Raw genomic sequence first — 60,948 nt, forward strand, 5'->3', positions numbered from 1 at the left:
CCCGTTATTTCATATTTTCTTATATTCACTATATATGTGATAAAATTTTATAGTCGAACTTTAAAACTCTGTAAATTCTTATAAAGTGTATATTATAATCAAATGACTTGATTAGTTTTTTTTTTTTATCGAAAGATGGGTATTCATTAGTCAATTTGAAATTTAAAATATAACGTATAACATATAGAGTTTGTGGAAAAGTTTTTTTATTTTTTTTGGTTATTTATTTTGGATAGCAGGAAATTAAATATAGATGGGTGTATTTTAGAAGGATTTAGTAGTCTGACCACTATTTCATTGAATAAGATGATAACAACACATCTCTCTCTTTCCCTTAACTTTTGGTAGTTTTGGATTTTCTGTTTGGACTATATACTTGTAGTTGTATGCCTAGGTCAGAAAATGAAGGTGACCCTTCTGCAGCATTAAAAAACATTACTGACCAAAAATTAAATTTCTATAACCCAATCTTTTAAAAGCCATTGAAAATATATATATTAGTAACTAGAAATCAGAAATCAGAAATCAGATAGTCCTTTTAATCTCTGCCTGTTATTGCTGGGTCTTCTCATATATAAATGTGAATGTTAAAAACACCATGTTTTTCAGTGCCACACTTTGTAAGGTTTAATGCCAGACTCACTCGTCACTCTCATAGTCTCCAAATGCTTAGACACAAACAAACCCTAAATTCATAAATATTTCATTTATATTTCATTTCTTAACCTTTTTTTTGTTATTTTTTATTTTATTTTTCTCTCTCTCTGCATCAGAATCAGAGCCATGAGAGTAAAAGGGTTAGATGAGGGGCCAGTGGGGAGCAAAAACAGCCATTTTTTCCATTTTTGCAGAGACCATTCAAAGCTTTTTTTGAGATGAACTTCAACTTGAAATTTCATCTTTGTTTGTTTGTTTCTTAACTTAATAACATAAACCAAAATTTCTTCATCAGCATCATCATGAGTGATGTTTTTCTTGAATTACGTGCTTCTATATCAGCTTTAATATCTCATAAGATGTTCTTGCTAATTTTCATGCAAGGGTTTTACTATAACTATGATAAAAAAGGTGAGTTAACTAGAGATGTTTATAATTAATGTGTACAGTTTATGTTTATAATGAGATGAAATGAAAAAAGATGCTATAGAAATGATTTCATTGATGGCAATGATAGATTGCCATAGATTTTCGTGCATCGTTGCAGCTTTGCTCATAATATGCCGTTTAGGTCAAGTCAAGTTGATATGTTATAGACTATAGTTATAGTCTTGGCAAGTATTGGATCACAAATAGTCCAAGTATATTTGATTTAACATCATAGTATATATACTATTATTTATATTATAAAAATATCAAATTATATTAAATATTTTTTTTTTCAAGAGAGCAAGATGTTTAAAATTTAAAAAAATAAATAGAAATTCTTATTAAAAAAATAGAAATTCTAATCAAATTATAACTACTAAAATATAACAATATTAATTTAAGGTTATACATTATAACAATAATATGTTTTAGGATGAATAATTATTTCTAAATATTTAAGAAAATAATTCTTTGATAATTGAAACTTAATTAAAAGCTATCCCTCAAATGGAAAGAAAAAACTATTTACTGTTCAAAATATTATTCGCACACTTAAATTTACGACATAGGACCACCCACTCAATCTACGCACGGTCTAGTGGTGAATTCAGAACTTTCGTGTGATGAGATCTATATATATATATATATATATATATATATATATATATATATATATATATATATTAAAATTTTAAATTATATAGTATTTGAATTTTTGTTAAACATTATTATATAATATAATGATTTTTTACAATTATTATATATATGTCGAGCCAGATATTAAAAAATAGTTAAAGTATGAGATTATACTGATGACAAATCTTTTTTTTTATAATGTCTCAATATAATTTGCTAAATAAAAAAATATACACATAGATTAATTTATAAATAATTAAATAAATTAACTATAAATAACTAACTAAACAAATATGTATTTTAAATAAATTAATTAACATCAATAAATAAAAAAAGTATGTAAATTAATAACTTTTTGAATTGAATTGATTAAAGAATTGATTTAAAAGTTTTAATTTGAAATATAAAAATGATAAATAAAATTACTGTTGCTTCTCCCTTTGTATTGTGAAATTTGTAATGTTTGTTATTATTATAAGGGTGCGGCAACCTTAAGTTAGTTAGTTTTTTTTAGTACATGGCATATGAAGTATTTTTGGATGATTTTAAGGTTTCAACTATAACACAGTATTTTTAAACCTTTTATATTTTTATTGATGTATCTGGCAAGAGTAGCTAAAAGCTGATGAACTTAAAATTCGAATGTTGAAAGACGACCATCTAGAGTTGGACCTGTAAATACAAAAGGAAGATGGGATTAGATTTAGATCAAGAGTCCAGTCTGATGTTTAATTCAGGAAAGTGGATACGAGTATTTAAACCAACGATTAATATATATTTGTAATTTTATAGGCAAATATATGGGATTCTTGTTTCTTACCGTTGTATAATTTTTAGGATATATCGTCACGTACTAAGAGAGATTTTTACTTAGACTCAGTCTACCACATGTATGCAGCCGTTTAAAACTTGAGATCAGAGCTTTACCTCTAGCAAGAGATCTATCCGGTTCGAGTGGAAATTAGTCTGAATGTGAAAAATTTAAAAGTACCGTTTTACAATTAGAAATCGTTCAGAACATCTAATGATTATCAAATAAAAAAAAATATAAAGGGGTAGGTTCCATGAACCCCACCCCATAAAGCATGCATCCGCCATACATGGCACTGTAAATTTTAGAGATATAAGTTTTAAAGTTTACTAATGACTCAGCATTATTAATAACAAGGAAGAAGGAAAAGAACTATGGGTTCGTCGTTGGAAGCCCATGACCGTACATACTTGAATTGATACTTATTTTTGTACTATTGTTTTTTTAGTGAGTTTTTTTAACAAAGTTAATTATATTAAGAAAAATGAATTACATCACTGTAGATCAAATGTTAAAAAATATGAACATCAAATTAAACCTAACATTTGATCTATGGATCAGAAAATAAAACAAACAATATAAAAGTTACAGGAGAAAATTTTGACAGTACAATATATTAAAAATATTAGTAAGAGTAATTGATTTTATATAGATGAAAATGTGACAGTCCAAATGCATATGAAATATGTTTAGGTTCAAGTATAACCTAATAACTAGAATTAATTAATAGATGATTGAACATTCACACTTATAAACTCATTTATATTTGTTTTTTTTAATAACGTGAGATTATTTTTAACACAAAATAAACTGAGAACATAATTCGAGCACCATTTACACCTGTAGAGAAAGTCATCTCATTTCATTTTTAAAGATACTTCAAACAAACTTTAAAAACTCTTGAATCCTCAAAATTTGTGAATTCGAAGAGTGAACAATCAAGCACTACAAGAAATATTAGAATTAGCAGCGAACATTTTTGCTGCTAATAGTACTAAAATTGTTACTATTAACATATAACAACAAAAATAACTCGTGGCATGTTGCTGCTAATAAAATGTTGTTTTAAATAATTGGTAACAAAAATTTCTATAAAATGCTGCTATAACTTAACTAATGGCAGCGACTTTCAAAATTAATGCTGAAAAATATTTTTAGCAGTAAAAAAAAATTAGCTGCAAAAGTATTTGTTGCTAAATACAGAATTTCTTATAATGAAGTATTGAATAATTAAGGACCGACAAAAAATCAAAAAACAACATAAAAACACACCACATACTCACAAAATTATAAATATACAACAATTTTATTAAGACAGAAACTATAAAAGCATTTAGATTAGTGGAAAAAATTATAATTTCCGGTTTAAAACAAAAAATTATAGCTTTTTCACCGGAAAAAAATGAAAATTTATTTAGATTTATAAAGAGAGAATTTGTTTTAGATAGATAGAGATTAAGAGTTTTTTTTTCAGTTTATTCTTGCATCACTGTGACTGGTCTGAATTATATATGATCCTTAATTAAAAATTAATAATTTATTAATAAATGTACAGTCTAATTTAATATTGAACCTAGTTTTATAATAAAATAATGAAATAATCACTACAATCTCTTACTTTAGGTAGTAATTATTATTTTACACAATTATTTTAAAAAATGAATTACAATCAGTTTATTTAATTTAAAGTTATTTAGTTTTTTCTCCTTCCGTAAAATATCGATATTAGTAAGGCGCTTTCCTGGTTTAAGTGAGATCGCGGGTTCGCACCGACTTATGTATGCAGCCATTTAAAATTTGGTAATTTTTTGCCTTCTGCAAATCACCTATCCGGCTCGAATGAGGATTATTCTGAAAATGAAAAATTTAAAAGAGCTATTTTATAGTTAAAACTCGTACAGAACACCTCATAATAATATGTATATCATCAAAAGGCTTAATTGATTAAAACAAATCTACTTTAAAGACATGTTTTAATTGACTTGTCAAATTTATAATGATATAAATGAAAAACAACATAATAAATTGTAATATTAATGATATGTACAAATAAAATATATTGTTTTTATTGGATAATTAATGTTTATGGCATTGAATTCAAATGCTTAAATGAGTAAACTTGTGAAGTAGTTAAGAGCATTTAATGAATTAGAAAAATAGGTTAGTTCGAAAGGAAAAAAAAACACATTCCACTTTAATCTTTTTAGAATTTTACGCACAATATTTAAAAAATTGATACTTAAGAAATAAAACTACTCTATTTTCATATCATGGAAATATTTTTAATTCTACGAGAATGAATCACAACGCTATATAGTACTTTTAAAGCGTAAAAAATGGAACATATCTTCTAAATTAAGATTTATTGAATAATTATTTTATAAAATAATGATCTCTATTAAAATTTATAAAATATATGGTTACAACTCTTATATCATTTGAGAACTACTTTGACAATTCACTGTTCAGCACTTGTATCATTTGAGTCACAGCTCGTTGGTTAACGATACACATTTATATATATCTTGAGAAATAAGTTCATTCACTAGTAGCTCCATGGTTTGTTTTGTAAGTGCATAATTAGAAATGAAATGAAAGGCTTGAGTGTAATGTTGTGCATTGGCTTCTTTTATAAAGGAAATAGCTTTTTTAATCTTTTGGATTTGATGCTTTGACTTTTGGATTTTCACTCCCAAACTTCTCTTTTTGGATTTAAAGATAAGTTTCCCCACTCACATGGTTTGTTTTTTTGAACAATCACTCTTCAACTTTTCACCTTTGAGGGGAAATTTCTAAGCCTTTGTGGATCAAAAGATTCCTAAATTACAAAAGGGCCCCAACATATGAATTCATGATTAGGGTTTGTTGGTCCAACTTTTATCTTATTAATTATGCATTCTTTTTATGATTTAAAATGGAAAAAAAAAATTAAGAAAAGGGGAAAAATAGCAAATCCCAGATCTTTAGATCACTCCTTATAAAGCATTAGTCAGTTCAAAGAAGCTTTTAACCTTTCTTTTAGTTGTAAAAAAATAGATCTTTTGTTATCTTTTTTCTTTTTGGAATGCGACATGTTATTACTTATAACTTTATTTCACTCACTTTTTGTATGTTTTACTTTCCAGTAGTGATTCATAATTAAGTAGTGCAAAGTAGTTTTGAGTCGGTTTCAAGGTGAACTTAATTATTAGTTATTAAAAGGCCAAATGCTATAAAAAGGCCAAACTTTTTACAAAAGTTTCACAAAAATCCCGACCTTTTAATTTTGTCGATTTCGGCCAAAAAATGATTATTTGGTTTCACAAAAGTCCTGACCTTTCAATTTTGTCAGTGTTGCCAAAAATGGATTATTTGGTTTCACAAAAATCCCGAACTTTCAATATTTGGCATGCCACATAGGCGTCACATAGGCGCCACATAGGCAAATTGAAATCAAATTGAGAGTTGGCCACAATTGAAACCAAATAATTTGTTTTTGGCCAAAATCGACAAAATTGAAAGGTCAGGACTTTTGTGAAACTTTTATGAAAAGGTGTGGTCTTTTTACGACATTTGGCCTTATTAAAACTATATATAAAAAACGGAAAATGTCATATACGCCCTTAATATAATGGCGAATGACCATCTACACACTCGTGGTCTGAAAAAGAGCAAACAGATCATTTTAAATAAACGCTTTTAGGCCACTTATGTTTTAAATAAACTCTTTTAGGATCATATTTTTCTAACGGTGTTAAGTGTGAAGGTATAAAGGATGCCACTTAAAAAATGCAATTTGAATATTATTGTAAAAATTAAAATGGATAAAATTATAATAAGTCGTAAAAATTTGAGTTTTTTTTGACCATTAGGCCAATTAGATATGATTATGCTATATGTGCATGCATAATTTCCCACCTATATTATAAAAATTAAATCATATCCAACAAAGGAATGAAACTAAATTTTAATTTGGTTAGATGTCATAAGCAGAATAGAAAATCCAGCCGTAGCATAGCATTTAGGTGTTTGTGTTTCATGAGAGATGATTGGTTGAAGATGATGAGGAAACTACAAGTTTTACAGCCAAAAAGTTGCAAACAAAAGAGAAGCAACCCACGATCCATGTCTTTCTTTTTCGTACATATATATTATTTAGCATTATACCCCTAAACTTTATCAGTTTAATTACTTATGCATATAACATATGCATCCAAACTAATTTTTAAAGGCTTAATATATTAATATACAGTTTGACCCTGAATTTATATTTTTTTTACCCATCTAACGACTAAAGTTCACGCCTCACTTATCGAACTTCTGAATTTGTTAAATAATTCGATTTGACCTATGAACTTGATAAATACATAACATTGAACCCCTTTGTGTCCACCTGGCACGTCAAACATTGTAAAATAATTTGTGTACAAAAGGGTTCACTATTTACGTATTTATCAAATTAAGGGGTCAAATTGAATTATTTAACAAGTTCAGAGATGATACGTTTAATTTAGGAGTTAGTGGATAAAAGAGTACAAGTTTAGGGTCAAATTATATATTCAATCATTTTTTAATTACATTTATTGCTTTCCATCACCTTTTTGTAAAAATCATAAAATGGTCAATTAGCCTCTAAACTTTGGTAAAGATGTCAAAATAGCCACTTTTTAATTAATTTTATTACACATCACTCCGATTTTTATATCTTCTTTCTATCCTTATTCATTCATTTAAAACCGTAAATCCAAAATAAATCGTACTTTCTGTTGCGGAAGCTCAATCGATTACGCTAGCGAATCACGTATTGTGCTAAATAATTATACCGGAAAATTCCCAGGAAAGAATGGTGGGTCACAGGCGGACCACTTAAGTACCAAACTCCTTAGACAGAATTTCACACGATATAAATAACTTCAAAATATATAACTCCAACTAGCCTGAGCGTTAGCTAATAAATAAACAATAAAGAGAACACCAACCTTTTAACGAGGTTCAGCCAGAAATGACCGGCTTACATCCTCGGGCACTGCCCAAAATACTCCACTAATTGTTTGTAACAAAATATAAACTCGAGAGAGAACCAACTAAGCCTTAGGAGTTAATAAGGCTTGTTGTGGGATGAGTTTCAATGGGTAGAGGAGACTCCCTTTTATAGGCTAAGGAAGTCCTCACCCTTCCACTCCTAAGCAATGTGGGATTTCTACACTATATGTATATAGCTCAACAATTACAAGTCCCTTTTCTAAACAATGTGGGACAAGTCTAAAATGAGCCATATCCAACAAATCTCCACCTTGGCGAATTTTCTCTCTACCATCTCGGACTATCTTCAATAGTACCTTCAATTACGCTTCAAAAGCGCCAACTCTCAACTGTAGCAGTCAAGTACCAATGTGGGATGATCCCACTTCAACACTCTCCCTCACGCATAGCATGACCGAGTAGAGCAACCAATCCCCCCCTCACGCATCGCGTGGGCCGGGCCACATTCAAATCTCAAATATTGAGAACACTAATCAAATTCAAACAATGTTTGAACTTGACTGCTTTCACAATCTTTGTCATCATATGAGCAGGAGTTTCCATGGTCAAAATCTTCCGAAGTAGGACTCCACCTTCTTCAATAACCTCTGGCACCAAATGATATCGAACATCAATGTGCTTCGTCCTTGCATGATGAACTTGGTCCTTCTCTTCAATTTCCAATTCACCAAACAACCCATGAAGCCAAATTGCTTCCTTAACAGCTTCTGCACTTGCCATGTACTCTACCTCTATGGTAGACAAAGCAACTATTGGCTGCAAGGTAGACTTCCAACTAAACGACGCCTTTGCTAGTGTAAACACATAGCCCATAGTCGATCGCCGTTTATCAACGTAGTCCGAATCATTGTACCCAACTACATATTGACCATCTTTCTTGTCCTGCCCAAATATTAGACCAATATCCACAGTATTCAAAGTATACTGTAGAATCCAATTTTCATCTCCAGCCACCTTGAGTCCATCTGGCTGAGTCGAATTGATTTCCCCATCCAAGAATCCATGTAAAAACACTGTTTTTACGTCCAACTGAACTAGTTCCATATTCAAATGTGCTACTAAGGCCAACAAATTTCTAATGGAAGAATGTTTAACAACTCGAGAGATAGCCTCAATTCCTTCCGTCCAAACATAGCTTTTAGCTACCAACTTTGCCTTATAGCCAATATCATTCTTGTTCGGAAATCCTTCTTCATATATCCAATTACAGGGACGTAGTCCCTCCAATAATCCTTGAGTTGCAAGAACCGTCAAGAATTTTCCACCATCATGCCCCAAACGCCAATGCCAAAGACTGATTTCTTCTAGCTCATTATCATCACTAGAAGCAACTATAGCTGACCCAATAATTGCATTACCCTGATAGTAATACAAGTTATTGTTCTTCCGAATTCCTTTCATGACAACCTGTGCACCCGAGAATACCTTCATAACTCCATTTACTGTAGTCACAACAAAGCCCTTTGATTCTAGGACTCCTACAGAAATGAGCTTCTTCGTCAAACTCGGTACATAGCGAACATCTTCCAGAATCCTTATTGACCCATCATGGTTCCTCAAGTGAATTGAACCAATTCCTTTTGTCAAACAAGGATTGCCACTTGCTGTGTAAACAACTCCACCTTCTAGCTCTTTGAAGTCAACAAACAATTCCCGATTGGGACACATATGATGACAACAACCCGAATCTAGAAGCCATTCAATAGGAGTATTTACCGATGACACAACAACCAATGAAAGATCTGAATCTTCGTCGTCACACTCAGCTACATTCGAAGCAAACTCAGCTTTTTCTTTATCAGTCTTGCCTTTATTCTTCAATTTGGGACAATCCCTTTTCCAATGCCCTTTCTCTCGACAAAAGGCACATTCATCTTTCTCTGGTCGGGATTTTGATCTCCCTTCCTTTCCAATTGTTTGGCTTTTCAAACGGCCTCTAACAATCAAAGCTTCTGCTGCACTACTAGTATTTTCTTTCTTATCTTTTCTTCTCAATTCATAACTATATAATGCAGCGCAAACTTCGCTAAGAGACACACCAACCTTCCCATGAAGTAGAGTAGTTTCAAGAAACTCAAACTCTTCAGGAAGTGATCCCAACAACATCAAAGCCAAATCTTCATCATCAAACGTCACATCCAAATTCAACAAATCGGCTACTAATTGGTTGAAATTTGTGATGTGCTCATTCATAGTAGTACCTGGGAGATACGTGAACCGAAACAGCCTTTTCTTCATGTGAAGCTTATTCTGACTGTTCTTTTTCAAGAATTTCTCCTCCAATGCTTTCCACAAACTACTTGCAGATGTTTCCTTTGAAAAAGGATATCTCTGCTCTCTGGAAAGACATGACCGAATGGTACCACATGCTAAACGATTGATGCTACTCCATTCTCTCTCATCAACATCTGCTGGTTTCTCTCTTTCAATAGCGACATCTAGACCTTGCTGAAATAAAGCGTCTAGAAGCTCACTTTGCCACATGCCGAAATGTCCTGTACCATCAAAAATCTCCACCGCAATTCTTGCATTTGACATTGCCATTCTTCCCGAAGAAGAAGCTATCAACGTGGATAGACTTTTGCTTCCAGACATTTCTGCTCCAACTTTTATTTAATAGCTAACCGATATGCCAAGGATAGAACCTTAGCTCCGATACCAATTGTTGCGGAAGCTCAATCGATTACGCTAGCGAATCACGTATTGTGCTAAATAATTATACCGGAAAATTCCCAGGAAAGAATGGTGGGTCACAGGCGGACCACTTAAGTACCAAACTCCTTAGACAGAATTTCACACGATATAAATAACTTCAAAATATATAACTCCAACTAGCCTGAGCGTTAGCTAATAAATAAACAATAAAGAGAACACCAACCTTTTAACGAGGTTCAGCCAGAAATGACCGGCTTACATCCTCGGGCACTGCCCAAAATACTCCACTAATTGTTTGTAACAAAATATAAACTCGAGAGAGAACCAACTAAGCCTTAGGAGTTAATAAGGCTTGTTGTGGGATGAGTTTCAATGGGTAGAGGAGACTCCCTTTTATAGGCTAAGGAAGTCCTCACCCTTCCACTCCTAAGCAATGTGGGATTTCTACACTATATGTATATAGCTCAACAATTACAAGTCCCTTTTCTAAACAATGTGGGACAAGTCTAAAATGAGCCATATCCAACACTTTCCACTACTTGTACTGTACCACCTATGGACGGATCTACTAAAAAGTTAGGATACTCTTATTTAGACAATCGTTGGAAAATTTTAGAAATAAAGGTAAAATTTATCAGGCATTGGAGATTAAAGATATTAAATTCGGGCTGTCGAAAAATTAGAGGTGGACTAATCTTTAAGCTCGAACTGAAATAAAGCTTTAGTTCAACTGTTATTACTAGATTCCTCTGCATTTTTATTAGTTCTTATGCAAAATTACGTCTAATTACATAAGTCAAGATCTTAAAGTCATGTGAGAGATGATTTATATTTAATATATATTACTTGTGCAAAAAGAAATATAATTAACTTTAATTTTCATAAAATAAAGTGTAAATTAAATAAATATGATTTCTCATTATATTATATAAAAAGGTCCAATGTCGTCATGATAATACATAATGTAGTTGTTAAATAAATTTGACGACAAAAGTTGTTGTACGTGCTGCCATAAGATTTTATCTTCTCAAGTTATAATGAACATTAGAGTCATGTTCTAATTTGATCTACATCATCCGTTTTTATGAATAGCGTAGATTACATGAACATGACATCTCCTATTCATTAGAAATTGAGACGATCTTAATCTAATGTCGTAGTGTAATCTTTTCTAAAGATGATTTATTAATACTGATTTGCTAATAATTTTACAAATGCTATTGAAATTGGTTGTTAACCATAAAAAATATAATATTAATTATTATATATATATATATATATATAGTTTTATAAAAGATAATTATTATTGACTTAAAATCTTAATACTATTTAAATTAAATTTTTTTACTTTCTCATGAATATATAACAATAAAATTAAAAACAAAATCATAGTAAAAGATTAGTTATTTAATAATGAGATTATAACATTTTCCTTTCATTTATTGAATGTAGGATTCTTAATATCTTTTCCTTATTTTAGTAAATAAATTATTTGTCATTTTAAAATGGTTATATTTAAAACGACCTGAATCAAGTTGTTGGAAAAAATATTTTTTTTATATGACTTAATTAGTCTTTATAAAATTAATAGTATTTAAAACAATATAAAATAAATTGTTAAAAATCTAATTTTGTATAATAATTTTACTAATCATTGTAAAATAATTATATTTAAAAAAACAATATTAAAACAAAAATGAAGTGTGTGTACTGCACACACCGCTGTGCAAGTCCCTCGATTGTTTTTTTGTCCGATTTGACACCGTTAATATTTTTTATTACAAAAGAACTCAACGTTCAATACATAAAAATTATAATAGAATGATTCAGTACAAATAAAAATGTAATAATACAATGATCCAAATATGCGTTTCGCGAATAAAAAAACTATATACAAAAGTACAAACGTTGCCATGCAAGAAAAAACATCCACAGCTGCCTCCATCAACCTTGTCAAGACTAGTTTTATTATATAGTTTGAGAACAATATATGTTTGTCTTATGCTCAATAATTACAGATTTGTCTGGATTTAGAGATATCTCTTATATTTGTCTATGTTTTCAAACATTTTAGATGAGAACAAAGCATTGGGGTTTATCAATATATGATGGCATGAGAGACATTTAGGCTTCAATCAGTATATCCTTCCAACAGAATAACAATGATTTCATTATACAAAACAGCTAACACTGCAAAATTTTGGGACTTTGAGGGTCCCTTTTGGAAAAGACAAATATAAGAATATTATGTTTGCAAATGTTGGATATTGCCAATTCTATATAGAATAAAAATAAAAAATAAGTAATTTATAAGTTAAAAAAAATAGTTTAAGTTGATAATGTTTTTTGTACTATGAATTTCAATTTTGCTATGTATTATTAACATGTATCATTATATCATAGCTAGTGGCGGAACCATATGTAACCTGAGTAGGCTCTAATCCATCTTGATGTCAGAATTTTCAGTTTTTTTTTTTTAAGAAAATGAGGTAAAATTTATAGTAAAGTCGTGATTAAAAAGAGATTAATTCAGACTCTAGGTTAAAAGGTGGACTAATAGTTAGATAAAACTTGCTCGAGCTGAAAAAGAATTCTAATTCCACCATTGATCATAGCAACAAATTTTAACCGTTGTGTGATTGTATTGGAAATAAAAATCTAAAGTTGGGATAGTAGAATATACTAGCTTCATTGATAATCTTACAAAAAATTAAAATCTATTAATTTGATTGTTTATTGAAAGTTTAAGAGGCTAAGCAGATTATTATCCAAAAACTGACTGCGCTTTTTCATAGACTTAAAAAGTTGCCTCCTCAATTTACAAGCAATAAATAATTAGCACATAAATTAATTTCAAGGAGAAACTAGTTTAAACTCGGTGGTTATGATCAGCTAACCCTATTTCTACAATTTGTGTAAGTTAATTGCCCCTTCAACTTTAGCTGATTTGCAAAAATATAGTTAATTGATCATAATCAACAATTGTAAAATTGATTGCCCACAAAATTAATTTATATGCTAATTGCTTATAAGTTCAGGGAACAAAATTGCTACTTAAGTTTTTATTTTACAATGTGTTTAAATATAATAAAAGAATTAAGTTTAAGCATGCAAATGGTTATTATGACAACTGTTTATAAAAGATAATATTTTAGGCCTAATTATAACTTTTTAAAATGATTTTTTACCAGTTACAATTAGGAATGCAGGATTTTTTTTTTTTTTGAGATAGAAAGCAGGATTTTAATATTCTCATAAAAAAGAAATTAAAAAAAATCTCATAAATAGGTTAAAAATTTAAAATCTCTCCTTCCCTCGCATTGTAAATGGCGCCTAGCAGGTAAAGGTGGTGATGATACAAAACAAACATCAGGAACAGTATCATGTTTACCTATGTGAATCCATCATTTTATCGATTGTTTATCCCATGTAACAATTGTGCCATGTAATATATACAACAAGCTATTAAACATTTATAGCAGAAAATCTTTTCATTATTATTTATTTTTTTAATCATTAAAATTTTTACATGGCTAACGCACAATTAATTCATTGCACGAATGACATATCGCAACGGTTGTATTGAATAATTTTCTCATTTTATCACGGTGCAGATGGAAGTAATTTGAACTTCAGCATTGTAACTTAGGTAGCACTAAGCATCAGTTTTGTTCCATAAAAAAATAACCAAAATCAAATAAACAAAAACTGTTAAAAATAAACCAAACTAAACTGCATTTATAAGTCGAACCGAATAACCGAATCAAATCAAGTAAAATGATCTGATTCATTGAGTTCGAGCTTCCATTAACTCCGAGTCTTTTAAGTGCAATAAACTGCCTAGAGCCATGCATTAAATATAGGATAAGCAGCCACCTCAACATGCTACTACTAAATCTAAAATAATTTGTCACACTTCATGTACATCAAAGCTTAAGATCCCCCTTCTACCAGATAAAACAACCCAGGGAAAGAAAAGAAAAAAAAACTACAAATTTGTGAAAATTACATTCTTGATTACTGTAAATTTAGGATACAACTTGGTAAGGAGAGCAGAAGATAGATTCACCCACAAAACCAAACACATTTTTCAATGCATGCAGGTTCATTAAGGAGCGAAAACATTTCGGAAAATTAATTTTTAGAAAAATAGATTACCAGTATCAGCTGCTCCTTTCTTCCAATAACACATTTACACTAAGCATAATGCACCTGCACCAAGAAATCATCAATCACTTCAAGCTGATATTGGTTCGTAAGGGTATGACAGCCACGGGTGCTTCAGAGCCTCTGAAGCTGAAGGACGCTTTCTTGGGTTTACTTCAAGCAAATGGGCGACAAAGTCTATGAAACCTTGATCTCCCATCGGCAATCTATGCCTCAACGATGTCTTTTTTGGTATTAGGTATTCCAATCTGTTTGTTTCCTGAATATATAATAAAAACAACACACACTATCAAATACTAGTTGACTTGGTTTTGAGGAGCTTTACATGTCTATTGTCCGAAATATGTTTTAAAGGATAAATTCCTAGAATCAAAAAGACCACAAAGACGGGTATACATAGGAACGTATGCACAAGAAAGTTCAAGAAGCTACTACGTTAGGAAAAGAAAAGTAATTTAACAAAGAAATAATAGGGAAGGGAAGAAAGTTACCTGATTTCGCTCATAAAGCATGTGATTTTTTGTAAAGTACTTGTAGGTATCTCGCCCCTTAGCTAGCATAATTTGATCGATGGGACCTATAATCCCAATAACTCGAGCCAGTAGTGTTGCTGGTGAATCATTTTGGAAAAGTACCTAAAATGGAAGTCTTATTAAACCAACTTGAAGTAAAGCATAACATACTTAAATGGCATCAGAAATTATTCAGACAAAAGGAAAATAATCTACATTATCTGGTCCGTACGGATAATAACTCATGAAGGCGCATTGAGATAACAGTTTATAAATGTACCACTAGAGAAAGAACTCTTGCATAATTTTTAGTTTCATAACCATAAAAATTTATAGGTAATTCATTCTCTACTATTGTTCTACTAGAAAAATTGGATGACTTGATGGGGCTACAGCTCTTGTGTGTATTATCCCGAAATTAGATACAAGCAAATCTCAGAAGGAAAATGAATGTAAGCTGAGAAGTCGCATTTACTAAGTAAATCAAAATACACCTCTACAAGCCAGCATAAACTGATCTTATAAGGGGATATAAACACATGAATAAAGAAATAATACATACTACCAAATCCTAACTGCATCTATGATCTATCTATCGCACACTTGCCAAAACCAGCTAAGATATGCAAACTATTAAAATCATTGAATGCTATAAGCCTATAACTTACATTGCCTGTACAAAGTTCAGCCAAGATGCATCCAAGAGACCAGATATCTATCTTCTTATCATAAGGAAGTCCCATTATAACCTCTGGTGCACGATAAGATCTGGACTGAACATAGGAGCAAAGATGATCTGTCTCAAAACAGCTACTCCCAAGATCAATCACTTTCACCTCACATCTACTATAGCTTTTCACCAATATATTCTCAGGCTTTAAATCACAGTGTATAAGACCAAGTCCGTGCAAAAAGTGAAGTGCCTCCAAACATTGAATGGTAATGGACTGCATAGAAGAATTAGAGAGAAGATTTAAAAGAAGTAATAAAAATAGATGAGCATTCTTTGACAAAAATGTCAAGACAGCAAACCTGCAATCTTGGCATTGTAAAGTACACCTCTCCTCCAGATTCTCTATTGAACTTGTGGAATTCATACAAATTTGCCTTCAGAAGCTCACATACAATTAACAAATGCTCCTGTTACAAAGAGTTGCCAACGAAAAAATTTTCACCACATGTAAAAAAGAAAAGATGCAGAAACAAAGCCAGAGCCCAAAGAGTCATGTGCATGTAAAATGCTAGCGTCATACTTATTCTAATTTACCCATGAAACATTCCATGTAAATATTGCCGAACTTATTGGACAATGTAATGCAAGTATGATAATATGTGAATATTGCCGAACTTATTGGACAATGTAATGCAAGTATGATAATATGTGAATACATGCCAGTGTGTGGATGACTATTGTAAACTTGAACTTGATCTTTAAGAACAATACTTTATATCATACATTATGGTGATGTTTATCAAATGCAATTTTATTTTATTTCAGAACTCTATAGAAGAGTCTCGCTCCCATTTTAAATGATAAACATGGTCTCCGAAGCAATGTTACGTAGCACCCAGTTCATTATGGTACATGGTAAGGGCAAAGGGAGCAGTATGGTATTTCTCATGGTACTTGGTAGTTGGTATAGGGGGTAGACTAACGGATTGCCGCCAGAATTGCAGTTCATCTAGTACTATCCATTTAGATATACATATATCACTATGCTAACAATGTCAAGACTGAATACTAAGTGCCATTACTGAATGCTAATAAGTAAAACGAATGACATGCCCATTCAGAACTTAGACGACTTTGCCTCCTTAATTATAGATATGCACTTATGTCAATCCAATAATTCAACTTCAGATAGTAGCCTATTTTCAAAGTTTTCAAATACAATCAATTAAGATTAGATTTTTCTTTTATGTCTATTTCATTTTCCTCTTAAATAATTGAGATTGCCTAATTTGAAGTTCTAGACTTCTAGTGCTCAGAAGTACCAATTTTCAGAAAATTGATAAGGATAGCAGTTCCACTGAAGGGTAGGTGATTGTGGTAAAGCTGGAGAAAAGTAATGACATGCATAGCATGTCTCCCACCTAATCCCCCCAGACATAAGCCATGACATTTTAGCCTTTGCTTCATTTCAATGTGATGCTAAAGTATGTGGGTCCGCTCTACTGGAAGTTCAGAAAATCATTCAATCCATAATGCTGAAGAAATTTAACCATTGCATTAAGTTCAGAAAACTGGTGTCTCCATATCTAATAAAAGACGGTAATATAATATGCAAATGATGCAAACAACATAATGAAAAATTGAAAACAACTGTGATGGTATAGATTTGTCAAAATAAAAAATGTCAAATTGTCATCATTCTACCAAATACAATCCCTGACAACTAGGGGCAAGAACCAGATAATCAAAACAGATTAACCAAACAAACAGCAGAGCTAAAGCAAGAGAGGACAAATGTGCGACTAGAAAGAACATAAGAGATGTTTGGTTCACTAAAAAATAATGAGGGGATGAAAATGAGAATGAAAGACTTCCTTTGTTTGTATTTGTTTTACCAAAAATCATTTAGCTGTGAAAATATACTTATCCCTTATATAGGAATTACTCATTCCTTACCTTTCCCTTGATAATATACTTTACATTTCTATAAAGTTTTAATCAAACATATTTAATAAGAAAATATTAACAAATAATATATATGATAACAAATATATTTTAAATAAATAAATAATGTATTTACATTAAAAAATAAATAAACCATCATTTTAAATTTAAATTTTTTTATTAGATTTTTTAATTAATCATATAATTATTTAGTTATTCTTTGCTTAAAATTAGGTCATTTATGAAAGTACATTAATTCTTATTCCCACGGTTTTTATTGAACCAAACAACGTGAAAAATAATCATGCTCATTCTCTTTATTCCCATTTCCATTTCTATTCTCATTTCTAACCTTCAACCAAGCACATCCTTAAGGAGTTAAGGTTTCTATAGCTATCAGTCATCATGTGGAGAGACATGATCTGAATTAATTAATTTCAAACACAACGAAGTTTATTATGAAACCTACAAGAGTGGTATAAGAACTAAAGCTAGTTGCCAACCAAGTACAGTGGTGGAATATTAGCAGCTGTTCTAGAGCACACAATCTACCATTACAACAACAACAAAAAATTATAAAATAATCAAAAAGGCAGCACTAGTACACTTACTCGATAATAGAAGTAATCATACAATCTGAGTAAGTGGTACTTGTCGGCAGGATCATGCTTGTTCACATACTTGAGAAGCTTTATCTCATCAAGACTCTGATCAAAGAAGTCCTTGTTGTTCTTTATGATTTTAACACAAACATCCATGCCTGTGTGCAGGTCATGTGCTTGTATAGCCTTGCTAAAAGCAGCTGATCCAAGGTATTCAGTGACATGATAGCGCCCAGCGAGAACAGAATTCAGAACAACATGGAAGTTCTTATCCTCCTCAAAGCCAGTTCTGAGAAACAGAGGAAGAGTTCAGGTTCTGGTAGAAATAAGGCACAAATGAAAAAAAACTAAAAGAGATTTTAACAGAAAATTATGATTGATAAACATATAAATCACAAAAACCTCAACCTTGATATTCAAAAATAATTTACTTTTAAGCAACCTTTCCCAGAGAGGACAACAAGCAGCTTCCATAGTTTTAAGAACTTGAAAGGTAATAAAAGGAATATTATAGCATAGTATACATTTTAATGCTTTTCATTTTATTTCACCACATAAAGAATGTGGGCTTTAAGGGAGTAGTTGGTGTTCAATTAAATAAGAGTATTCTGCATGAGCACCTCGAGTTTCTTTACTACTTCCAGCAAGCAAATTCCATGAAATAATACTGGAAAGTGCGTGCATTGAAAAATAGGCATTCAAAATATTCAAATTTGTCAGCTAGTTAGACGGGCAGATTGATTGTAAAAGGATAGAAAATAACTGTCAGCAAAATATGATTTTACTGGTAGCTATTAACTACAATCAAGTAATCTAAACCAACCTCCACCAACTTTATATCCCAGTTGAGTCATTAGAGATGCAATTGACAAATTTCTTACTGTCCCAAACAACAATTGACTAAAACAAAACATATCTTCATTCCTCTATCAAACCTCCAAACAAGGAGGCAGTTAAACAATTATTACTAGTATGCAATGGATGTAATGTCAACTTGATTAGAGATTCATATGGCACCAGTTTGAGCAGACAGCCACAAGCTAAAAATGGGACATAAAAGCTTATGTTTTCCCCAAAAGTCTTCTAATAAGTTAGAATCCAGGAATCTTTTCTTTGAGAATGTCAATGTATATTGTATAGGTAAATTGACATTAAGAAACTTGTAAACTGGAATAAAGACACTTTCTAAAAACTTACTTTATCTCAAATAGCTCCATTAAAAGGCGAGGTCTTAATTTTAAAAGTACTATCCATTTAGAATTCATGCGAAATAAATATGTAGAAGAATCATGAAGCCCCAATATAATTCAAATATATCTAAGTCCCACCATGTAAATGCCCCTAGGCTTGAAGCTTGTGCAAATTCAGTCTGACTTACCTAGTGCAGAAGTTTAAAACAATAAGATAAGAGGGGCAGCTAGACTCGAACTTTAAACCTTCTATTCATGGATGCTAAAGCTAATGATTTTAGATGGAGCCACCCATGATTAATTTTAATATTTCTAACAATTTTATGTTAGCAAGCAGGAGAGGAGTGCAAAGAACCAGAAGCAGCATCATATATCAATGAGAGTTCAAAGAGAGAACTCCATCAAAACCACTAGAGCAAATAGGTGAACTTCAATTCCTACTTGTATAGGCATAGCCACTAGTTCAGCCATCCAATTGAAGTGATTCGTTGCAAGAAATCTAATCTACTGAAATGAATTCCTACTTTTTTCTTCCTCCATAATTTTCTGTTTTCAGTTCTACTTGTTCATGTTTTCTGCTCAATCTTTGCATTCTTTGTCATTCCACTTTATGTAAGAGTAATCCAAAGTCACTTGTGGGTTCATCCAACAACGGATAATATCAAAATAAAGGCAGGTTTTTCCTATGCACAATCTTAAGGTTGAACATATATATTAACATAAATACCAGCATCTCAATTGAGCAGTAAACAACCATGTTATGGACCGTTTCAATTGAAAAAAAAAAAGATATCAAAGGAAGACATGCCTGTTTTTTCTATGCACAATCTTAAGGTTGAACGTTTCAAATTCCTCCTCTTGCGCCTTGATTTGCCTTACTTGTTCTTGAACAGCAGCTACCTCTTCATCCTCTAAAGAAGCCCCAGGATCTTCTTCCTTTGCAATGCCAATTTTCTCATTCTCTTCTTTTTTAGCATGCTCTTGTTCCACATAACCATAATCTGAGAGTGTAGACGGCGAAGAATCTGCAGATCTGACAGCATTGACATTATTATCATCCCCAGAACTTTTTCCAGTTGAAGAATCACTGCTTTTCTGCCTCCATGTAGCCATCATGTCATCAGTCCCCACGGAAGCATTCATATGGTCATCAGTCTGAACCCCAACAATTGATTTACTGTTTTTTGACCATAAAGATTTGCCAGACCCTGCCTGCACCAACTGCCCATCCCTCAATGGCGGAGGAAATGAGAATCCGCCCTCCCTCAAATTTTTCACCTGGGAAGATGCAACTTTCTCATTTACAACAACATATTTATTTGAATCATGTTTGCTAATTCTTTTTTTATCCCTATTCTCTCTATCACCATAATTCTTGTCTGATTCTTGAAGAGAGGATCTCAAACCACCAATTCCAATATCATGCTCATGAAAGTACTCTATATCCCCTTCACTACTGCCTCCAACCAAACTTTCCCGTCTTTCACTGCCAAAATCAGCAGCATCACTATTGATACCAACACCAATTGATCTAACCGATCCATGTTGATCATCATCCACGCATATATCCTCCAGTCGTGGTCTTCCAGAGTCATTTAAGGTCTTCCCATCTCCTAGCATGATTAGTTCATTTGTCTGAGTAACAAATCCCTGCCAGACAGGTTCGGCACGCATCAAATTTAATTCTTCTTCATCCATTAATTGCCCGTCATAATGAGCTATTAAATCAGTCTCATCGGTCCTTCTATACATTTCAGTCACTGACAATCCAATAGGATCATCTGAAGCTGTAATTGGTTCAACACTTTTTGATTGAAAATACTGCTCACCAGAGAAGTAAGAGTCCTCTTCAGCAAATGATTGATCATCATCCTCATCCTTGGCAGGACCCCTTTCCTGTGGATCTGGCACACTCCCATGCCCTGTTCCCTTTTCATTGTCACTTGGATAATCAATTTCATGGGCCAGAAACCAGGCCTCATCCTCAATTGGCTGCCTCATGTATCCAACATCATCATCATCGTCATACTCATCGGAATCCCAATATTCATTTGGATAATCAATTGATTCACTTAATCCATCACCAACAGTAGCAAAACCAGAAACTAAATCAGATGTATCTTCAGCAATTCCTTGACTCACAGATAGCCAGCTGCCACCTGCAATCCTTTTTCCACCTGATAATTAACCCAAACATAAAAACAATCAAGCAAAACTTAGAAGGAAAAACAACTACAGCTACGCAGGAAATAGACTAGAAAACAGGAAAATAAATGCAGCGAAGCTTTACAAAGCAGAAAACATGAAAGTAGAAGAAAAAAGGTTTTAACAAGTTCAATTAATTAGAATTATGACATATTCTGTATTCATTAGAATAAACTAGCTACTCATTCAACAATATTTCTAAGACTTCCCAAATTGTTGAAGTTAGGACATAACACTAACAGGCATCTAAGATTCTGTTATAGCACTGACTCTACTATGCCAAAAAAAAAAGTCATGCAACCAACTACAAGTGAAAGTGATACGATATTTGAAGTTCTCATAATGCCCACCCATCACCTCCCCAACCAAATTATCCAACCACTAGTATAGATTAAGTATTAACTTCTTAGCAACTGGTGGGATGTGCACTTCACCAATTTTACTGGCTGTAACACACATTTTACCCTTATACAACATTCTGGTCAGAAGCTAGTGTTTAAGCTTTAAGAGAGAGCAAGCACGAGCAAACAAATTAGTAGTATCTTAACCTCAAAGCCAATTATATAGCCAGCGTCTTAACTCTTAACCTCAAGACAAGTTCCAAACCCAACATATACACCATGATCTATGAACTCATATGAAATTATGAACTGATTATTTCTGACTGTAAAAAAAGAATATAAGTGATGCAAGCATAACCATCATCATCATAAGAACTGGATACTAACTAGACTGAAATTAGTTGTGGATGTAGTATTATAAATTATAGAGCTAACCTGAAGAGTTAATTTCTTGTCCAATAGGAACATCAAGATATGACCCAATAAGGAAGGCATTATCAGCACCGCTGTGTTTCATACCCGGCCCATCACAGTCAAATTTTTCCTGCCAATTAACATTCAAAGGCTTGTCCTCTGACTTGAGTTTAACAGGTGGAAGCCTTGGAAATTCTTCCTTTGAATTATCAGATGGAAGCGAAAAACTCAAACCAGTTAAGTTATTTTTGTCTGTACTCCCTTGAGACTTTCCAAGGTATAAAGCTCTTCCAACCTCATCCACCTGCTCTTTGATTGCCACCCTAACATCAGCCATATCTGTTTTTCTCTTTCCTTCTCGTTTATCCGAACCAGTATTGGCGTCATAAGTGGTTGACACATCTACCTTAGGAAATGGAAAAATAGTCTTCACAGGACAATCTTTCCATGATGCTGCAGAGCTAGCAGGGCCCTCATTTCTACACCACGTGTTATCGGTAGGGTATGTAATAGTAGCCTTAAGTTGCTGATCAAGTTCCTTTGCTTCGCTTGTTTGAATTCTTTCATAACTGGATTCTGTTTTAGCGTTACTAGTACTTCCAAGCCACAAATTTCTCTGCTCGCCAGAAAAAATAACATCTTCTCCAGATTTATTTGTCGATCTACAAGAGAAGTCATCAATGCCATTGACCGTACCGACATCACTTTGATAGCGATCAGAAGAATGGCCATTACGAGAATTAAAATTCCATGAATATAAATCAAGCATAGTATCCTCAGAATCATTTGCAACTGTTGTTTCATTAACCTTATCACTTCGATCTCCAACCAAGGCCGAATTCCTCCATTTGCTTTCAGTCCCATTTCTGCCTGTTCCACACTCTATCTCTTTAACAATAAGTTCATTCGAAATTTCAAAGCTATTTCGAGAACCAAGCCTCTGATTATTACTTCCCGCCTTGCTTCTACTCTCTTCTTCCAACACCTTTGCTGATTCTTTATCTTCAAGAGTAAGTTTAGTAAGAAATCCATTTAAATCAGGATGGTTCGTAAGCTCACTGCGCAGTGCTGCCTCAGCTCTAGTGAAGCGATTTCTCTTTAAAAAGTCCAAAATCACATCAACTGAGCTTGAGTCCGCCATAATCAAGTGTTAAAAATCTGCTAAATACTACAACGAAGAATCATACAAGCCTGAAAAATAAAAAAATATTATTTTTCTTCCCATTCTTTAGATAAACTTGCAATCAATATAAATTTACAGCCAAACCAAAGCATTGCATTGCATTTCCATTCTAAAACATATAGAACCAAAACTATGTTCAAACGACCTAATTTAGAGCCATAATTAGTTACATTAACACAAACCCTAACAATTTACTTCTAATAAACCACAAATCAAATCCACAAATCATAACAAATCCAAACAAAAAAACCTAAACAGTAAAAATCAAACGAAAAGACTCCCAAACTCAACAAATCTAACTTAGTTCGAAAACTAAAAAATTGAACAGTATTACATTCATAATCATAACATAATATGAGCAAAAAAATACTTACAGATCGCAAATGGAACACAAAGAAAAATTATAAGAGCTTCCATTATCAATTGCAGAACAAGAACATCACTGCGATATTTCAATTATTTTGGGGGTTTTGAATTTAAATTTAATTTTTGTGTAATTTGTTTTTTTTTTTTAATTTTATTTTCGGCCTGCAGCAGTTTCCCTCTGGTATCTGGCAAATCACACGAGAGAGCTATAAAAAGTTTTGTAATAATAGTAATTAATAATTATAAAATAATAATATTATTATAATAATGAGCACTGGGGTTTTGATATTGTGTGTCGCATGTGCTTGAGATTTGTGTGAGTATTGTTTTATGGTCTAATCCAACGGCAGAGAGAGTTGATGAGGCTAGGTTGTACGATGATAATAATAGATTTGGAATAAGCATGTGGAACTCTTTTTTTTGTGGATGCAATGAGGTGCTTCAAATCCTAGTTTTTAAAATAATTTTAATAAAATAAGATTCCCAACGGCATTCCTGAAGTTTTATTCTTTTATAATTAAATCCTCCAAAACTTGATTGATTGGCTTTCTAAATTTTAAATTCCATCACCATATAACATTATCACAAAAAAAGATACAAAATTATATAAACAAATAGACTATTAATATTATAGATAAAAAATAAAAAAAATCTCATAGTTTTCTCAAAAGGACACATACGCCTCCAAATAATACTATTAAACACAATTATTTTCTTGTTATTTTGAAAGAGAACAATTAAATCATTATGTCTATCACTGTTACAAATAACGGTTAACCGCTAACGTGTCTCTCATATCTTATAGAAAAAAAGTTTAAAAATAACTTTACTGTTAATGTTTACAGATTTTGTATTTATGAAATTTTTAACACTTTTCACCTTCATTTATATCTTTAAACACTATAAAGATATGGTGTTTATTCATCTTTCGCTTCTCCCTGTCGAGCTGTTTTTTTTCTCCCTGTCTTCTCTCCTCCTTCTACCCACCTCTATTAGCCACCACCTTATTGACCTCCATAACCACAACCTCCACCTTCAATTACTGCCACGCCGAGCCACAACTGGCCACAAACTCATTGTTTCGTATCAAATGACGCTGGAGGAAATTGAGTCTCGGACTGTCAGTTGCGGGTGGGGGTGGTGGTCACCAACGGAGTAGGGTTGTCTGTTTGCCGGAGGTCGTTTTTTATTTTTTTTTTAAATATTGCTTAATACAAAGGAAAAATACCAATTAGATCCTTAAGTTAACATTTTTGTTAGTGAAAGATCCAACAAATATTAATTTGAAAGATATTGTGAATTTTAAGATTTTTTTGAATTTTTTTCTAATAAGTTTGATTGTACTAGCTGCCACATAAACAAGTTAGCGTCTAATATTAGCAGAATAATTTATTTGTACAATTTTAAAATTTAGATGGTTTAAGTGTTCTGTTTTGAAACAATGAGAGCTTAATTTGCCTAAAATTAATTTAAAGGCTTATGTGTGTATTTATGGAAACTACGAGAGTTTTCTGTATCTTTTGTTAATATTATATCATATATTTGTATTACATATAGGACCAAATGAACAATTTTATAAAATTTCAACATAAATTAAAAGACTATATGCTTATTTAATTAATAGGACCAAATAGACATTTTTTAAGTTTCCAGCTTAAATAAAACATATATTCAATTTTTTAAATTTGTTACTGCTAAATAATTTTTATTAGCTTTTTCAATTTAAATAAAATATTTATGTAATTCTATCAGAATAATAGTATAATATATAATTTTTATTACTTTCCAATTTAGATAATTAATTTATTTTGTATTATAGAAAATGTTTTTAATTAATTGTTAAAATTATTTTATTTCTTATATTATTAATTATTATTTCTAAAAGTATCGCTCTCGCAAATTTTGAAAGTTCAATAAATACTTATTTAATTTATTTTTTAATAATGTTTAATTTTATAGAATAATATTATTATGAGTTCGTATTGCGTATTTAATTTTTATATTATTTCTATAAAATGTGTTATTTTTAAATTTACTTAAATTTCATTATAAAATTATTATTCTAAAAAAGTTGTAGTTCACATAATATTCTAATAGGTTTCATGCTTGCCACTTTTATTTGCTTACAATAGATTTCACTTTAAAATTATTTATTTATTAAGTTAATTTATATTAACATGATTTGGTTTATATAATACTTATTTAATTTATTTTTAAATTAATTTAATAAAATTTATCATTCACTAATTATATTAATTTTAAAATTAATTTATCTTAGCATGATTTTTCAATATTTATTTAAGTTTATTTAAATTTTTGTTATTAAAATGATATTTTTAAGATTATTTAATATTTTATATTATTGTTTTAACATTATAAGAATACAATTAAAAAAATACTCCATTTAAATTTGTGAATTTTAAACTTCTTGAGTTATTTATATTAATATTAATTAAAATTAAAATTATTAATAATGCGTAGTTAATTATATATATTTAAATCTATTAATTTTAAATTAGACTTTATTAAAAAAAATCAATTAATTATAATGATATCATGTTGCCGAGAGAGCATGCTTTTTGTTGTTTATATTTGAATCTCCTAATTTCAATTCAGCTTAATAAAACTTTACTATATCTATTTATTTTGTTTAACTCCATAACAAATAAAATCAAAACACGATTGAACTAATAATATAACAACCATTTAAGTAATCACTTAATAAACTTGTGTGAATATAAATTTCAAATTTTACTATCATTAAAATAAAAAAATAAAAACATAAAATAATTTTTAATTTATGTATTTCTTTTATTAATTTTTAAATTTTTTAATAAATTAATGAAAATAAAATATAATTTTTAGCAGTGTGCGATTTCAACCTTTGGCAATTTGGGCACTATTATCCAATTAAAGGCCAACCAAACATGAGACCACATGAGCTAGTATGAAGATTTATTGTAAACACATGTTTTTCGAACACATGAAAATATGATAAAAATTCTAAATGTTAATGATTTTTTTTTTAAATATAGCTAGATTACGAGTAATTGGTTTGTTGAGGAAATTTAAAGACTACATTGGTACCATAATAATATTCATAACACCGTCTGTTGGAAGGGCTAGTTTGGGCCAATCTTGAAAACATGAAGAGTCTATTTGATTTAAATGAATTTCATAATATTTACAGAATTCAATTGAATATTTATAATATATGTGTTTGGTTCAAATGAATTTTCACAATTTAAATTCTCATTTACACTCAAAATACAATACTCTATTTTACTCATTTCATTTAAAATTAATTTTATATTTAAAATTTAAAAAATCAAACACAAAAATTCATTTTTAAATGATTTTTAAATTCATTTCATTTAAAAATAAAATGAATACACACTAGAATTTGATCCAAAACATTGCCCTAAAGATGTTTTAGGACCTTTTAATTAACAAGGGGTTTACTAGTTCTTTTGAAATGAACATTAGGGGCATATATTCTTCTTTTCCACTTTAGCTAACCAAACTACGTCGTTTTGGATACTAAAACCCTAAAACCCTAAACTCAGAATTTCTTCCCGCTGCCATTGTCTTCTTCCCGAAACTCAAAAACCCTACACCGAGTTTCAGCAGCCATTTGATTCGCAATGAAGTACCAGAACAAGAAAAACCCTAATCAAAAGAGAAAAGGCAACAACCCGTCACTAAAACAGGATCCATTTTTCAACAACACAGAGTCAAGAAAACGTGCAAAACCCACGAAAGCCGACGATTACATAGAGTCATCGGAGGAAGAAGAAGATGAAGAATCAGCAGAAAAGCAGCAAAATGGGTATATCATCAACGGCAGCGATGAGGACGAGTTTGCTAAAGAGACCGCCGAAGAGAAGCGGCACCGGTTGGCTAAAGCTTACTTAGTTAAACAGAGAGAAATAATGGAGAGAGAAAAGGAGGAGAATGATGATGATGAAGAAGATGAGAAATTATATGAAAGAGAAGGAGAGAGAGATTCATCAGTTGCTAATTTGTTGCTTAAAGAACAGCTTGAAGATAGTGGCAGATTACGACGAGCTCTCGCTTCTCGGTAATTAACTTAACCTAATTAATTATAGTCATTTAGAATCTAGATTATGCTATAATGATATGTAATGTTGTGTATGATTCAGCTGACATTGAATTGTGCTATTATGCTATTTGTATGATGGTATGAATTATAAAGGATGTTTTTGGATGTGCTGGCATTTTTTGATTTTTTTGTTTGGTGATATTTTAGGGTTCAGAAGCCGGAAAGTGGTGGTGAATTTGAGGTATTAGTGAAACATAGACAGTCTGTAACTGCTGTATGTCTATCTGATGATGACTCGAAGGGTTTTTCTGCTTCGAAAGATGGTATGATTAGACAGTGGGATGTGGAGACTGGGAAAGCTCTAAAATACCAATGGCCTAATGACGAAATGTTGAGGCGTAATGGGGTTAAGAATCCAGATGGTCGAGCTACAAAGCATAGTAAGCAGGTTCTTGCATTGGCTGTTAGCAGTGATGGCCGGTATTTGGCAAGTGGTGGATTGGATCGCCACGTTCATTTATGGGACACACGTACGGCGCAACATATTCAGGTAATTATGCTTATTCCTTTCACTTTTGGAGAATATTTTTGTAGTTTAGATTTAGCTTTAAAGACTGCATTTTAAATTGGTTACAACTGGATGGATTTGGCCTTAGTCCATGTGGGATTTTAATCAAATGAGTAGTGAAACTATTTTACTGGCAGTTTCTTAAATACAATGCCATACCGTGGACCATATAAAGGTGATGTCTATAAGGATTTTCATTTTCTAGCTGCATGTATCACCAAACTAATTTCTTGTTACTCTTGAATATATTACTTATTCCTGCATCCTGAGTCTTTCCTTTCCGTGCAAGATTATCTGAAATGATATAGACACATTATTGACACATACATGAAAGATTGGAAGTTATTTGTCTCACTGGGTATCCTGATTGTTTACCTACTTGTAGGCTTTTCCAGGTCACAGAGCGCCTGTGTCGTGCCTAACGTTTAGGCAAGGAACTTCTGAACTATTTTCTGGTTCATTTGATCGATCAATCAAGATATGGAGTGTAGAAGACAGAGCGTATGTAAATACATTGTTTGGTCACCAAAGTGAAGTATTAACAATTGATTGCCTGCGGAAAGAGCGGGTGTTGGCTGCTGGACGTGATCGGACTATGCAGTTGTTTAAGGTTAGTACACTTATTTTTATAGTGATGAAGTTTTGCTGCTGTTAGAGAAAAAGATTTGAGAGGAAAAAGGTGATAGGAATATTTTCTGGCCTTAAAAAAAATACATGTTAGATTAATCAAAAAAGACAGTATTAGTTTGCTAACATGAAGCGAATTGTAAACTGAAAATTCCCGAAATTTTTGTTAAGCAACAGTATTTGTTTTTGACTCGTCTCTTGCAAATTATCTGCACTCATTTGGCTGTAATTTTGGGACATGCTACCATAGTATATTATTTTTATGTCACTCGCATTGCAAAGAAGTGAAACTGAAATTTCCTTTTGCTAATTAAAATTTCCACTATTTGACGATGTGTTGAAGTTATTGAAGCACGTTCACAGGCTTAATTTTTTTCCTCAGGAAACTGTATGTTCAAGTGATGCATTTACCTTAACATCATTTTACATTATTTTATCAGGTCCCTGAGGAGTCGAGATTGATATTCCGAGCTTCTGCATCATCTCTAGAATGTTGTTGTTTTATTGATAATGATGAGTTTTTGTCTGGCTCTGATGATGGCAATATTGAGCTCTGGAGTTTCCAAAAGAAGAAGCCTGCATACATTGTTAAGAATGCTCATGCTCTATTGACAGACACCAAGAATTCTGGTGAACAAAATAAGGACAGCCTTTCCAATGGTCATATTGGTATGCTTTCTAAACCATTTATTTCTTATTATTCTTCATACAGCAGTTGAAGAGAAAGGATATTGCTTCAGGGCAAAATGAATTGCTTTGATGTGATTCCAACTGCTAATTTGACTTTAACTTTGGTACTAATTTTTCAATTATTGATTATTGGGTTTCTTTTCTCTTTTAATTTAGTGAGAGAAGTGGGTGGTGATCTAGGAAAGTTCATTTTCATATGAAACTCCCTAAATTTCTCTGCCTCAATTGAAGTTTCTTATTTGTTTGTCATCTAATGGTCTGAATCTTCCTATTCTTTTCAGCATGCTCCTGGGTGAGTTCAGTTGCCGTATGTAGGGGCAGTGATCTTGCTGCATCAGGAGCTGGTAATGGTTCTGTTCGCTTCTGGGCTATTGATAGTACTCCCAAAAGCATTCAACCCCTGTATGATCTTCCATTGGTACGTGAAAATCATGCTAACAAGACATGTTAATCTCTATATGTTCTACATCTACTTCTTAGTTTTGATGTGGAAGTTTGACTGTGGATCACCTGTGATTCAACTGACTTTATTCCTATTTTTCTTGTTGTTGTATACATTTTCCAACATGACTTGCTTTTGTGGAAATTTTTCAAGCCACCAATAATTTGCAGGCGGATGTAGCATAGTCATTTTTTTTCATTATGATCTTTCAAATAATCTCCAACTATGATTTTATTATGTCCAACACACCCCTGCAAGCATTGAACTGTAGACCTTTTAACGATAGAGCTTTGATAACAAGTCAAATAACAAATCTACCAAAAAGTTTGATCTGTTAGCCTGTTAGGTGGGATTCCAAGTGATGTGAATAGCTTGGCACTTAAATTTTTTATAGGGTTACACATTTGCTTGAAATTGTAGGAATTAGGAGTTAGGATGAGCTCAAGCTACTGCATCTCTTCTTTATGCTGATCCAGATATCCGTTCAGATCTCTGATGTAATTTGTCATGTTTGTTTTCTCTTTAATGTAGGTTGGATTTGTAAATTCATTGGCTTTTGCAAAATCTGGAAGGTTCCTTGTTGCCGGAGTTGGGCAGGTGAGGTTCCATTTTTTTATATCATCTCTGTTCCTTGAACCTTGAATCATGAGCAGCTTAAATAAACGGTTAATAAAGTAAGGCTAATCTATGTAAAGTACGGTCAGGTTTCCAGGTAACTATTAATGATGATGATTTAGAACAGCCCGCATGCATGTTAGTTTATGGTTTACGATACAGATGAGAGCTATAACTTATCATCATTTAGTAACAATTTTGAAGCTGGTTCCAATATTACTTTGCGCTACTAAAAATCTGGTCTTTAGTCCGGCGATTATCAAGTGACTCGTTCTTCCTTGTGTATTTTTCTTTTCTCCATTTCTTTCTGTTCTGTATAATAGAGTTTTGATTTTACAAAAATCTACAAAAATTACAAATTTCTTGTGCAACAGGAACCTCGACTAGGAAGATGGGGAAGAGTTTCGACTGCTCAAAATGGAGTCGCAATTCAACATTTAAAACTCGTTTGAGGATTTACTCAAGTTGAGTTTCCCAGTTTTGACAACATACTAGAGAAGTTGTTTCAAACAACTATTAATTTTGATCGCTGTGATCTGGTTTTCTGTCGAAATTGTATATCTAAATGTTGCTGAGTTCGTTCGTCTTCAATTTGGCGGCTGGCAGTTATTTCTCGACGGAATGGGAATGAAAAAAATGGATTCCTTTATGTTTGAATCTGCTGGAATGAGAAGTGGTTGCAACTGCAGAAGACCTCAAATGCCATATTGTCTTCTTTGACAACTATTTATTGTATTTCTATACTAGCTGCTGCTATAATCTGGGATTCTACTGATTTGCAATTTTAATTACATGAAATTAAATTGTCAGGAAAAAATTATATTCCCTTCATTTAAATTGATAGGCATATTTTTTATTCTTTTTGTTCCAAGTTTGCGATGGCTGTGCTTATCTAATATCAAGAGTGATAATTTTAATTTTAATAATGTATTACATAAAATAAAATGGTGGGTTATAAAGTATTTTTTGAGTTTAAATGGGCTTAAAGCATCACATTTCTATTATTTAACTTATATATTCTCATTCTAATACAATTTGTTTTTATGGATTCCCCATCCGGTTTTTAGGGTTTCGTCCTGACTAATTCGAATCCGACCCACCCTGCACCTGGTAGGTGGGTGTGTGCGTCTGCCAGCGGGAATTGTTTGATTTACAAGGCTTGATGTGTGAGTCTGCTAGCGGAAATTTTTTGATTCACAAGGCTTGAATCCGAACCCGAGACCTTGTTTAAGATAATGACTGTGCTTAATCGTCTATAAAAGAAACCCTTTTATTATTCATCTCTTCCATTCTAGAAAGTATTTTTTTTTTTCTACAATTTACGGCGGCAGTATGACAATCACCATCACAGACTACGGACTTATAAACGACACCCACAATCTCTTCGACATCACCTTCTTCACCGACCAGATCCACACCCTCCTAACCCACTCTCCTGCCCACGTCAACCAATGGCTCACCCAAACCCGCCAACAAGCCAACCCAAACCAACCCACCGTCGTCGGCCTAGACGTCGAGTGGCGACCCAGTTTCAGCCGCAACATAGAAAACCCAGTCGCCACCTTACAGCTCTGCGTCGGCAACCGCTGCCTAATCTACCAGCTGATTCACACCCCGAGTATTCCCCAGTCGCTGTTTGACTTTCTCAAGGATTCGAACTTCATGTTCGTCGGCGTTGGAATTGCGAACGATGTTGAGAAGCTGGTGTATGACTATGAGCTGAGTGTGGGGAGGGCGATGGATTTGGGGAGCGTGGCGGCGGATGTTATGGGCGTGAGGGAGCTGAAGAATGCGGGGTTGAAGGAGCTGGTGAGGAGGGTTTTGGGGAGGGAGATTGAGAAGCCGAAGCGGGTTACGATGAGCAGGTGGGATTCTATGTGGTTGAGCCTTGATCAGGTTCAGTATGCTTGTGTTGATGCTTTTGTTTGTTCTGAAATTGGTAGGAGGTTGATTCAGGGATGATTAGAATGTGTTTAATCATGGGAACTTCCATTATTGCCAAAACAATTGATGATTTATGTTTATAGTTAGGTTATGTTTAACTTGTTCCATCATAGTTTGGTGGTAATTAAGAATGGTGTTTTTAGGATTTTATGGTAGTTTTGCTTAATGGCACAGTGAAGATAATTTCTTAGTTTCTCCTATGGAAGTAGTTATTATAATTGCTTCTATGTTGCATGGAAATTTGTCTGAGTTATGTTTTGTTTTTCTTCTTAAAACTCGGAACAAATTCACATTGATAAATATCCCAAGACGTAAGATATTCAGGATAGATAGAAAACCTATCCCGATGACCTAACAATGAACAAGCATTTTGCGCAAGAACATGTGCATCACGATTTGCAAATATAAATTAGAAAACTGGTTCAATAACACAATAGAATAGAAAAGCTTTTGTAAGTCTTGATTTGATTGAAATCTAATGAAACACTGGCTATTCTATGGATCAGTTGTTCTACAATTTGTCATTTAGCTTTTAGGCTTGAGATGAGCTATTGTGATGCTGTAAACAATTTAAAGATGAAGTAACAAGGCATGTAGAACAGCTTAGATGCTTTAGAGATGGTGTGCTACTCTGCAACTATCCGAGTTGTTCTGTTTCTAAAGCATGGGCTGAAACTAGTTTCTTAAGGAATGAATTATTATTTGAGTGCTGTTTCAGTGCCTGCTTAAGCTGTTTGGAGTCCGTCCTGAGTGTTTGCACCGGTTGCAATGCATGCAATATGGCCCTTTTAAAGCTCAGTTTTTCTTATTCCTTTTTCTTTGTAACTACATTATCTCTGGGGTCTTCTTGGAAGGCGGTAGTCTACTGCAATTCCGTCTTGTTTATAACTACATCACGAGCTAAATTAGTTGGCTTGTGTTGAAGGTAAAATCTGCTCATGGCCATAAGGTTTCACTTAAGATTATGTATCAGATGCTCATGGATACTTAGCTTTTAGTCCAGTCACTTGTTTGCAATTATCCATAATCCAAAAACAATGAAATCTGTCACACCCAGAGACCGAAACCGGCTGTCCAGGTGCGACATAGGTCTAATTCTCTGGTGTGAGATCGATCTAGGTCGAATTCTCTGGTGTGAGATCGATTGTTAATGTTTTCTTCTTATATTTTTCATAATTGAGAACTGATGCCTTAAACTTCTATTCTAATTTTGCAATCAATCTGTTTTCTTTATTTGAGACCTTTCAAAATAAAGTATAGATATGCTATTGTTTCCAACTTGTGTATTAGTGTGATTTGGGGTCTAAAATGCATCTTACAAAGTTGTATACATCAATATTGAGGCCTAATCACTCAAAAACCCTCCACTTTTAAACTTTTTTTCAATTGCATCTTGATGTTGAAAATTTCTCCCAAACCCTTCTAGCTTTAAATTTCTTTCCAATTGCACCCTGACGTTGCAAAATCCTCTCAAAATCCCCTCACCTTTAGATTTTTTTTTTCAATTGTACCCTAAATTGGAAATTTTTATGGCTTTGATTTTAAAAAGTTATTAGATATAAATTTAGGAAGAATGCTTTTTTACATCATTAATAATATTAGCATTTAATTAGAATATAGATTAAAAATAAAATATTATTTTAAATTTTTTTCATGTGAGAAGAGGTCAATTTATTATTTTGGGGTACAACTGAAAAAGAATTTAAAGGTGGAGTGGTTTTGAGAGGATTTTCCTATGTCGAGGTGTAATTGAAAAAAAAATTAAAGATGGGGGCTTTTGAGTGATTAAGAAAATTTTATAATATCAGCAAACAACCATAATTAAAATTATCTTATTAAATCACATTACGAATATAGAAAAAAAGAAGATATTTGTTAATTTAACATTATCTTGATACATTAATTTCTAAACTAATTAATTTCTAAACTAAATCTTAACTCCTGCTTAAATTTTATATAATTATTAATTGTTTATGTTAAAACAAATCTATTTTATAATTCTTTTTTTTTGTAATTTATTAGTTTTTATAATGATTATTAATATGTAATTGGAATTTTTTTTATCATATAGGTAGTTAAATTTAATATTTAATATTTCAAATCAATTAAATATATAATTAATTAAACTAATTATTTTATTAATTAAAGAAATATATGATCAAAATAGTATTTTATCATCTTATTCGAAATAGAAGTTATCAAAAATTTATACTTTTTAATCATTAAAGTATGATTTTAATTTTGATATTTTTATAGTTTTAACTTTATGTGTTGATATTTTTTTTAAAACAATTTTTACTGATAACTTTTTTTAATATTTACGACAAATATGTAAAGAAAAAACATCTTTATATGCATAATGGATTTCTGTTCAAACATTAATTTACTTTTTAATTTGTATTACAATATCATTGATATTTAGTACTGAATTTTTTTTATTTTTTGTCTTTTGAATTGTTAAATTTATTGTGTAGTCTATATTTTAATTAAGGTTTAATCACCAAAAAAACCCCGACCTTTTAGCCCTTTTTCACTTGCATCCTGACGTTGCAATTTTGTCTATATCACCCTAATTTGCACCTTTCGTTTCCAATTACACCCTAAAAACTGAATTGGCCCTTTTTCATTAGAAAAAAGCCAATTTGATCCTTCACTTTTTGTATAAAATGTCAATTTGATCCTTCACTTTTAGTATTTTGAATACTTTTCAAAAAATAAATTAAAAATGAAGGATCACATTGACATTTTTCTAGTGAAAAAAGGTTTATTTAGTTTTTTAGGGTGTAATTGGAAACGAAAGGTGCTAATTAGGGTGATATCGACAAAATTGCAACGTCAGAGTGCAAGTGAAAAGGGGCTAAAAGGTCGGAGTTTTTTTTGGTGATTAAGCCTTTAATTAATTACAATTAATTATATTTCAATAATTAAGAGGATAATTAATAAAAATTGATGAAAATTCCCCAAATTACCAAAATTATGCCATAAGTTGGAAATTTTGATCATTGAACAAAAACAAAAGCCAAAAAGATTAGGACTAATACAAGGAATATTCGTATTCATGAGTTATTCGAGAACGACTCGAAACTACTTGAGTTTCATTTCGAATTGAATTCGAATATCAAATTATTGAGGTTCATAAGACTTGCTAGTTTAAACGGACTTTTTGTAAATAAAAAATTGTTTATTTACAGTTTGGGAAATTTGTAGAGATATCTGGCATCTCCAGAGCAGTTTTCAGAGTTGTAACTTCTGTTATATTCCTAGGTTACATAATAGCTTAGCACATGATTTGGCTCAAACTGTTAAGCGGGCTACTGTTATTTCGTTTTCTGTTTAGTTCAACAGTTTGTAATTCTTGTTTTTTAATCTACCTATCTTTTGAAAAAATAAATAAATTAAAATATCTATTTTATAAGAAAACAAATTTAAATACATTGAATATGTTTTTTTCAGATAATTATTTTTATTATTATTAAACTCAAGTCTACCTCGAGCTCGAATAAACACTCGAGCTCCAACTTGAACTTGATCTAATTTGGATTCGGCTCAGCCCGTTTACAGTCTTAGAAAAGATAAGTAGAAATTGAGATTGCAAGAAAAACAACCGTCGCCCGCCCTTTCGCGTCTCCCCAACGCTGCTCTTGGCGTTGCCGCCTCCCCCTTGGTGCTGCCGGCGTCTGCTGCTAACTACAAACCACACTGCTGCTAATCTCCTCGCCACCACTCCGCCGCACCGAACCACCGGTTAATCCCGTTAAATCAAAGGTACATATTCGGATGTCATCTCTAAGTTTAACTGAATGCTAAATACGATTGTGAATTTTGAATGCGATCTATTTTTCCAATTTCACAGGGTTTCTCAATTTTATAGGTTACTTATTTGATTTGATTTAATGTTTATTCATAATCATACATTACAATTAGTTTTATTTCAAGTATTGTGCATTAATTTAACCCCAGTTACTTCTTTGTATTATGCTGAACCATGTTGCTTTGTTTGCTTGTTGTGGTTGGTTCCATGGGTAGATTCTGGTAGATGATTTTAATGATGATCCATAATTGACAAGATTTTGGCCCTTTTTGTCCAAAAATCAGTAAGTTTGATATTTAACCTCTCATGCCAAGTTCAGGGAGTGTAATCAACCTTTATCCATTTCAAAAGCTTTTATGTGTGTTTGATGATTTCAGGAACAAAGAAGCAATTTATGTTGATGTAATTGATTTTTTTAAGATAATTAAGTTTGCTACATTTTTTTTTTTCAAATGCATCAGACTGCGTAAAACATTATCATCATCTATTTGTGACATTGGAGAATTCCGCAGAATGAAAAAAGGGATGGAGAGTAAAAATTCAAAGTTGAAAATTGCAATCATACATCCAGATCTTGGCATAGGTAATGAATTTAATCATTCAGCGTCTTCTCTTCCTCCTTCTAGTCGGTCATTTGATATGAAGACAGAAGTGGTTACTCGATTTCATTCAGAATTTTCATTCATTGATTTGCAGTATCACTTACTGATTTCAGATATCCGATTTACTGTTTAATGATTGTTTGTAGGTGGAGCTGAAAGATTAATTGTGGATGCGGCTGTGGAGCTTGCTTCCCATGGGCACGATGTTCATATTTTCACATCTCACCATGACAAAAACCGATGTTTTGAGGAAACTGTTGCTGGTAAAGTCATTTTGTTCATCTATCACTTCTAAACTCTTTGTTTAGGTTTGTTTCCTCAAGATGTGATAGTTGAAACTTGAAAGATTTTTTACTTTTATTAATTACATGCATCATCTTGAACCTTAGTTTGCTGTCCCGGGTGGTTTATTATTTATCTGAGATATGATAGTTTTAAATTGTAAAAAGAATCGGTATTATGCAAAATAAAATGAAATTTATTGGAGTTAGTTTGCTGAAAGTTGAACTTGAGATATGTGTGATAATGCCTTGTTGCATAGCCAGTGTGTTACTATTGAATATGAACATCTGTCAAACTTAATGTTCTCTTTCATTTTGTTAATTAATTTTAGGGAGTTCAAGCAAGATTAAAATGGTATGCAATCATGGACCTTGAACCATGTAGTCATGTTTATCTACTTTAATTCATATGTTTCCTGAGAGGGGAAAATTCTTCATCTCTTGTAATTGTTTGTTTTTTAGCCTGATTGAATTTTTATATAATATGCTTCCTATACAGGTATCTTTCCAGTTACTGTATATGGTTCTTTTATACCTCGACACATATTTTACCATCTACATGCTGTATGTGCATATCTGCGGTGTATGTTTGTCGCTCTTTGCATGCTTTTCTTGTGGCCATCATTTGACATCATATTGGCGGATCAGGTTTCTATAGTAGTCCCACTCTTGAAGCTTAAAAGATCAGCAAAGGTATTTGTTTTTTTATGCGAACAGATGCTCAGTTCAAGGTTCTTCCTAAAATGACATCTTATACAGTAATCTTATTTATGCAGGTGGTATTTTATTGTCATTTCCCGGATTTGTTACTTGCTCAACATACAACTTTTACCCGGAGATTATATAGGAAACCAATTGATTTTCTGGAAGAAATTACAACTGGTTTGTTCCTTAATCTCTATTTTCTGCTTTTCATGTGAATTTGTTTGGCCTAGAAGCCTACAAAGCCTGTTACTTATAAGGTTGCTTTGGGAGTCTGTAGGAATGGCGGATTTGATACTCGTCAATAGCAAATTTACTGCAACTACTTTTGCAAATACATTCAAGCGTCTTCATTCACGAGGAATTCGACCTGCTGTTCTTTACCCAGCTGTCAATGTTGATCAATTTGACAAACCTCTTTCATCTAAGTAACTGACATGATTGTATATCTCTTTGATCTTTTAGCTCTAAGAATGCTTTTTGAGATGACATGTAATTAGTAAACATCATGTTTTACCTGCTTGATGTCACCAGATTAAATTTTCTATCCATCAACCGGTTTGAAAGGAAAAAGAACATTGAGTTAGCAGTTTCAGCATTTGCTATGCTTCACACTCATCATGTGCGTACATCTGAAAATAATAATGCATTTGATGCCACTTTGACCATTGCAGGTAACTGTTTAGCTACTTTTGCACTCAGTTCTACTTGAAATGTGCCTTATGTTATAGCCTTATCTTAACTTCACTGCTTGCTGCATTGTTAATTTTTTTGGTTCAGGTGGATATGATAAACGACTGAGAGAAAATGTTGAATATTTGGAGGAACTAAAATTCTTAGCAGAAAGGGAAGGAGTGTCTCATCGTGTTAACTTTATTACATCCTGCTCAACTGCTGAAAGAAATGATCTTCTTTCTCAATGCTTGTGCGTTATTTATACTCCAAAGGTGCAATCCTGCTCTCATTTTATTTTTGCTGCTATATGTAATACTAAAGATGTAGGAACTGTTATGCACCGAGTTTAGATGGTTTTGAATGCTGCGGAGTGGGTGGAAAGTGTGTGGTATCGTATGATGAACTAAAGAAAGAGATTATGAAAATGAAAATGTGAATAAGCAAGAAATAGTGGACGAAAATAATTTGAGAGACCAAATTAGTTTTTTATAGGTTGATGGAAAAACATGGGAGGAGGGAAGAGCAAGTCAATGTGTTCTCTATTTTCTATCAACCGAACATAAAATATATATTCAATCATTTCTATTATCATTCCCATTATGAACAAAATAAGCCCTAAGTAGTTTATCTAATTTAAATTATAGTAGAAGTTGTTTATCTAATTTAAATTATAGTAGAAGTTGAAAATAAATAAACATGTGAAGTGTCGTGTGACCATGGTTCTTGAATCTTTTCTTGCTCACTATGTTGCTATTGCTGTATATTTTCATTTGAATTTATTTGACATATCTTATTTTGTTTTCATGGGTTTGTTGGGTCAGGGTAAGATTGCTACAATTGTCATATTTTAGAATGAATATAGTTTTCCCCCTTTTCGTCATTAAATAAAATCGTGTATAAAATGTAGGACGAACACTTTGGGGGTCAGGGTAAGATTGCTACAATTGTCATATTTAAGAATGAATATAGTTTTCCCCCTTTTTGTCATTAAATAAAATCGTGTATAAAATGTAGGACGAACACTTTGGTATTGTTCCACTAGAGGCAATGGCAGCTTACAAACCTGTTATAGCATGCAATAGCGGTGGTCCTGTGGAAACAGTGAAAGATGGAGTGACGGGATTTCTTTGCGAGTCAACGCCTCAATCATTCTCTTCAGCCATGGCGAAATTTATTGAGGATCCCGATTTGGCAAAGAGAATGGGTGAAGAAGCAAAGCAGCATGTTATGGAGTCATTTTCGACCAAGATTTTTGGCCAGCATTTAAATGATTACCTTGTTAATATTGTTAACAATAAGGAGGATTAGATACTGTAGTTATACTCTGCCGTTTTATAAGACTTGTGGTGCAAAATTTTAATTCAATGACCATATTTTTTATAAATTATTTTACATCGAATGTCAGTTTGGCCTAAAAAATTATTTGATCCCTTTCAAATTAAAAAAGCACCAACTGGATCGTTTTTTTTTTGTTTTTTTTTTTATAATTCATCAATTCACTTATGTAAATTATATATAAAAAATGAAATGTTTATTCTACAGAGTCGTTTTTTTTTTTAAAAATTTATCACTTCAATTATGTAAAATATATACATAAAATATTAAATGTGTTATTGTAAAGGGTTAAAGAAAAGAAAAAGAGGAAATTCAGAAGGCTGAGCAATTTCTCGATTAAAGAAGGCTGAAATTGATGAAATATGAGAAAATTAGGATAAATACTCTATTTTTAAAAATAATTTGATTTCCTACCTCAACAAATAAAAGATAAAGAAAATACCTCACCTTTTTATTGTTTTTATTTTTTTACTCTAACACATGTTTATATTATAATTATGCCTAACTTTTATTATTATTTTACTCTAACTATTTTTTTACTCTAAGTGACAACGGTCACTTTTTCTTTTTCTTTTCTCTCTCTTTCTTTCTTTTTTCTTCTTCTCCTTCTTCTCTGCTTGTCTTTTTCCGCCATTTTTTTTCTTCTTCTTCTTCTTCTTCTTCTTTTCTTCTTCTTTTCTTTTCCATTTTTATTCTCTTCTTCGCCGCTCCGCCATCAATCCGCCGCCGCTCCGCCATCATTCTACTGTCGTTCTCCGTTCGTTTCATATTTGATTTTATAATTTTTTTTTTCTTAATTCGTGGTGATTTGTACGATTTATGTTAACTTTCATATCTAAATAAATTATTCTTTGATTTTTTTCAATTTTAGATCTAAAAATATGCATGAAAAACGATTTTCTGCACGAAAAACGATTTTCTGCAAACAAAACAGCATCTGATTATCATATGAGTATCACTGCATTATCATAGCACTGCAGTAATTTTTATATAGAAAAACATCCTCTATTATCATATGAGTATCACTATATTATCATGTAATTATCATAACATTGCATGAATTTTTTTTTTGCAGAAAATAATGTTTGATTATCATATCGTTATCATAATATTATCATATATCGTTATCATAACATTATCATATGATACTTACATGAAAAAAAAATTACAAAAATAGCGTCATATGATAATGTTTTATCATATGATAACGAGATGATAATATTTATGGTACATATATGATAACATCTATAATAATGTATATTATCATGTCGTTATCATAACACCGGAGTATGATAATTAGATGATAATGAATTATGATAAGGTTATTATAACTAGATGATAACGTACGTGAAAATAGAATAACAAAAAGATTCATGACACCGGTATGATAACCAGATGATAATAAAATAATAAAGTTATGATAATAGTATGATAATATGACACCTATATGTAAAAAAATTACAGAAAAATTATGATAATGAGATGATAATATAAAGATAATAGTATGATAATATGATACCTGTATGAAAAAAAATTATAAAATATTATGATAACGAGATGATAATGTGAAGATAATAGTATGATAATATGACCTTATTATACTTCATTATCATACTATTTTCTTCACATTATCATCTCGTTATCATAATTTTTATGTAATTTTTTTCATATAGGTATCATATTATCATACTGTTATCATAATTTTATTATTATGTTGTTGTCATAATATTATCATTTAGGTACAATAATACATTGTCATCTTGGTATCATATGATTATATTATGATAACGAGATATAAATACAGTGATAACAACATGATAATCAATTTTTTGTAGAAAATCATTCTTAATGCAGTGTTATGATAACAACATGATAATACAGTGATACTCATATGATAATCAGAGATTTTTTTTTATAATTTTTTTTCCTGCAGTGTTATGATAATCATATGATAATCAGATGCTGTTTTTTTTGCAGAAAATCGTTTTTTGTGCAGAAAATCGTTTTTTTCATCATAATATCATTTTTTCAATTAGATTTTTAGATCTAAAATTGAAAAAAATTCAAGAGTAATTTATTTATATTTGAATGTTAAAAAATCGCAATAATCACCATGAATTAAAGAAAAAATAAAATATGAATGAATAATATAACGACGGTGAAGCAATGAAAAAACGGCGGCGAAGCGATGAAGGAACAGCGAAGAAAGAAAAATGGAGAAGAAAAAAAGAAATAAAGAAGAAGAAGAAATTTGACGAAGAAAAAAAACACAGGAGAAGAAGAAGAAGAACAAAAAGAAGAGGAGAGAGGAGAGAGAAAAAAGAGAGAGAGGGAAATGTAAAAATATGACAGCTGTTACATGAGTTATTTAGAGTAAAAAATTAATAGAAAGTAGGTATAATTATAATATAAACATGCTTTAGAGTAAAAAAATAAAAGCATTAGACTTATGAGGTATTTTCTCTATCTTTTTTTTATTGAGGTAGAAAATCAAATTATTTTAAAAAATAGAGTATTATCCTAATCTTCCCATGAAATATTAAATGTTCAGCCCATTTGAAATAGCACATCTGAAGCAAAAAGATATTGTCTGTCAGACAACCGTGGAACCATCCCAGCCAGCATGCTGACTGAGAACGATCCTCTACAGCCGTGATGATCACAAGGACCACTCAGCCGTTAATCACGCTCTGATTCTACGGTCATGATTCATCAACCAGAATTAGGTTCCTGTCTCCTTAGTGCTAAGGTTACAGAAGTACGAGCCTATAGAACAGATCCTGTTCAAGTAAGGTCGTGTCCTTTGCTTCCCTACTTTTCATTAATAAACTCTTTAAAATCCTCCTTCACAAGCGATGTGGGTTGTTTGCACTGACGCAAATAACTTGATACTTGTAACATAAACCTTCTGAGTTCAAAAAAATGGATACGAATTCATTCGTTAACGTTTAATACGAGCTTAACAAAAATATGAAAAGAAAATTATAGCTTCTAAGTTTCTAACTTTAAATTATAATAATTAAATTAAGTATACATTTTAATTAAATTACTTACCTTGTGATTTTTTTGGTTATTGAGCTGTTTTCAACCTCCCTTAAATGAGATAAATAAAATGTAATTTAATTCTTTATTTTTCAAAACTGTAAATCATATTATACGATGATAATATTTTGGATTAACCACAAAATTACTTCAAAAATCACTTAATTCTTAGAAATACGCTTCAAGTCAAAATATTTTAATTTCATTTAAAAAATAAAAAAAAAATCACATTTTATATACTTATTTTTGATACATATTTGATTGATACCTCAACAAATATATTGTTGATATATTTTTATATCTCTAATACATTTTTGATATAAAAACATACAAAGTGAAAAGCCGATTTTTTTAAATATTTAGAGAAAACTTTTTAGGTACTAAATGAAGATTTTTCTCGAAGAGCTTATTTTTTTTAGTTATTTTGCTGTTTTTTGAATTTTCAATACTTTTTCCTTTTTTTTGAGTAATTCACCAAATTAAATAATTAATTAAATAAAAAAATGAACTAAAAACTGATTTAAACTTAAATTCAACGTGAAAATATCGAAAAAGTGTCGATTAATCCAAATACTAGAAGCTTTAATCTAGAAAATGCCTACAATAAACCGTCACTCAAAGAAAAATAAATAAATCCTACTGCTTGATAGAAACTTTACTGTCCTTCTTCACTCTTAATTTTGGGATCTATACTAGTACTTCTCAGACAACTATAACATAAAAATAAAAGAATAAATTATTAGAACCTCTCATATTTCTCATAATTTAAATTTTAATTTTTTCTATTTAAAAATTAAACGATTTAATCATTCACTTTTGATTCGGTCAACAACTTAGTTTCTCCGTCTATTTTTGATGTTAGTCAACTAAGTTAAAAGATTTAGGGTTAAATTAATTTCAAATTTGAGGGACGAAATCGTCGAAAAAAATAAAAGTGAAAGATCATATCGTTTTTTAATAATTAATTAATTTTTTGAATTAGTCTTTTGACTCGGTTGACCAACACCAAAAATGGACGGAAGGACTAAATAGTTGATGCCATACAAATAAAGGTAAAGAACCAAAGACTAAAGTATACATTATGATAGGAATTTTCAAAGTAATTACTCTAATGACATATATATGAGATTTTCAGAGTAATTACTCTAATTTAGATAGAGTAAAAGCGGTTTAAAAATGAAAAAAAATAGTTATTATTATTTTTATCAGAAAAAAAATTACAACCTGTTTACACTGGCCCAAAAAGAGCTCATATGGGCTAATTCGGGTTTTTGAGCCCAAAAGCCATCAACTATCCTTTTGTTTCTATCTTAGCTTAGTAGTTATCTTTTTTAGTCATTATCTTATTTTTAGTCATTATCTTAATTATTTAGTTTAGTATTATCTAAATAAGAGATTGTATCTCACTTAGACTAGGTTTTCTATTTTAGGATTTGTCCCCTATAAATAGCTAGCTTTAGGTTTGTATTAGACACAACTCAAATCAATCAAACAAATACAACTTTAAAGCCCTGTGCTTTTCTATCCCCAACCTCCGCGGTTGGTTAATTTAGGAGTAGTTTTCAGTATTAATCTCGCCTGAGTTCATAGCTCCCAGATTATTACTATTAGATCACGTGGTTAAGTGTCTTTAACCAAACAACACACTTTTCTGACTAAATTTCGGTCTAAAGCATACTTCCAACAGAACCCATTATAAATTCAAAGATTCGCGTGTCTGGAAATTTTCCACGCAAACATCTTTTGGCGACTCCACTGGGGAAGTGTTATGGTCGACACAAGGACTGCATTTAAGAAGGAAAGTGTCAAATTCAGACTCTTTGTAAGTTGTGGTGCGATCATAGTTTTGATCAAATCATGTCTTATTATTCGAGTCAACTATCGGTGATCATAGAGAATATGAGAGCCGAACGTGCTGCTATCCAAAGGGAGATCATGGCCGATTTTAATAAATTAAATTCGGCTATAAATAATCTTGCTAAGGTGTTAGGAGGGCAGATCAAAGAGCCAGTCTATGACTACGAGATTACCGAGTTTTCTTTAATCTCTACTGAAGAGATTGATAGTGTTGATGAAATCCACACCGATGATGACATCGACGCCGATCTTGACGTTAGTGATACTGAGACCGAAGAAGCTTGCATCAATGATGATCCTAATATTAGTATTAACCTTGATGATATCAAGGATGATATTTCTAGGCAAGTCAGCGATACTGGGGGGCATGGGCGATCTCCATTCCTTTTAAGGGATCAACTCCCATCGGATTTTGTACAAATCGATATTGCTGATGATGAAAACACCGAGAGGCAAGGCCGATCACCATTCGCCTTGATAAGTCATGCCGAATTGATTGTTAAGAATCTACCAAGGTATGTGTCGCGGTCAATGATTTATGGAAAATTGAATGAAATTTTTAGTCAAGGTACAACTTACTTTTTACTATATTTTCGGTCAAAAATTCAATATATGAAAGAACAGATTAAGCCGATTTATAATAAAAAGTTTCGCTTTAAATTTTGGACGATCTATTTAAAACAACCACGAAGGAAAAGAAAAGGTTGATCGTTTAAAATTGAAAGTAAGCCGATCACAATATTACAAATTGGTTTATGTTGTGTTAAGTGATCGGTTAAAAACATTTTAAATAAGCGAAGGTGGCCGATCAATAATGACGTTATTTTTAAAAATTAAATTAATCGGTCAAGTGACGATCAATGCATTTTAAGAGTCCAAGTATTGCCGATTCAATGGGTTAAGAAAGTGGTTCAGTGACATTGAGAATCGGCCAAGTAAATTATTTGTGAAATGGGAAAAGCTAATATAGTGACATGGCGATTAAAAAGAGATTCAGGTGAGCATATATATCCTAACGTGGTTATTAGCAATTGTATATGGGAAATATTGGTCAAAAGAATTTCACATGATCATGATGACGTATTGGAGAGTTATATGGCCAATTATCAAATTGTCAAATGATTAATGGCATGACACGGCCGATTACTACCAAGAAATGAGTAGCAATTTCTTAATTAATCGGCCAGTTACAGGCACCTTGAAAGAAATATGGATTGATAGCCATACATACATATATTGGTTAGCAATTTAATTGTTGGTGATGTGTGATTGGCCGATCACTAAAATATGAAGCAGTGGAAGGCATTTATTATTTTATTGGCCCACTTAAATTAATTCAGAATCAAGGACATATGGCCGATTAATGGTGAAATTAAATCGGCTAAAATAAGTTTCACGTATTATCTTTTAAAATTTAATTATTCGGTTATTCAGCCGATACTAATTTCAGAGTTCAAAAGTAAGGGTTGCTTTGGAGATCAAAGACACGCGATAAAAATACGTCTTCTCACCTTACTTGACATTCAGCTAAAAAGACGTGGGGGGCATTGTTTACACTGGCCCAAAAAGAGCTCATATGGGCTAATTCGGGTTTTTGAGCCCAAAAGCCATCAACTATCCTTTTGTTTCTATCTTAGCTTAGTAGTTATCTTTTTTAGTCATTATCTTATTTTTAGTCATTATCTTAATTATTTAGTTTAGTATTATCTAAATAAGAGATTGTATCTCACTAGACTAGGTTTTCTATTTTAGGATTTGTCCCCTATAAATAGCTAGCTTTAGGTTTGTATTAGACACAACTCAAATCAATCAAACAAATACAACTTTAAAGCCCTGTGCTTTTCTATCCCCAACCTCCGCGGTTGGTTAATTTAGGAGTAGTTTTCAGTATTAATCTCGCCTGAGTTCATAGCTCCCAGATTATTACTATTAGATCACGTGGTTAAGTGTCTTTAACCAAACAACACACTTTTCTGACTAAATTTCGGTCTAAAGCATACTTCCATACAGAACCCATTATAAATTCAAAGATTCGCGTGTCTGGAAATTTTCCACGGAAACACAACCTCACTTGATTGTGATCCAGATGCAATCTCATTATTGAGAAGCTAGTAATTTTCTAAAGATTTGTCACGTTGCGATCCGTAGAAAGCTCCATCCAATGTTTAAGTCAAACAAGTAAAATGAATATTAAATTAAAGCACATAATATTATATCTAATTAAGTTTCACATGTCTATTAAAGAAATGTTTCGCATGTTATGACAGCTTGTTTTATCACAATTATAAACAAAGATGAAAATAGAAAAAATGCTGACAATATAAATTAGGGATATTGGAAGAAAAAAAATCTCAACCTTTCAACTTTATAATAATTTAATCTTATTATTCAAAACGTTATAAAACAAATCCCAATCTTTCCATTTTTGCATTTTGTAGCATAAACCGTTTTCCGGTAATTTTGTGCGTGACAACCATATTAGATATATTTATTGACATATTATATCCCAACGTTTAAAAACGTTACAAATAAAATCTTGATCTTTTGTGTTTTCGCACTATGTAACCTAAAAAAGGAGACGAAATTCCGAAAAACGAATTTAGACTATACAAAATGCACAAACTGAAAAAATTATAATTTGTTTTATAACGTTTTGAACACTAAGATTAAATCGCTGTAAAGTTGAAACGTTATAAGTTGTTTTTCCAATGTCCCTATAAATTATCAAATTTATTAGTATAGAGGGAAATAATAGAAATGGAAATGAATTTTTTTTTGGACGGATATACCCTTCGTTGAATCCTTTATATATAGACTCTATTAATTAGCAATTATTTCATCTCATAACCTCCCTTTGAAAATATCCATGGAGTCAAAAAAATCTGAAGTTGTCCATGATTTCTCTCCCATGATGTTGGTGTATGAAGATGGCACTGTGGAGAGACTGATGGGCAACGATTTAGTACCTCCGTCGCCTGATGATCCTAATGTACGAGTGAAATCCAAAGATGTTGTATTTTCACCAGAAAACAACCTATCTTGCAGACTTTACCTACCAAAAACATCTCATATCGGCCCCAAAAAAACTTCCCTTACTAGTTTATTATCACGGCGGAGCTTTTATCATCGAATCCGCCTTTTCGGCTACGTATCATAACTACCTCAACACATTAGTTGAAGAGGCTAATGTAATGGTTGTGTCTGTTGACTATAGATTAGCTCCGGAGCATCCTATCCCTGCTGTTTATGACGACTCGTGGGCCGCCCTTGAATGGGCGGCTGACGCGTCCGAAGAATGGATAAGGAATCATGCTGATATGAGCAAGGTGTACGTAGCAGGAGACAGCGCGGGTGCTAATATAGCACATTATGTAGCTATGAGGTTTGGCGAAGAGAAATTGGAAGGTGTTAACCTTGTAGGTATGGCTCTAGTGCATCCATATTTTTGGGGTGAAGAGGCCATTGGGGACGAGGGTAATGACCCCGAAGAGAGAGCGAAATTTGAATCTTATTGGCGGTTTACGCATGGAAGCTTAGACGGATTGGATCACCCGTTGGTTAATCCTGCGTGTGATCCGAATATGCATAAGCTTGGATGCCCTCGTGTTCTTGTGACCGTTGCGGACAAGGATATATTGCATGATCGAGGTTGGCATTACTATGATAGCTTGACAAAGAGCGAATGGAATGGGAAGTTGGAGATTATGGAGGCCAAAGATGAAGGTCATGTGTTCCATCTAATCAATCCCACCTCTGAGAATGCAATTCTTATGCTCCAAAAGATGGTTTCTTTCTTTAATCAACTCACTGAGTGATAAGGTCTTGATCCTTTTCGCAATTCTCGGGTAATTGATCTTAAAGGTATCCAATCTGTTATTTTTCGTGACCAAATTCGCTTTACTTTGGTTATTAAATTTTATTTCAATAGATATTTTTCGGCCAACATGGATATGTGGCAATTGAATTTTACTTGTTTTTTTATTAGAAACTTGTTATGTAAATTTCATTTTGAAAGGCATACATGACAAGTTTTTTTTTAAAAATAAAATAAAATATGGCTGCCGCAAATGCATTTTTGTCGGAAAATCTTTAATTGAAACTTAAATAAAATTTAATAATCAAATTGGAAAGCAATTAAAATAAAATAATAAAATATGGTCACTAAATCATAAAAAAATGATAGTTTGAGTATCTTGATGATCAAGTAACCCTCAATCCTTGCATCTAATTATGTGTTTGAATAATATTATTGTATTGTATTTGTACGTGTGGCTGAATCTGTTTTCAGATCTTATGTTTATCGAAATGTTTCTCAAATTTTATAATTCTAATAAAATTATCCGTTTGTGAATGGGAAGGTGCTTGAATATGCTTTAAGTCGTGCATAATAAAAAAAGAAGTACTTATATAAAAGATTTCTGCTAGAAATAAGTAACATGTTTCGAAAAAGTTGACACCAAGGAATACTAAATTATAACACCAAATATATCGGAATATAATGGAAATCAAAGTTAGAAATTCGAAGCATTTTGATGTGAACACAACATATACTTCCTTCCATCTCATTTTAATTGAAAAAATTGTTTATATATTGTTTACAAAAGATTAGTATAATTATACTTTGTATTTGTTAGGTTTAAATATAGACTTATAAACTAATTATCGTTTATTAAAGACTATCAGAATATATATGAGAGATTATTAAATGATCTAATAAATTTTATTTGGACTTTAAAGCATCTGATCTAATTAAGTTATGAGCTTTATATGCATATCAACATATATAGAGACCGTACTATTGTTATGATTTTTTTGAAAAATATACATATTTAATCAATTTTTTTAAAAGTTTGTTTAAATATTTATTGCGTGTACACATAAGTATTTTTTGACGGAAAATTGCTCGGTGTCTAAAATTGTAAAAAAAATTAAAAGTTGGTGTCTAGATTTATCAAAATTGACAGTTCAAATTAAATTTACAATACATGCTAATATTTGTGATTTTTTGAGCAACTAAACCTGTTAAATTCAATAAGTTTAAACTTCAATTAATTAAATTTAAAATTACTTTTTTAAAATATATGATTATGTCATAATTTATAAAGCAAATAATTTAGCAAAACTCTCGTAACTATTAATATATCCGTTTAAGATAAATAAGATTTCAAGTGAATTTAAGATAGTCATACATGTGAATGAAATATATGAGGACAATTGGTGAAATTGTATTGAAAGCTCTTTTAGAGTTCAAGATTGTAATAAAGTACGATACTTGATAAGTTGATATAACCTTTTTAGTATGTAATAATATAATTAACTATCCATTTCTATCGACGTAAAATCACATTAAACGAACCAAAACAAAAAATTGAACTCTTGTTTGATCAGACTTCCATTCAAATAAAAGCAGGAAAATTTGTTTTCAATATCAAAGAAGTGATAATAGAAAAGCAGCTCACCAAGATGAACCATACTTCAAAGGAGAAGTTCAAGCATATTGTTGCATTGCATGTTTATATAAAACTGCACCTAAAGAATTTAAAATGTCAGTGAGCTACTGCATAAAAATGAAGAGGATGTTTGTATGAGAGGAATGAAAAGGAAAATTACTTGCTGAAGCCCCATTGTGGATGGCATAATTGTTAGGCATGTCCCCAAGTTTGTAACAAGTAAGATGACATAAAAAACGGGTTTAAAGGCATATCAGACATCATTGAATCTATAGCAACACAGGGTATGTGAGATATGATAGGCCAATAGTCTCCTTTCCGGTTTACGCAGCGTGATTTCAGTCGAGGACATGCTAAGATTTCTAGGAATCCAAGGGTGGCAGGGAGGCCTTTCTTTGGCAAGGAAGAAAGTTTAGGACAATTCCAAATCCATAAGTTTTCTAGTGAGTTGAGGCTGTTGATGCCCTTGGTTATGCATTTTAGATTCTTCAGTCCGTCTATCCAAACAAACGTTAAACAATTCGGAAGCAATGTACCATCAGCATGAGGAAATGAAACAACATCTGTACTAGGACTTGCGCCTTTGATTGCTAGTCGTTTAAGACAGGTGAGTGTATGCAGTCCCCAATCGGATATTGGCTGCCTCAGATTCTTGCAGTCCCTTATTCGAAAGGTTGTTAAGTTCGGTGGCAAACCATCTTCAGGAAAGGATTCCATTCCTCCACAATCATGTATCTCCAAATATGACAAGCACATTAGCTTGTTCATCTTACTTGGTAGACACTTCAGTTTTTTACAGCTTGAAATTGTTAAATAAGTCAGAGTTGGGATTGCCAACCCATCTTCCGGGAACCATTCTAACTCGTCACAATCCTTTAATTCCAAATAAATGAGATACTGAAGCCTACTCTGTTGTATCTCCAGCAGCTGTTTCGTGCAGTAACAAATTGTGAGAGTTTTAACTGACTCGGGGAATTGACCTATTGGAAAAGATGTCAGCGATGAACATCCTTCAATGGCAAAATTCTGCAGATGATACATCACATTGGTATCGTGATCGTGACTTACAACTCCGTCAGGTAGAGACACCAAGGATTCACAGTCCATGATCCTGAGATGTCTAAGGAAGTAAGGCAAACCAGTTGGAGGAAATGCTACAACTTTCGGACAGTTGCTGATTCTCAAATACCTGAGAGATGCAAGGCTGTGAAGTCCATTTGGCAACTTGTTCAGGTTTTCGCACTTCTCTATGATCAAAACTTCAAGATTGCATGGCAAAAGCTCTTCCTCTCCCCCTACCAATGATACAAGCTTCTTGCTGTTCTCGATACGCAAACGTCTCATATTACCAAGCGTTTTTGCACCACTTCCATCGCGCCACACATGTATTAGTTCCTGACAACCAACAATTTCCAAATTTTCAAGCGCCAACAAAGCTCCTGAAAGAACTCCGTGTAGACTTACAACGCCTGAAATCTCTTTCATTTTCAAGGTTCTGAGGGAAACTAGATCGTTTGCGCCTTTGAGAAGCATCTCGTTACATTTTTCGACATTCAGTTTACTAAGAGATGGAAGAACTTCAGGTAGCTCAGCTAACCGTGGACAACCACAAACGTTAAGGTATTTTAAGAAAGGAAAAAACTTAGGTAACTTCCCAACCAACTTGGGACAATGTCTCATTTCGAGTTCTCGCAGATTAGAAAATAATTGTTCAGACTCTTCACATTGCCAATGCTCCCAGTTAACCATATTTTTCATTGTTAGTCTCCAAAGATGGAAAACCTTTAAAATTACTCGAACTAACTCCAAAAAAATTCACACCTACTTCTTTCACTCCATCCATGCCTACTATGCTTAGCTTTTTTAGCAGTGGTAGCTGCCCAAGTGAGGGTAGAGATCCGACTTTACGACAATTGTAGAGCTCTATATGCTTTATTTTGATGAACTGAGGATCTCCTATCCAAAATGGAAATCTTGTTCCACCATAGAATTTAATCGAAATACTTTCAATACATTTATGGGGCTGCAGTGAGCTGAGGACCTGCAGTTCATTCGTTTCATTCCGCAAACTATAGAACTGATTAGTCCATTCCAAGACCAATGCATCAACTTCCCGCTTCTCCTTCATATTGACAAGCTCTAAATCTCTACTATTTAACACATTATGCAGCCCTGTAATATGAACATCTCTTCGTAAATGAGACAATTTCACCAACTCTGTTATCCCCAGTCCATGGCCATTTCCTACAATGAACTTGGGCAAAATGCGGAGATTTATCAAATCACCTATTCGCGGTGGCATCTCTAGCAGACTATCCGTATCACTGATATCGAGATACTGAAGGTTTACTAGATTGGTGATACCAATAGGCAACCTGATAAGTTTCCAGCACCCGCATAATTTCAAAGTCTGCAGGTTAAAGAGCTCACAAATTGTTTCAGGCAACAATGTAACTTCAATATAGGATAGATTAAGGTATCGTAAATGCTTTAAGGATCCAATAGAATTCGGCAACTCCTTAATACAATATCCAGCTAAAGATAGTACCATTAAGAATCTTAGTTTTGGCACCAATTCATGCAACACCTTGCTAGATAACTGATGAAAGGAGGATGGCAGGATTGGTAATGCCAAGAATGTTCTCAAACTCTTCATTTCATGGAATGCTTCAAATTTCTGAGAGGTGTCGCAAATATCACGAGAAAACGATAGATGGCGTACCTTTGCATTTGAGTTCGTACCCTTTAGCTTATCATCTGAATGAAAGCATATTCCGTCATTGACACATCGAGCAAGATCTGTTATCAAGTTATGCATAACATATTTCGATTTGTCGCTGCTAGACTGTTGAAAGAATGATCTTGATTGTAAATCAAGAAAATATTCATGGCCTAACTGCTCATTTGATTGCTGCAGAAAACCCTCTGCCATCCATAATAAAACCAACTCATTCTTGTCAAACTTGTAGTCCTTAGGAAAAATTGCACAGTAAGCAAAACACCGTTTTAAATGCGACGGGAGATGATGGTAGCTCAGCATTAAGGCTGGAAGGATTCCTGTTTTGTCCTCAGGTAAATCCCATATCTTGCTATTTAACACCTTCTCCCAGACACTGGGATTCAACTTACCTGTTGGATTTCAAAAAATGACATGAAATGTAGTTGCTAAGCTAAACAACAGTTTTAACAGAAAATCTAAAACACACCTCGCAATAGTCCTCCGAGAGCCTTTGCTGCTAAAGGCGATCCTTGACATCTTTCAACGATTTGTTTTCCGATTTCCTCCAGAGAAGAGTGCTCTTCAAAATCTTTTGCTCTCAAAGCATGCTGAGAAAACACAGCAAGACAATCATCGTTTGACAGCTCCTTTAAAGGATAAGCAGGAGCAGCAGCCATCATTAATGAAACACCTTGATTCCGAGTTGTTATGATAATTTTGCTTCCTGGTGCCCCTGCTTCAAAAGGACTCAAAAACAGAGTCCAATCATCATAATTTTCACTCCAAACATCATCTAAAACAAGCAAGAACTTATTTCCAGACAAATTCTCCTTCAATTTCACTTGAAGAAAATCTAAATCCTTATCATCAGAACAATCTAATTGCAGAATGGTCCTTGTTATCCCAATGACATCAAAAACCTCACCAACAGAAACCCAAAATTTCATATCAAACTCTAAATTGGAGTCATTAAAGATAAGTTGAGCAAGAGTAGTCTTACCTATACCTCCCATTCCAACTATAGAAATAACAGAAATTGCTGCACTGACTTCAGATTGCAGCATTTCAAGAATGGCCTTTCGATCTTTTTCTCTTCCGTAAACCTTTCCTTCATTCACAAGTGAAGTCGTTGTCCTTACTCCGGTCTGAATAATACCCCCTCCGACACACTCTCGTAAATCCAACTCGTTTCTTGACTCACAAATCTTCTTTAGTCTCACAGTTATTCCCTCCATCTTGGAAACCAACTTCACGTTGAATTTGATAGTCCATGCACAAGACAGTTTATGTTTCTTGCGCAAAGACTCGGAAGCAAACTCCTCAACCACATCTTCTACATCATAAGCTAAGTCTCTGAGCTCGCTTACCCAGATTTTGACCAACCGGTTAGTCACCTGCTTCTCCTCTGCATCATCAAGAACCACATAAAGTTTCTTCAGCATGCTCTCCCACTTGTTTATCTCGGTCTTCACTCTGGCTCGGCTTGCATAGTTGAGCAAATCATGGGAGGATAATTTGTCAAATAAACCTTGCAAAGAAGCAGATAAAATAGCACCTCCAATGATACTTGCAACTTCCATCACACAATTAAGAGTTCAAATTTAGATGAAATGAAACACAGCTCTATCAAAACAATAGACTGTTTATTTTTTTCCTGCTGTACAATGTTGACTTTTTTTGTGGTCCAAGTCAATCAGTGATCTATGTTTGTTTATGAAAGCAAATGTGTGTTAAAATTTATAGTTCAACTTCACTTGATCTAGAGCTGACCATGGGCCGTAAGTCAAACCCGACTCAAAGTCGATTTAATTTAGAATCAGGCCAAAACCGACCTGAAACGTGGAAAGGCCGGTTTCGGCAGGTTTCACCGATGGTTCCAATTTCAACCCGTTCCAAATCACATCAGTTAACGGTGGACATTATGGGCCGGGCTTGTGAAGGCTCGGACTAGCTTGCTTTTTTTAAAACAAAATCAAACCCGAGCCGAGCCTAATTCGGACTTCAAATTTACTATCCAATTTAGAAGATGGATTTGAAATGCAAAATCCAAGCCTGAGTAATTAAGATGGATGCATGGGACTTAAAAATTAGATTGATCAAGTGGTGTATTCGGCTGGACTAAGATTATTTAATGAGTGAGTTGATGTACGGTGGACTAAGATTCTATAATGGTTAGCATTCTAAACAATTTTGTTGGTTTATATATGATTTGTTTAGTATTTGAAACGATTTGATCGATTATGAATAAGTGGGTTTGCAGTTTAGCTAAGACTAACACTGTTGGTTTTACCGATGAGTTATAACTCAAATGGACAGCAAATTATGAAGGTCATAGATCTAATTCCTTTCACAAGCGCTCCTCTTTCCAATAATAAATAAATTAATAAAAAAACACTGACAGACACTAGAGGCAATAGCAGCTCATTAACCTGTTATGGCCTGCAACAGTGGTGGTCCTGTGGGAACAGACTCAACAGTAAAGATGGAGTGGCCGGATTTCTTTTCGACTCGAAGCCTCAATCATTCTCTTTAGCCATGGCGAAAATTCGTTCAGGATCCCAATATGGCAAAGAGAATGGATGAAGAAGTAAAACAGCATGTTACAGAGTCATTTTCGACCATGATTTTTGCCAGCATTTAAATGATTACCTTGTCACTATTGCTAGGACTTGATAGAAAAGCATTTGATAATTTATCACTATGGTCAAATATGTTTAACATGAATAGCAGTAACCTATATTGCAACTGATGTAAAATTGATATTGAAGTCCAAATTGAACATGACATGTCAATCAAAATTCATCAATCTAATAGATCAAATAGTTAGAAAAATCAGTGGCCGAAACTCATATCTAACAAAATATATTCGAGTGAATTAGAACACTAAATAACAAAAAATCAGAAGCAAAATACTTGCACAACTGGGATTGTCACCTATTCATCCGGTCTTCTAACAGCACAACCACCAACTCAAACTCTCACTAAACACTGAATGCAGTCTTTGACTTCAATCAATATCAGGCGGCGCGGGTGATGCGAATCTGAGGCAAACACAGAAAGCTCGAAATAATAAAATAAAATATATACATACACTGGGAAGGTATTCAGTCGACATGAGTGTTAATCTCTGTAAAAACTAAAAAATAGACTTTAAAAGTACCATTACTATAGCTCCATCTGATGTTTAGATTAAACAAAAAAATGAAATGCTTAATGGTCAATCTTTATAAGCACATCTTCATCCCAGCCATCACCATGATTTACTAATGGCCTAATGAACCCAAAAGAAAAGTCCGCAACATTCATCATTGACTCAAATCAACATCACAAGACCATCTAAATAGATTGAAGCGTTTACTATTATATCCGAATGAAATCCACCATACTTGGTGCATGAAAGTTAGTAGACAATTAGACATCTTTACTTTAAACATAAACAGTTGAATCTGGAATGGATTGGAAGGATGATAAAAACTGCATAAAAGTGAACAATGATGATGATATGTTACCTTTGCAAATGCATAAATTGCTCACAAGATTCTAGCATAATCAGTTCCAAGCATCTGCATTACAACATCTGCCAGGAAAGTTCCCCATAACCTGCAAAGGAAACCATACAAAAGACATGGGCATACAGGAAATCTTATTTTTTTTACTTTCAATTGCGTCTGTCATATAAGTCTTGCTTACTTCGAGGATGTGTTGCATTAAACTATTCGATAGGTGACAAATATCCTAAATGTTTTACGCTCGAGCAATAAAAGATGAGCAGTCTATCATTAATATAACTAGCTTCTCTATGTCGCAAATAAAACAGCAGGGTGTAAACACCTGGAGTATGCATTTTTTAAGTTCCTTATCATGTTACTGACAATCAAAACAACTAGAAAAATGTGATGAAATAATTTTTTTAAAAAAAACACCTATGATATGATCACCTGCTTTCCTGCAAGCAAGGCTACCCTGCATTCCAAATTAATGACAAATAACCAATTCGCTCCAACTCCGATACTATGTCAAATAACCAATTCGCTCAAACTCTCATGTTGTTGGGCGAGGCGGCAGTAGTAGTATTATAATCTCAAAAGTAATGAAACTTTTGATGAAAAAGAATTAAGGATTCACAAGACTGAAGAAAATTATCCACTGCAACATCTAAAGATTAACAAGCTTACCTGATAATTTGCTGGCTAACTACGAGAAGATCGTACTAGGCATAAGAACAAAAAAATAGACTCAAATTACTGATTGAAAGCCAATAAATAAGAGTTAGCATATTAAAATTCGGGAAAGAAATCCCCAACCAGGTTACAACATATAGATTCAAGAAAATAAAATCCCTACATTACAATCCATCATGTATTACTATGGCAATCTATTCCTATGAAAATCACTAGTATAATGCTCCGAACTACAGCATTTATAGCAAAACAAATCCATTTTATCTTCGAGGTATCGAACACACGTGTGAAAGTCATTGTATTCTGTTAATGTCCAGTCTCCTCTGAGTTTTGACGCACGTAAACTCCAAGTACAAATATCGTTCTTTTTGCATACTGCCATAATTGTGGTAAGTGTTGTTCGATACTTAAACTCTCGATGCTCTCTCGATGAAGAAAGAGCAGCGGCTTCTTTGACATGACTTTTCGATCTAAAAATCATGCCCTTTTGCAGCTCTTTCCCATAATCCCATTGTATCGCGTCTGACTCTGGGATCCACATATATGGATCAGGAAACTTAGGACGGTACACATAATATTTCCAAGCACCAATCTCAGCATTCTCTCCATCCTCACTATCACTATCCTCGACATCCTCACCTTTTTCACCGTCGTCATTGTCAATATGTTTATCTCCATCTAAGGCTAAATCACCATTTCCACCTTCAATCTCGGATACATGGTTACGAAACACACTCATTCTATTGTACTCAATGTACAACTCGATGAATATCATTCCTGGAACCAAATAAACACCGCTGAACATTTTGAACACGTGCTCGTCAGTCTTTATTTCAAAGATGGAGTGTTCAGTAATTTGACATTCATCAAAAATCGGTACTCGGAAAATTATTTTTGTAATTTCGAATTGGTCACCCAAATTCATTTCCGCTTTAATAATAGCTTGTAATTCTTTATAATTCATTTCTCTACTCAACTGAACTATCTTTAGGTGACCCTTGTCATAACTTGCCCCATCCGGAGTGTCAATTATTTGACCATCCCAATGAATCAGTAAAGACTGTCCCACGGCCGTCATTACTATATCTGTCGACACAAAAAAACTATAATTTTATGACATTTTAGATTACATTAACATGACAAATACTCTCTCCAATTTTTTTTAATTGTCCATTTAGCCAAATGAATGTGTCTGCAAATACTTGTTCATTTAGTATAACCGACTGATGTTGAAGAATCAGCGGATGAGTTGTGGTTAGGGGTGAAATGCCACTCGAACCTTCAACATGACTTTAGCTTATGTTCTAAATTTATCCATATCTAATAAATGACTCCATTACTCAGTTTACAAAGCATTTATTAATTTTTAGGGTTATATTAGTATTTACTTTTATAATTTAAGATAAAAAAAGTCTACTTTCTTAATATATAGAACAATTTTGATTAACTGAACGATTAAAAATAATAATAAAGGGAGTATAATTTTACCTAGCATAGCATTTCAATTTTATTTGCTAACATGGCATTTAAAAAATTTAGAAAGGTATTTCAATTTTATTAACTAACATGCATTTGAATTCTATTAGCTAACCTGCATTTGTATTTTTTTTCAAGGTAGCACGGACACGTGGAAACGGAAAACTTGAACACGGACATGGTGAAACGTTGTTATTTTAAGTTTTCCTATGTAAAAAATGAAGTTTCTTGTCCAAATCGTCAAGTGTCCGAAACGTTTTCAAAACGGGACACGTTGATTTAATGAAGTGTCCGTGCTACCTAGATTATTTTTAAACTAATATGGCATTTAGATTATATTCCAACATTTTTTTTTTTACCTAAATTTTCAAATTGAATTTATTTTAACAAATATGGTAGTTTAATTATATTCTAACATTTCTTTTCATAACTAAAATTTTAAATTTATAATATTTTTAACTAACATTGGAAAATGTAAATTATATTCTAATATTTCTGTTCATAGCTAAAATTTCAAATTTCAAATTCTTTTAACTATCATGGCATTTAAATTATATTCTATCATTTTTTATACCTAAAATTCCGAGTTTAATTCTTTTAACTAATATGATATTTATATTATATTTTAACATTTTTTTATAACTAAATTTTCAATTTTTATTTAAATATTTTTAACATTAAAATTGCAAATATAAATTTTATAGTCAAATTAAAAAGAAAAACCTTACCTTTCGAAGACCTCTCTTATTTTATATAATCAAATAATAATACTTCAAATGCCTTTCAAAACTGTTCCAAATGAAACTTTCCAATCAATTCCTGTTTACAAAAACAAAGATACATTATCAATATAATTTACCTATGAATAGTTAGCATTTTTCTGTTGAATTTCTGTTTCTGGTATTTTTTACGAATTTTAAATCCGTAAGTTAAAATTTAAATTAGAGAAAGAAAGAAAGAAATTGTAGAGAGAAAGAGGAATAAAAATTTATTAGAAAACATAAAGATTTTGACCAACCGTTTAGTGATCTGCTTCTCCTCTGATTTTCAAGAACTACATAAATTTCCTCAGCATAGTCTCAGACTTAGGACTTTTTTTTAATGAAAGCAATTGTGTGATAAAATTTAAATTTATAGTTGGCCTTCACTTATCTGGTGCTGACCATGGGCCGGTTTCGCCCGTGAATGGACCGGAACTGGCCACGAGTTAATTTAAAATCAGGCCGAAAACGATCTGAAACGTGGAAAGGTCGATTTCGGACGGTTTCAAAGAAAAAATAGAAGTAAAACCGACAGTTTCGGTTTCAACCCGTTTCAAATCACATCAGTTAACAGTAGACTTGTCTATGAGTCGGACTTGTGTGGGTTCGGACATGCTTGATTTTTTAAAATACAAATCAAACCCAAGCCGAGCGTGATTCGGACTTCAAATTTATATTCAAGTCTAGCCCCAACATACTACTTAGAAGATGGATTTGAAATGCAAAGTCCAAGCCTAAGTAATTGAGACGAATGCAAAGGACTTAAGTGGCTAATTGTCTCCTCAATTTGTAAACAATGAGCAATTAGCATATAAATTAATTTTGTAAACAAAATAATTTTAAAATTGGTGATTATGATCGATTAATCTTATTTTTTATAATTTATTGCCTTAACTTATAAGCTAATTTGTAAACTCGTATTGTTTGGATTAGGGGTTGAGATAGGAAAGGAAGGGAAGGGAATAGTTGTAAAATTTCAACCCCTGTTTGGCAAATTTTTTTGGCCTAATGTCTTAAAAAACCCCGACCTTTTAGCCCCTTTTCAATCATACCCTGACGTTGAAAATTTGTCAATTTTACCCTATTTTGCATTTTTGTGTTTCAATTGTACCCTGAAAAATTAAATTAACGTCTTTTGCGTTTGGACATTTGTTTAAAACATTCTCCATGTCTCGCATATATTGATTGTATATTTTTAAAATTTATTTAAATTTAGTTAAATTAATTAAGAATTTAAATTAGTGTTAATTTGATTATGGTTTTTAGTTAGTTTTTAAAAATAAAGGATTTATTTGTACTT

The 60,948-nt window shown here is 32.4% G+C and overlaps 5 protein-coding genes, 1 non-coding gene and 1 pseudogene across 11 annotated transcripts; 4 read left to right on the forward strand and 3 right to left on the reverse strand.

Moving 5' to 3' along the window:
- Positions 1 to 13,921: 13,921 nt before the first annotated feature.
- LOC126667532 (uncharacterized) lies at positions 13,922 to 24,011 on the reverse strand. The gene is made up of 8 exons (XM_050360520.2): positions 23,816 to 24,011; positions 22,280 to 23,449; positions 20,107 to 21,475; positions 18,118 to 18,397; positions 15,922 to 16,029; positions 15,558 to 15,836; positions 14,869 to 15,012; positions 13,922 to 14,636 (listed from the first exon to the last, which is right to left on the reverse strand). The coding sequence occupies exons 2-8, from the start codon at positions 23,397 to 23,399 to the stop codon at positions 14,448 to 14,450; spliced, it is 3,489 nt and encodes a 1,162-aa protein (XP_050216477.1). The 5' UTR covers positions 23,400 to 23,449; positions 23,816 to 24,011; the 3' UTR covers positions 13,922 to 14,447.
- A 3,275-nt stretch (positions 24,012 to 27,286) lies between these two features.
- LOC126668942 (U3 snoRNP-associated protein-like EMB2271) lies at positions 27,287 to 31,668 on the forward strand. Its single transcript, XM_050362201.2, has 7 exons — positions 27,287 to 27,888; positions 28,078 to 28,420; positions 28,824 to 29,048; positions 29,506 to 29,734; positions 30,037 to 30,173; positions 30,729 to 30,794; positions 31,187 to 31,668. Exons 1-7 carry the CDS (start codon positions 27,452 to 27,454, stop codon positions 31,262 to 31,264), a joined length of 1,515 nt encoding a protein of 504 aa, XP_050218158.1. The 5' UTR covers positions 27,287 to 27,451; the 3' UTR covers positions 31,265 to 31,668.
- Positions 31,669 to 32,057: 389 nt separating this feature from the next.
- On the forward strand, positions 32,058 to 32,996 carry LOC126668944 (3'-5' exonuclease-like). The gene has a single exon (XM_050362202.2). The coding sequence runs from the start codon at positions 32,145 to 32,147 to the stop codon at positions 32,772 to 32,774; it is 630 nt and encodes a 209-aa protein (XP_050218159.1). The 5' UTR covers positions 32,058 to 32,144; the 3' UTR covers positions 32,775 to 32,996.
- Positions 32,997 to 36,281: 3,285 nt separating this feature from the next.
- On the forward strand, positions 36,282 to 40,219 carry LOC126670416 (uncharacterized). Of its 5 annotated transcripts, XM_050364132.2 has the most exons (10): positions 36,284 to 36,521; positions 36,783 to 36,850; positions 37,029 to 37,150; positions 37,316 to 37,432; positions 37,950 to 38,143; positions 38,227 to 38,332; positions 38,433 to 38,580; positions 38,687 to 38,826; positions 38,933 to 39,099; positions 39,842 to 40,219. In XM_050364132.2, exons 3-10 carry the CDS (start codon positions 37,081 to 37,083, stop codon positions 40,133 to 40,135), a joined length of 1,236 nt encoding a protein of 411 aa, XP_050220089.1. In that variant the 5' UTR covers positions 36,284 to 36,521; positions 36,783 to 36,850; positions 37,029 to 37,080; the 3' UTR covers positions 40,136 to 40,219. The 5 variants fall into 5 exon arrangements, with proteins under 5 accessions (XP_050220091.1, XP_055960493.1, XP_050220089.1 ...); XM_050364134.2 differs by lacking the exons at positions 36,783 to 36,850; positions 39,842 to 40,219 and adding an exon at positions 39,735 to 39,835 and having other exon boundaries at positions 36,282 to 36,521; XM_056104518.1 differs by lacking the exon at positions 36,783 to 36,850 and having other exon boundaries at positions 36,283 to 36,521; positions 38,099 to 38,143.
- Positions 40,220 to 42,749: 2,530 nt separating this feature from the next.
- LOC126670860 (small nucleolar RNA U3) lies at positions 42,750 to 42,960 on the reverse strand. Its single transcript, XR_007638854.1, has one exon. It is a non-coding gene; the product is annotated as a small nucleolar RNA U3 (small nucleolar RNA).
- Positions 42,961 to 47,896: 4,936 nt separating this feature from the next.
- On the forward strand, positions 47,897 to 49,412 carry LOC126669841 (probable carboxylesterase 2; annotated as a pseudogene).
- Positions 49,413 to 52,136: 2,724 nt separating this feature from the next.
- LOC126668991 (putative disease resistance RPP13-like protein 1) lies at positions 52,137 to 60,229 on the reverse strand. Of its 2 annotated transcripts, XM_050362265.2 has the most exons (5): positions 59,906 to 60,224; positions 59,616 to 59,706; positions 56,740 to 58,497; positions 53,718 to 56,271; positions 52,137 to 53,640 (listed from the first exon to the last, which is right to left on the reverse strand). In XM_050362265.2, the coding sequence occupies exons 4-5, from the start codon at positions 54,808 to 54,810 to the stop codon at positions 52,253 to 52,255; spliced, it is 2,481 nt and encodes an 826-aa protein (XP_050218222.1). In that variant the 5' UTR covers positions 54,811 to 56,271; positions 56,740 to 58,497; positions 59,616 to 59,706; positions 59,906 to 60,224; the 3' UTR covers positions 52,137 to 52,252. The 2 variants fall into 2 exon arrangements, with proteins under 2 accessions (XP_050218222.1, XP_055960495.1); XM_056104520.1 differs by having other exon boundaries at positions 53,718 to 58,497; positions 59,906 to 60,229.
- Positions 60,230 to 60,948: the final 719 nt, after the last annotated feature.

The sequence above is a fragment of the Mercurialis annua genome, linkage group LG2 (assembly GCF_937616625.2).
Source record: "Mercurialis annua linkage group LG2, ddMerAnnu1.2, whole genome shotgun sequence".
Lineage (NCBI taxonomy): Eukaryota > Viridiplantae > Streptophyta > Magnoliopsida > Malpighiales > Euphorbiaceae > Mercurialis > Mercurialis annua.

Bases quoted from the DNA above. Each gene is read 5' to 3' on its own strand.
- LOC126667532 (XM_050360520.2), bottom strand. From the start codon at position 23,399: ATGGCGGACTCAAGCTCAGTTGATGTGATTTTGGACTTTTTAAAGAGA. The intron at 15,013-15,557 runs GTAAGTTATAGG...CTTCCATTTTAG, and splicing joins CTGAACTTTGTACAGGCAAT to GTACTTTTCCAAAATGATTC. The intron at 14,637-14,868 runs GTAACTTTCTTC...TTATATATTCAG, and splicing joins TGCTTTATGAGCGAAATCAG to GAAACAAACAGATTGGAATA.
- LOC126668942 (XM_050362201.2), top strand. From the start codon at position 27,452: ATGAAGTACCAGAACAAGAAAAACCCTAATCAAAAGAGAAAAGGCAAC. The intron at 27,889-28,077 runs GTAATTAACTTA...GTGATATTTTAG, and splicing joins CGACGAGCTCTCGCTTCTCG to GGTTCAGAAGCCGGAAAGTG. The intron at 30,795-31,186 runs GTGAGGTTCCAT...CTTGTGCAACAG, and splicing joins TTGTTGCCGGAGTTGGGCAG to GAACCTCGACTAGGAAGATG.
- LOC126668944 (XM_050362202.2), top strand. From the start codon at position 32,145: ATGACAATCACCATCACAGACTACGGACTTATAAACGACACCCACAAT.
- LOC126670416 (XM_050364132.2), top strand. From the start codon at position 37,081: ATGAAAAAAGGGATGGAGAGTAAAAATTCAAAGTTGAAAATTGCAATC. The intron at 38,144-38,226 runs GTATTTGTTTTT...TTATTTATGCAG, and splicing joins AGCTTAAAAGATCAGCAAAG to GTGGTATTTTATTGTCATTT. The intron at 39,100-39,841 runs GTGCAATCCTGC...TATAAAATGTAG, and splicing joins GCGTTATTTATACTCCAAAG to GACGAACACTTTGGTATTGT.
- LOC126668991 (XM_056104520.1), bottom strand. From the start codon at position 54,810: ATGGAAGTTGCAAGTATCATTGGAGGTGCTATTTTATCTGCTTCTTTG. The intron at 53,641-53,717 runs GTGTGTTTTAGA...GAAATCCAACAG, and splicing joins TCTCGGAGGACTATTGCGAG to GTAAGTTGAATCCCAGTGTC.